Genomic DNA, 72,089 nt, shown 5'->3' on the forward strand with positions numbered 1-72,089 from the left:
AAGCTAGCAAACTTGGAAGTATTCTTGATTTTATGAAACTAGAACTTATAGAATTTATGAAGAACACTTAGAACTTGAAGATATAACTTGAGAGAGATCAATTAGATGAAGATAATTGAATAATGAAAGTGTTTGTAGGTGTTTTTGGTCATTGGTAAATGGATTAGATATAAAGGATGTGTAATTTTGTTTACATGTAAATAAGTCATGAATGATTACTAATATTTTTGTAATTTTTTGAGATATTTCATGCTAGTTGCCAAATGATGGTTCCCACATGTGTTAGGTGACTCACATGGGTTGCTAAGAGCTGATCGTTGGAGTGTATATACCAATAGTACATACATCTAAAAGCTGTGTATTGTACGAGTACGAATACGGGTGCATACGAGTAGAATTGTTGATGAAACTGAACGAGGATGTAATTGTAAGCATTTTTGTTAAGTAGAAGTATTTTGATAAGTGTATTGAAGTCTTTCAAAAGTGTATGAATACATATTAAAACAATACATGTATATACATTTTAACTGAGTCGTTAAGTCATCGTTAGTCGTTACATGTAAATGTTGTTTTGAAACCTTTAGGTTAACGATCTTGTTAAATGTTGTTAACCCATTGTTTATTATATCTAAAGAGATGTTAAATTATTACATTATCATAATATTATAATATATTAATATATCTTAGTATGATATATATACAGTTAAATGTTATTACAACGATAATCGTTACATATATGTCTCGTTTCGAAATCATTAAGTTAGTAGTCTTGTTTTTACATATGTAGTTCATTGTTAATACACTTAATGACATGTTTACTTATCATTTATCATGATTAAATATAGTGTATCAATATCTTAATATGATTCATATGTATTTAGTAAGACGTTGTTATAACGATAATCGTTATATATATCGTTTCGAGTTTCTTAATTCAATAAACTCAATTTTATGTATATAACTCATTGTTAAAATACCTAATGAGATACTTACTTATCATAATATCATGTTAACTATATATATAATCATATATATGTCATCATATAGTTTTTACAAGTTTTAACGTTCGTGAATCACCGGTCAACTTGGGTGGTCAATTGTCTATATGAAACCTATTTCAATTAATCAAGTCTTAACAAGTTTGATTGCTTAACATGTTGGAAACACTTAATCATGTAAATAACAATTTCATTTAATATATATAAAGATGAAAAAGTTCGGGTCACTACAAACCATTCATCATAAAAATGAAGTGCTAGAACATCATATTCTCATGTTCCGCGATCTATTTTGTTTAAAATTGATATAGATATTATTGTCTTTTTACATTTTAATAAAGATTATCGTATATCACATATATTATTTTATATAGTTATTAATTAAATAAATCACTACGCACCACTAACCACCACCATCACCACTTACCACCACCACCACCAACCACCACCTACCACCATAACTACCCCCACCACCTACCACCACAACTACCCCCACTACCACCACCCACCAATACCACTACCATCACCTTCACAACTCACCACTACCAACCACCACCGCCAACATCACCAACCACCACCCACCACCAACAACCACCTCACGCCACCACTCACCACCCACCCACCACCACCAACTGCCACCACTACCAACTGCTACCACTACCACCTATAAGTCTATAACCACCACCGATTACCACATCAACCACCCACCACCACCACCCACCTACCACCACCTACCTATCACCACCACCACGTACCACTACCACTAACCACCACCGATCACCACCACTAACCACCACCTACCACCATTATCAACAACCACCACCTACCACTACTACTATCCACCACCAACAACAACCACCTCCATCACCACCTACAACCACCACCAACCACCACCACCACTACCACCTACCACCAACTACCGCTTACCACCACCATCAACCACCACCCACCACCACTACATTCATTTCATACATTTATTACATGTCAGCTTGTTAAAAAACATGTATATGTTAAATATTGTTTCAAAAGAATAATAATCATTTAAATGAATAATTTTCTTTTAAAGAATGCTATTCTTTCAAAAGAATATTTAATAATTCCGATTAATGTTATTATTATTTTATTTTTCATAAAATTAACATTATTGATGAATGTTAACCAATTTCACTCAAAATGTTATTATTCTTTCAAAGAATATAATTCATTTCTAAAAAAATTACTATTAGTTTCCTAGAAAGTTAATATTTTTTCCGTACAAAAATGTTTTATCAAAGAGTCTTATTAAATTTTGAGTAGAAAGTTATATTATTTTCAAAGAATAATATTTTTACGAAATATTATTACTAAGTTTTTTCTAAACGTAGATATTCTTTAGAATAATATTCTTATCAAAGAAAATATTGTTAATTTTTGCATAAAAAATTATATTGTTACTTAAGAATACTAATTTTATTCACATTGATACACGCCCATTGAAAGTATAAGTGGCCAAATATATACACCTTTATTGCAACTGGTAACGCTCCACATTTTCATAACTAGACCATCAAGCATCAATTTATAGTTTATAATGAAAAATATCACAAATTTTTACCTAAAAAATTAACACTTTTTCACAACAATAATATTGTTACTGATCAATGATATTCTTTCGATCAATAATATTGTTAAAAAATAATATATGTTAAAAATTGTTTCGAAATAATAATATTCTTTAAAAAGAATATTCAAAACTACATATTAATAAAAAGCAAGATAATTCAATATCATATAATTCAAAATCAAAACAACAAAATTTAAAGAATTAATTCAAAATACAAATTTATCGTACATTATGATATTAGATTATTATTAGATAAAGATAAAATTGTCACTGAATAATAAAATTGTTACTAATAAGTATTAACAAATCTGAACTCCAAATCGTTAATATTCATATATCAAACCATTATCAACTCAACTCAAAGCACACAACTCCATCAATTATTTATATACAATTACATTTATTTGATGAATATTAACTAAAATTGTTTGATCCATTTCATGGGTATTTGAAACTTTAGAATTAAAACCAAACAAAATAATATAAAAACTAAAAAACGTATATCTAATTTATTACACTTTCAAATTTTGGAATTTGTGGATCAAAATCATACATCATTGTGTATTCTACATATTTATTTTCCTGCTGATAATTTAAGAAAACGGTATACTTACTTAACTAGTGAAATCACAACAAATACACTCAATTACCTTAAACTGTTTACAAAATGTTATTTTCTACATATTTAGTTATTGTCTACTTTTAATTTACTAAATTCGCTTAATCAAAACAAAAACAACAACTACAACTAAATTATAAAACTATTAACTACTAAATAATTTGTCTTAACGAATATGTTTCAATTCAATCGATTTTTAAGAACGAAAATAGGTCAACCTACCACTTGCAAACTCTTAGGATTAAGCATTAGTAGACACTTAGGCCCCAATAAAATAAAAATAATAAACACCACCGGTGCGCACCCGAGCGGGACTTTCCTCCTTCGAATCACCAACGAATGGCGTCTCGAGATAACGATAAAAAAGACGACAGCCCGGAGCGCATCACAACCACTAGCTGACCGGGATAGGGTTTACCGATAGTGTCTGCTATTGAATCAACAACATAGTCATCCACACACAACAGATGCGCCATTCAGTAATATACTCCTTAGACCAGTCACTATGGTACCTTCTTAGGTACCATCTATCACTTCATTATAAAGACTACATAGTTACAAGAGCGTCTTTTTGTGTCTTTTTCAAGAAACAACTATAAATCGTCATTTGGTGAAATGTGAAGAACGGATGGGAGAGAGTAAAGTGGTGCCCATTGTGTTTCAAATAATAAAAGTGATGGACAGATTCAAACAAAAGTACACACCTAGCATATTTTAATTATTTAATGTACTAATATAAATGCAAAAGATACAAGTCTTTGAAGCAGTACCTTTTGAAGTAGTACATTCATGGTCCATTATTTGTTTATAGTAGAATTATTTTATTATTATAGTGGAATCAGTCTTTTTAAAGAAATAAGTGACGGTTGGTAGTGTTCAGTCTTTTTCAGTCGTTCTAAAGAAATATTGACGTGGCGCTGATGTGGAGTTCAGTCTTTTTAGTGATGTATGTCATGGTTGGGAGTGGTCTTAGCCAGTAGTTCATGGACCCAACCTGACAGATCGAGGTTACACCAACTTGTGTACATACAGTCATATAGTCAAGCATGGGAGTAAACAATAGTATAATCAAAGTAGCACAACTTGCTACTCTATACAACCTTCGGAGATTGTCCCACTCACTGATTACTAGCAACAGAAGGTAAACAGAGTTCTAATCCTACTAAGCCTCCTCTTTATCCTTTTCACCTAAAAAAGACATCATCAAGTCAGTAATATCGCATATTTTATACACATTTTCCTTAGCGATATCGATCACATTGTAGTCCTTTCGGATACGATTTGGCGTTTAATTTGATAGTGTTATGAAAGTTCGAGTTCTAAGACCAAGAAGATGAAATTTGAAGTTATTTGATGGTTTTAGTGATTTTCTATGCAAACGAGTGAAAGATGTTGGTTTGATTCAAGTTCGGTTGGAGTTAGTGAGTTTTCAGCTTCAGATTCAGCAAAAGGGGGCCTGGAGCGCCGCTCAAAGACCTGGAGCGCCGCTCCATTAGGCACAAAAATGAGGTCTAGAGTTTTCAAAGTCCACATATCAGATTCATTGGGGCCTTGAGCGCCGCTCAACAATTGGAGCGCCGCTCCACTTCCAGCCGGGTTCAGAATCGAGGTATTTAAAGCACGTATTTTCACCCTAATTAACATATCTTATTCCCAGACGATTTGCAGCAGCTCTAAGATGAAAAAGGGTGATTTTTGGGGAATCCCAAGATCATTCTAACGCATCAATCATTACGGGAACGTGCTTCGATTCAATCATCACTCAAGATTCATTCATCTATTAGGTTTATCTATTTGTTTCAAACAATAAATTCATCTATTATTTTGATTGTGATTTTGGTTTTAGCCATGATTATTAACTAATTATTTAATGTTTGTCTAGACTAATAACCAAGGTTTTGGATGTTGATTTGAATTATCAAGGATTTTATGCATGTTAATTTGGTTTTGATTAAAAGACCCATTCTTGTTCATGTTAACATGTTTGCTCTCAATTGATTATTGTGTTTGTTTGATCAAGGGAACCCTGATTTAATTTAACACTTTAATTTACAACTATTTTGTCTTAAGTGGTTGTTTACTAAACCGGACCAATGGGGTAAATTGGGTAAAGACTAGTAAATTGGATAAGAATGAATTGTGTAAGCGAACGTAAGCACAATTGTTAATCGAATTACTAAGTTAGTTAATTAGTTGAACATAAACAATAAGGTCTTAATTGCAAGGGAACCCTACACTGTGTAATTAGAGTTTGAGTGATCATTAAGAGAACTCTTGGTGATCCGTTTGGTTAATTTGCATGCATAATTGAGTTAAAAGGTCTAAATAACATGAACATCCATTACTGAGGGTAAAAGATCTAGATGAACATTCTTGTTTGATTTGAATACAAATCTATCTTTATTATTTGTTAAGTGCTAGCGCATAAACTAAAAAGAACAAAAATACTGTTTTTACTTTTATGAACCATTTCTTGATTCGGCTAATCGTTAAATAGCCAAAACTACAAAAACTAGTAATTTCATTAGATTTCTAGATAAAGTAGTTTAATTACTTGTAGTTACAATTTTAAGTTTATACGAAAACTTTCCTTGGAACGAACTTTGGACTTTACCGAATCATACTAGTACACGATCGGGTACACTGTCTGTTAGTGTGTTTAAATAAATTAAACCGGTATTTTCCACTGATAAATTATATACTAGATTTTACACATCAAGTTTTTGGCGCCGATGCCTGGGAAAGTTGTGTCAATTTGAGATTGCTATCTATTTGTGATTAATTAGGATTTATTTTCTTAGATTTTAGATATTTCTTGAGTCGGTGCGTTTAATCGTTTTATCGTTTGTGTTTTGCAAGATAGCAGGTAGTGTATGCCATATACGCGTTCTTCAGATTCTCCGATTCTTTGACCATTTGACGAACCCGAAAGAGAGTTATTTAGAGCGTTAAGTCAAGAGCAACAGTCTACAGCGGAGTCATCAGCTTCTTCGAGTGATAATAGAATTCCATTGGGTAGTAGTTCTGAGATTGTGGTGCCCAATAAACCACCTAAAATCAACGAAGAGGAAGACACTTACGTTTCATTAGATATTTTCGAGACTGAAGAGATGGCTAAAGAACCACCTCGTCCTCAGACTATGGCAGAAAAGTTGAAGGCCACCCGAGCTGGCCAAGGCAATTCGATTACTCAACCAAACATTACTCAGCCTTTCCAAATCACAGGTCCAATTCTGAGTTTGATAGCTACTGATTGCCAATTTCATGGCAAGGATGGTGAGGATGCTAACGAGCATCTTCGTGTTTTCAATGATGTTTGCAACTTATTCAAGCTGAATCAGGTCAATGACACTTCGATCAATACAAGGCTTTTTCCCTGGACTCTTAAGGGATAAGCTAAGAGGTGGGTAGATAAGCAACCCGAGGGTATGTTTACCTCTTGGGATGGGTTGGTAGATAAGTTTTTATCAAAGTTTTTCCCTGCGTCTCGAGCTGCTAGACTTCAAGCAGAAATTTCATAATTCAGACAAAAGAGCAGTGAGACATTATTTGATGCTTGGGACCGTTATTCTAATATGTTACGATCGTGTCCGTAACACGGGTTGAATGATTTACAAAAGGTCCAGATTTTCTATAAGGGTTGTGACATAGCAACTCGCCAGAGTATTGATCAAGCAGCAGGAGGTACTTTAATGGATAATACAGAAGAAGAGGCGCTAGAAATATTTGAAAAGCAAGCTGCCTACACTCACGAATGGCATCAAGATCATGAGTTATCCCGTTTAGCTTCGGTTAAGAGAACCGAAACCACTGGTGCGTATGATGAATTTGGATCTATAAATGCTAAGTTAGATAAATTTGGTAGGCATTTAGAGAAGATGGATAAGGATATTCATGGTATGAAGGTTGGTTGTGAATATTGTGGGGGATTACATTTAGCAAAAAATTGTGATGCGGGTTTGACTATGAATCAGAAAGAAGAGATCGCTTTTATTAGTCAACCGAACAACAATAAGTTGCAGGGACGTGCTCAGTTTAATAGGAATTTCAACAATCCTAATAATCCTCAAGGTAATCAGGGTTCGAGGTTCCAGCCGGGATCTAGTGGAGGATTTCAACAGCCAGCTCCCGGGTATTTTCAAAAGCCCCAAGCCGAAGAGAAAAAGTCCAACCTTGAATCGATGATCGAAAAGCTCGTGATATCTTAAACTCAGCTTGTTACTACTGTTACCCAAAACAATGAGAAGAATGATCAGATGTTTCGAGATCAACAAGCAGCTATTCAGAATTTAGAGAAACAAATTTGTCAGCTTGCTAATTAGAGTAATAAGAGGAAACCGGGGGAGTTACCGAGTAAAACAGATACTAACCCGAAGAATAGACATGTCAATGCAATCACCACCCAAAGTGGTTTAGCATATGATCCACCGAGGAAGCCTGATGAGTATGATTTGCGAGTTCTGTTAGCTAAGGATAGTGAGCCGATTGTTGTTAGTGAACCGGAGGGGGGAAAGGAGTCGGAACAGGTGATTGAGAAAGTTGTAAGGGTACCGAAAACCATTGCTGCTAAACCGGTAGTTAAAGAGTATCAACCACCGCACCCATTCCCGAGGAAGCAGAGATTGGAGAAACTAGAGGCAGAAAAATCCAAGTTCATGGACTTGATTAAAAAAGTTAACATAAATATGCCTTTTATTGATGTGATTGCAGGTATGCCAAAGTATGCAAGGTTTCTTAAGGATTTGTTAACTAACAGGAAGAAGCTGGAGAACGTTTCTTCAGTCAGGTTGAATGCCGCATGCTCAGCGGTAGTTGCAAACAAGCTTCCCGAGAAGCTTGAGGATCCTGGGAGTTTTACCAATCCTTATTACTTGGTAATTTAGACTGTGTGATGGCGTTGGCGGATTTGGGGGCTAGCATAAATTTGATGCCTTATTCTATTTATTTAAAGATAGACCCCGGGGAGTTAAAACCCATGTGTATGGCTATTCAGCTAGCTGACCTCTCTATTAAATTCCCTCATGGAATTACAGAGAATATGCTAGTTAAGACCGGGTCATTGGTTTTCTCGGTCGATTTCGTGGTGTTGGATATGGAAGTGGATGAAAGGATTCCACTTATTTTGGGTCGGCCATTTTTTAATTGTAGAGACCCGTCCTAATCTATCTGGACGAATACATTACATTTGATTACATCGCGAGGTACTTGATCTCTATATGATACATTTTACAAACATTGCATTCGTTTTTAAAAGACAAACTTTCATTACATCGAAAGTTGACGGCATGCATACCATTTCATAATATATCCAAACTATAAACGACTTAATAATAATCTTGATAAACTCAATGACTCGAATGCAACGTCTTTTGAAATATGCCATGATTGACTCCAAGTAATATCTTTAAAATGAGAAAATGCGCATAAATAATATCCCCAAAAATAGAACATCTCGCCTGTATAATATATAAACCTCGAAGTACTAAACATCACGCCCACTAGCCCTTCCGTCTAGTGAACATTCTGGGTGGGGGTGTTAAACCCGGTAGCTACCTTTAGGATTCGCGTGAATTAGGGCCATACCTGATTCTAATTCTTAGGTTACCAAGCAATAATAATCAGGGGAAATATTCACAACAATTAGTGGCAATTATAACGTCCAACTAATTCAATAATAATCTACAGAACTTCCGTCTGCATAATAATTCATTCGAGGAATGTTTTGCTTGTGTCTATCTTGTCAAACATTTATAAAAGCATTTCATGTATTCGCAGTTCAAAATATATTTCAAAAGCATTTAATAAAGCAGTTATAAAAACATCGTATGTATTCTCAGTCCCAAAAATGTAAAGAGTAAAAGGGAATCAAATGAACTCACCTAATGTATTTTGTAGCAAAAATACATATGATTATATTGAACAATGCAGGGTTGGCCTCGGATTCACGAACCTATATCATTTGTATATTTATTAATACATATAATCCTATTCGAATGAATATATATATATAAATTTATTAATTGCATTATTTTTATATTAATAACATATATTTTTAATTTGTATATACATTCAGATGATTAATATTTTTATTTTTATATTAGTGTATATGTATATCTGTTTCGTGTTATATAAAAATACATAAATTGTTATATATATATGAATATCTCTAAAATAATTTATTAATATAGTTAATATATACTTATTGTGATGACCCGGAAATTTTCGAAAACTTTAAACTTTAATCTTTATATTATTCCGACACGATAAGCAAAGTTTGTTAAGTTGAATCTCAAGAATTTTAAACTATGTTCATACATTCATTTAACCTCGACCAAATTCCAATGATTCACGAACTATTATATGAACGGACATGATTATATATGTATATGTGTATATATTATAACTTGAAAACGTTAACAAAGTATTAGACGTATAATACTTTACACGAACGTATTTGTTTCGATATATGTTTAATATAATTATCAACGGAATTAAAAGATAATATCAAATGATTGATTTATCAGATACATTGTATGATCGTGAGCCTCTATTGAGAGGTCCACTTTGATTTAGGAAACCTTTCCTTTTTAACGATATTCGGAATAAATGGTATAGTGACCTACAAGTAAGAACAAATATGTCAATTAACGATTGCTGGACAAAGGTTAGTAGAGATTAACTTTCAACACAATGATTGTCTCGTGTCTCTTGATAAAGTTAATTATTTAGTTTTCTTAATATTGAAAACGTTTTACGACATAGATGAAACCTTTTAAAGAATGATTTTGAATATAACTAATTCTGGAAAACTAAATTATATTTATTTGATTTAGTTCAAATATATGAAAGCGTTCTTCGAAATAATAGATTTTTAATTATTATAACGTTTCGATAAAAAGATGTGAATGTAATTAGTTTTAGAGAACTATAGTTATTCGATTTAGTATGGACACATTTTCCGATATAATAGAATTTGATTGTTAAAATGTTTTTATGGATTTTCAATGATATGAAAATGAAAATAAAGATAAAATAAAGGTTTCTAATGAGCACTAAAAGACTACAACATTTCATCTCAAGATTTCAAGTTAAAATGATGGAAATCACTAAACCTGCGCACTTGCACGAGAAAAATCATAACTAAATCATACTGACTCGAAAAAGGGTGATTCTGGTGTCCAGACGTCCATAACTAAAAAATCTACAACTATCGTGAAGACACCATACGCGGACCGTGTACCCATCTACGCGAAACTCGTAATGTTTTTTGACATAAAAAGTTTGTCGACATAAAAAGTGATGGCGGCTTACCTTTTTCTTAAATTAGGCACAATTTATTATTATTATATTATATATTATATTATTATATTATTATTTTATATATATATATATATATATATATATATATATATATATATATATATATATATATATATATATATATATATATATATATATGAACTAAGTACTTGTAATTAGGAACTTAAAAACACGCACACACTCACATAAATAAATCGCTCTGTATATTTCCTAGCTTAAATTTTAAATTAGTAGTATGGTACTGTAACAAGTGATACACGGGTATTTTAATTCGGGTTACAAACCGATTATAACTAAGGAAACTATGAGTTATTGCCAAGGAGGTTATGGGTAATATTCGGGGATATATTTATGAATCAAACCTACTGTTTATCATCTCCGTTACATCTACGTACTTTCCTACAATATTGAATCTCAATATTGATATGTAAGTACTTATATTTTATCTTTTATATAATAATTGTGTATCCATGTTTAGTGCTCGAGTATATATATATTTATACATGCTTGTATGCTAAATTTCGTCGCTAAACAGTTTATAATGAATCACGAATTAAATACATATATTACTGGTAAAAGGTATATGATATACATGTTTTTGGAAAGCTAGCGAAAAATCAATAACTTTTCATTTAGATATCGAATAGTTTCGATGAACGGATTAAAAGATATAAGCAACTGAATTATGATTGATGTTAATTGAAATTGCTTTTGAATATACAATTAAGATTTAAACAACTTGTTTACGAGATTGATAAAATGGATTTTTAAATATTACCAACCGAGTAAATGAATCCTTATATAAGGCATGTCTCGTTTTGTTGAACTAAAGTCAGAATGACTTTTTGAAATGACTTTTGATAAACTTTTGTATGTCGATCTCGAGCATTAGGGTTGTGATACACTATGACCAGACCTAGCTTTATAGACATTTATTGACCAACATATGTTCTCTAGGTTGAGATCTACGATTATTTGATAATCCGAGTTTCGGTCACATTACGATGAACAACTTTATATGCTGCTAAGGTGAGTTTCATTGCTCCTTTTTTAATTACTTTTGCAATCTATATTTTTGGGCTGAGAATACATGCAATTTATTTTAAACGCAATGGATACAAGTACATACTAAATTCTACACCGAGTTTGAACCGAAAATCCCTTAGCTTTGGTAACTAGTAACTGCCAGTTATAAGAACTGGTGGGCGCGAGTAGTAGTATATGGATCCATAGGGCTTGACATCCCCTTCTGTTCCAGGTATAGAAACCTTAGCCTGAACTATAAAATAGATGTATGCTATTTGAGTTTAGTACACGTTGGTTTACATGTATTGTACATGTTGGTTGCATGTATGTTAAAACAGAGGTACTTATTATATAGACGTTAAAGTTTAGTTACCAGGGTGCTCAATTTCGTAGAATCTTTTGATAAACGTTTCAGATGAAACAACTGAATTCTTGTGATCCACCTTTATAAACAGATTATGCATAACACTAAAACTATGAACTCACCAACCTTTGTGTTGACACTTGTTGACACTTGTTAGCATGTTTATTCTCAGGTTCCCTAGAAGTCTTCCGCTGTTTGCTTATATGTTATACAAGCCATGTGCATGGAGTCATACATGATTTATTCAAGAAAACGTTGCATTCACAAAATCATCACCATCTATCTTATTTTGACTGCATTGTCAACGGAAGTACTATTGTAAACTATTATTTACGGTGATTGTTTATATATAAAAATCATCAGATGTACCTTTAATTTAAATATTCATATATGGTGTGCCTTTTCAAAAGAATGCAATGTTTACAAAACGTATCATATAGAGGTCAAATACCTCGGAATGAAATCAATGAATGACGTGTTCGTCCATTTGGATTTGGAGCAATCGTCACACTTATAATCCTAATGATAATATTTTTTTTAGAACTTTTATTTTTATATTCTTAATACTTTTAATAATAATGATATTGGTCATAATACTTTTTGTTTTAATGATAATTTTAAATAAATTATTAGTAATGATAATAGGTTTTAATAATAATAACACTGATAATAATAATCTTAATAATAAAAATGATAGGATAAAATGATAGTTTTTATAAACATATTATTTTTAACAAAAATGGTAGATTTAATAAACATGAAACTTTTTATAGAAATTTTACTAGTCATCATACTAATAATATTAATATTAATAAAAATGATACTATTAATTATAATTCTATCAATAATAATATTTATTTTCAAGATTTCTATAATTATAATCTCAACAATTTCATTAAAACTTTTATGTTCATAGTCATAATAATCAAAATCTTCGAGTTTAATTCTTAAACTAATGACTAGAGCTCCTATAACATCAATTCGTAAATTCTAATCATGATAATAATAATAGTGATACTTATACTCATAATAGTCTGATAAAATTAATAATAATGATAATAATAATATTATTTAATGATAATACTAGTAACGATAATGATAACATTATTGGTAATAATAATAATTATATTATTAATTTTGGTATATGTATTTATAATCAATTTTAGTTACTAATAATAACAATAACAATAACAATAATAAGAATAATTATGATAATAATAATAACAACAATAATAATAATAATAATAATAATAATAATAATAATAATAATAATAATAATAATAATAATAATAATAATAATTTTAAACTTGAAACTACCTCAGTTAAGCTTTAAAAAAAACCGCCACACGTCGGGCTCGAACCCGAGACCTCTCGTTAATCAACACCACACCCTAACCATTTAACTGATTCTGTTTTTTTTTCCAGATGAATTCTCAACCCAATTAGTTTTCAACCCGTTATTTCTTTCTGTCTCCTTTCTTCTCCACAACATCGACCATAAATACAGATTAACCAACAAGACTTATCAGTTTGATTTTAGGACTATTATACGAAGTATATTCAACACAAATTGGTTTTTGAGTGAATTAAAAAAAAACAAAAATTTATAAAAACAAAGACAGCAAGCTGCTCGTCGCTGTTGAAAAGAAAGAAAGAAAGAAAAAAATTGATTTTGTAATCTAGACCGTTATAGACTAAAATCATAACATGAAATACCTTTTAATTCACTCATAGAAACTATCTCAAACATCAATTGAATCTGAAACATTAAACTGAATCCGAATTTTATTCAAGAACAATTGTTTGACTTTTGAACTTCAAACTTTGACCTCAAAATTTGGATTTGATAGGAAGAATTGAGATTTAAAATTTTGCAGATAGTTGAGGTGTATAATTCCTAACAACTCTGCGTTATTAGATTTTCAAATTTGATTCGAATTTAAGGTTTTCATAATTTGACTCAAAAACAGAGTTCTACTTCTGTTTTCTTCGAATAAAAGCGTGATTTGTTGTTTTTGCTCGAATAGTGCTGATAGGGAATTATATACAGTTTATCAGCTTTATTTTACAGCTATTAACTCATTTACTACTTGTTTTGTAGTTATAATTCATCGACAACAAATATTCCCCAGGTACGAAAAGAATAAAAATAATAAAAAGTAATTGAGACTTTAAACAGATTTTGTTAAGTGTCTGACCCATCTACCTAATCGAATCTGTAAAGGAATACACCTTGATATCGAGATGTAACAAATTGAATCACTTTTATCTGACTTTCTGATTCGTAACTTTTATAATTAATAAGTATATGTATATTAATATTATTACTAAATAATACAATTAGTAATAATATTACTAATAAAAATTATATCATTGATAAAGGTACTAATAATATGATACTAATAAGGATAATGATAATGATAAAATAAAATTGATAGTTTTTGTAATAATAATTAAGAGTACTAGTTTTGTATAGAATACATATTCAAACTGCTATATATAAAATTATGTTTTAAATATCAAGTTTTATTACTTAGATAAATATGTTACTTATATATATTGAAACAAATAAACTTATAGTATAACATTATACATTTAATACTTTGCTAACGTTGACAAATTATGTTCGAAATCATTTATATTCAATATACTCTATTCAAAATAACAAGTTTTAGTTATTTTAAATTATCTTTCATAAAAACTAAATCACATAATAGTTCATTAATATATTTAACTTATTATATATAATTATTTACATATATAATTATTTATATATACATTTCTGTTTACAGTTAAAAGTTCGTGAATCGTCAGGAATAGTCAGGGGTCAAATGTTTTCATGTAAACTGTTCCAATATTTTCGAGACTCAACATTACAGACTTTGCTTATCGTTTCGGAAACATATAAAGATTACGTTTAAAATATGATCGGAAATTTCCGGGTCGTCACAGTGCCTACCCGTTAAAGAAATTTCGTTCTGAAATTTGAGTGTGGTCGTCATGGCTAACAATAAAGATGTTTTTATGACGAATACGAGTTGTTAAATAGAGTTTTATCATTATTGAGTAATACAGATAAAACAATTCGATTATTCGTAGCGTATGAGTGAAGTTATCACAAATGAGTGAATTGAAGGAATAAAGTTTCGTCATAACTTTTGACGCAAATAGGGTTGATTTCCGGAGTTCAAGGGATTTGAAGAAAATCTTTGAAATCTGAATAAGATCTGATTTCCTCTGGATTAAGGACATTAGGATCTCTCTAATTAAATGCAGAAATCTGCCTTGATTTCTTTATCGGTTATTTCACTATAAATTAACTTCTTCCGTTCCATTATTTTTACCACTCCTATACTAACTTCTCAAATTCAAAAGATTGTGAAGATGCTTAATCCAGTTCTGATTCTTGTCCTTATCCTTACTATCTCAACAATCATTCTCCTATTCCAACTTCCACCGGAGGAATCTGCTTATTTTTACTTTGCCCTTAGGGTTATAGTATTTTTAATTCTCCCGTGTCTTTATGTTGCGATAAATATTGATATACATGGTTTGTAGTTTCTGGGTTGTTATCGGGCTTTATATTCTCCCTTATATTTCAGAGCTTCATGCTTTAGTTTTCTCTTCCTGACTTTAAGTCAAGCGAATAATGGTCCAGAATTTGTAGATATGAGTTTCGGTATGAACATAGTTAATGTTCTAAGAAGGATATTGTAATGGCACGATCTTTATTGGTTAAATTACTCAAATTTCAAGAGAAAAGATAGAATTATCAAGAAGATATGTTCTCGATATGTTTGGAGATTAGTTAGAATGTAAGAGTCGTGTAACATGGCACATGATGACGTTATGATTTGTGAATCATCACGCTCCATTAGAAACTTAACATGACTTACTGTAATATAATCACGTTGATCAAGTGTCATTATATTATACTAACTCATGCTTCAGTTCCCAACACTACTTCAAAAACACTCATATTTTAAACTCAAGATTTACAGAATATAGAAACTAAAACAGCTTCCTTTTATGAAATAACATAGATAGTGCGGAGAGATAATTAATATCGGACGAGAATATTTATGAAGATATCTTCAGAAATATTGAGGATATTAATAAAGAAAGATACGATGATATCTTATAATTTCAGAGTCAAATTGTGATGAAGAAATTCATTCACGATGATTTAGAGCGGTTAAGGAGTAAGATATTCGCTAAAGATTTCATCGAAATAGAATCATCAGGATTCTTTATGTACAATTTTAGTCCCTGTGATTTGTTCAGAGTCTCCTTCATAGTTTGCTCAATCTATTTTTCCAGTACAAATTTTCCATTGAGTGTTTTCCAACACTCCATTCATTATCATTAAACTTTTGACTGTTAAGGCAGTCTTAAGTTTTCACTGCTTCATCAGCTTTTTCAAAGTTCAATGTATTGATTCGTAGGCTGGATGCTTTTCAGAGTTTTCAGAATGAAAGATCATCATTCTAAGAGGTAAATGTTATATATATACATATAACTATTGACATAGTGACGCTTGCTAGATTCGAAATACTGATTACTAATTCCCGATAGTTGGTATAGCAATTCTTGTTACAAGATGCGGATGAGTATATGATAGGGTTTCAATGAATATAATGATTTTTCAAAAAGTCAAAGATCATTAAAGTTGCTGGTAAGTTTACTACTAATGTGGTGGAATATAAATAGTTTCCTGATAACGGTGTCGAAAAGGGTATTTGTATATATCAAGATTATAATGAAACTAGTCCGACTGAAATGTCAAAATTGACTTGCTGAAGCTGTGACAAAATTGGCTAATTTGAAAAGGGATTGCAAAGTTATTTTCGGTAATAACAATGCCAAAGGAGCTAGCACGGATACGTGTTGAATATTTACTCAAGTTCCGAGTGTTTCCAGGTGCATAACTATATGCATCAATCTTTTCTTCCGTAGATGAAGTGCGGTTGGTTCATCCTCTCGATTGAGGTGTTTTCAAGAATTATGAAAGGTTTGAACGCAGATTGGAATCGTCAAAATACAATTGAGGTTTAATGATGAAATCAAGTGGCAAACTTGAATAAATGTTTAGTTTCATATGTTATAATCAGTATTTTAATTCATTTTAATTGTCCAATATTGGTAGTCCACAGTTGATAGTCCACAGTTAGCAGTTCAATAATTTAATATATAATATTCGAATTAATTAATATGTATCGCGACCCGTGTACATGTCTCAGACTCGATCACAACTCAAAGTATATATATTATTGTAGAATCAACCTCAACCCTGTATAGCTAACTCGATCATTACTGCATATAGAGTGTCTATGGTTATTCTAAATAATATATATAGATGCGTCGATATGATATGTCAAAACCTTGTATACGTGTCCCGATATTTAAAGTGCGTAAAATAAATAACAGAAATTAAATGACGATAAATAAAGTGCGTAAAGTAAATAACAGAAATTAAATGACGATAAATAAAATTGCGATAATTAAATTGAAATAAATAAACTACGATAAATAAAATGTAATCAGTTAGCTAGGAACAGTTAGCTAGGATTTTGTTAGCGTGGATTCTTAACAAAATTTTCTCATGGTTAATTTGTTTGTTTCTAACAAATTTTATTTTTGTCCAATGTTTTCTTTATTATGCCACTTGTTGGATTCTGATAGGTTAAAATCTAAATATGAAATTGAATGGTTATTCTGTGGTGAACGGATACGTATATCTGTGAATGTAAGTAGGATAGTAAATGACTGTTGAATCAGATTCGAAGAATGTACAGTGTAACTTATTAATGTGAAATCTAAATATTCCTCTGGTATTACCTACCCATTAAAATATTTTCACCATTAACAGTTTGTACAAAAGAATTTTTAATTACTATATTTATGAAAACATATATACATATATATTTTCTTTAGATGTAAATCGTGGATTTAATGAGTCAATATGATATTAAATTCATTTGATTTATCATTAGAATAAGAATATATAATCCCTAAAACATTAGAGATTACATAATCGTCATGCAGAACGAAGATAAATGATGTAGAACGATTCGTAGAACGATGATTAAGTTCGAGGTATGGATTGTGATGTTGAGACGTGTGATGCTGAAACTTGGGTTGTTGGTGGTACTGTTGGTGCTGGTGGTGTTGCTGAAGCTGGTAAGTTTTGCACCATATTTTCCAAATTGATTACTCGAGCGTGAAGTTCGTTGATTTCTTCTGTTATTCCGGGATGATTATCGGTTGGAACAAGGAAATGAATGAGGTTTAGAATTTTAGATAGAATATAATTGTGGCGAGATATTTGGAAAATGAGGGTGAAAATGGTGTTTCGGACTGGTTCACCGGTAAGTGCTTCGGGTTTTTCGTCAAGAGGGCAATTTGGTTGGTGGCAAGGATCACCTTCTTCGCGTCTCCATTGGTTAAGTCGACTACGAACCCATCCTCATTTCATCCAGAATAGATGATGGCTGATTGGTTGATCTGTTCCGATTACACTGCTTTCAGAGCTCAAGTGTGTTTCCATATCGGAATAGCTATCGGAATCCGAGGAATTCGAACTGGTTGAGGGATTCATCTCGTACGATCAGTTGAAGGATTTTCGATAAGAAATAGATTATAGGATGTAGATTAATACCCTGCAATACGTAATTTACATATGCATATATAATACTAAAATCCCATAAGTTACAGAGGAATCTACGGAAGCTGTCAGGCAAAGGTAACAATAACAGATACGCTAAGATATGAATTTATCTATACACTGTCTATGCAATAGAGGCAGTAAGACGTGTCTAGACTTTAAGGATGATAAGCAAATAGTTTTCGACACTAAATGATAAGCAAAACTTTTGACATGCAGACACGGTCGAAGTCCAGACCCACTAATGCATCTAAACAACTATCAGTTAGATACACTAATGTAAGACCTGGTTCGCTAAGACCACCACTCAGATACCAACTGTAGAGACCCGTCCTAATCCATCTGGACGAATACATTACATTTGGTTACATCGCGAGGTACTTGACCTCTATATGATACATTTTACAAACATTGCATTCGTTTTTAAAAGACAAACTTTCATTACATCGAAAGTTGACTACATGCATACCATTTCATAATATATCCAAACTATAAACGACTTAATAATAATCTTGATAAACTCAACGACTCGAATGCAACGTCTTTTGAAATATGCCATGATTGACTCCAAGTAATATCTTTAAAATGAGCAAATGCGTATAAATAATATCCCCAAAAACAGAACATCTCGTCTGTATAATATATAAACCTCGAACTACTAAACACCACGCCCACTAGCCCTTCCATCTAGTGAACATTATGGGTGGGGGTGTTAAACCCGGTAGCTACCTTTAGGATTCGCGTGAATTAGGGCCATACCCGATTCTAATTCTTAGGTTACCAAGCAATAATAATCAGGGGAAATATTCACAACAATTAGTGGCAATTATAACGTCCAACTAATTCAATAATAATCTACAGAACTTCTGTCTACATAATAATTCATTCGAGGAATGTTTTGCTTATGTCTATCTCGTCAAACATTTATAAAAGCATTTTATGTATTCGCAGTTCAAAATATATTTCAAAAGCATTTAGTAAAGCAGTTATAAAAACAGCACATGTATTCTCAGTCCCAAAAATGTAAAGAGTAAAAGGGAATCAAATGAACTCACCTAATGTATTTTGTAGTAAAAATACATATGACTATATTGAACAATGCAGGGTTGGCCTCGGATTCACGAACCTATATCATTTGTATATTTATTAATACATATAATCCTATTCGAATGAATATGTATATATATATATATATATATATATATATATATATATAAATTTATTAATTACATTATTTTTATATTAATAACATATATTTTTAATTTGTATATACATTCAGATGATTAATATTTTTATTTTTATATTAGTGTATATCTATATCTGTTTCGTGTTATATTAAAATACATAAATTGTTATATATACGAATATCTCTAAAATAATTTATTAATATAGTTAATATATACTTATAATCCTAATGATAATATTTTTTTTAGAAGTTTTATTTTTATATTCTTAATACTTTTAATAATAATGATATTGGTCATAATACTTTTTGTTTTAATGATAATTTTAAATAAATTGTTAGTAATGATAATAGGTTTTAATAATAATAACACTGATAATAATAATCTTAATAATAAAAATGATAGGATAAAATGATAGTTTTTATAAACATATTATTTTTAACAAAAATGGTAGATTTAATAAACATGAAACTTTTTATAGAAATTTTACTAGTCATCATACTAATAATATTAATATTAATAAAAATGATACTATTAATTATAATTCTATCAATAATAATATTTATTTTCAAGATTTCTATAATTATAATCTCAACAATATCATTAAAACTTTTATGTTCATAGTCATAATAATCAAAATCTTCGCGTTTAATTCTTAAACTAATGACTAGAGCTCCTATAACATCAATTCTTAAATTCTAATCATGATAATAATAAAAGTGATACTTATACTCATAATAGTATGATAAAATTAATAATAATGATAATAATAATATTATTTAATGATAATACTAGTAACGATAATGATAACATTATTGGTAATAATAATAATTATATTATTAATTTTGGTATATGTATTTATAATCAATTTTAGTTACTAATAATAACAATAACAATAATAAGAATAATTATGATAATAATAATAACAATAATTATAATAATAATAATAATTTTAAACTTGAAACTACCTCAGTTAAGCTTTTAAAAAAAAACCGCCACACGCCGGGCTCGAACCCGAGAACTCTCGTTAATCAACACCATACCCTAACCATTTAACTGGTTCTATTTTTTTTCCTGATGAATTCTCAACCCAATTAGTTTTTAACCCGTTATTTCTTTCTATCTCATTTCTTCTCCACAACATCGACCATAAATACAGATTAACTAACAAGACTTATCAATTTGATTTTAGGACTATTATACGAAGTATATTCAACACAAATTGGTTCTTGAGTGAATTAAAAAAAAAATTTATAAAAACAAAGACAGCAAGCTGCTCGTCGCTGTTGAAAAGAAAGAAAGAAAGAAAGAAATTGATTTTGCAATCTTGACCGTTATAGACTAAAATCATAACATGAAATACCTTTTAATTCACTCATAGAAACTATCTCAAACATCAATTGAATCTGAAACATTAAACTGTATCCGAATTTTATTCAAGAACAATTGTTTGACTTTTGAACTTCAAACGTTGACCTCAAAATTTGGATTTAATAGGAAGAATTGAGATTTAAAATTTTGCAGATAGTTGAGGTGTATAATTCCTAACAACTCTGCGTTATTAGATTTTCAAATTTGATTCGAATTTAAGGTTTTCATAATTTGACTCAAAAACAGAGTTCTACTTCTGTTTTCTTCGAATAAAAGCGTGATTTGTTGTTTTTGCTCGAATAGTGCTGGTAGGGAATTATATACAGGTTATCAGCTTTATTTTACAGCTATTGACTCATTTACTACTTGTTTTGTAGTTATAATTCATCGACAACAAATATTCCCCAGGTACGAAAATAATAAAAAGTGATTGAGACTTTAAACAGATTTTGTTAAGTGTCTGACCCATCTACCTAATCGAATTTGTAAAGGAATACAGCTTGATATCGAGATGTAACAAATTGAATTACTTTTATCTGACTTTCTGATTCGTAACTTTTATAATTAATAAGTATATGTATATTAATATTATTACTAAATAATACAATTAATAATAATATTACTAATAAAAATTATATCATTGATAAAGGTACTAATAATATGATACTAATAAGGATAATGATAATGATAAAATAAAATTGATAGTTTTTGTAATAATAATTAAGAGTACTAGTTTTGTATAGAATACATATTCAAACTGCTATATATAAAATTATGTTTTAAATATCAAGTTTTATTACTTAGATAAATATGTTACTTATATATATTAAAACAAGTAAACTTATAGTATAACATTATACATTTAATACTTTGCTAACGTTGACAAATTATGTTCGAAATCATTTATATTCAATATACTCTATTCAAAATAACAAGTTTTAGTTAGTTTAAATTATCTTTCATAAAAACTAAATCACATAATAGTTCATTAATATATTTAACTTATTATATATAATTATTTACATATATAATTATTTATATATACATTTCTGTTTACAGTTAAAAGTTAGTGAATCGTCAGGAATAGTCAGGGGTTAAATGTTTTCATGTAAACTGTTCCAATGTTTTCGAGACTCAACATTACAGACTTTGCTTATCGTTTCAAAAACATATAAAGATTAAGTTTAAAATTAGGTCGGAAATTTTCGGGTCATCACATTAATACTGCTAGATGTATCATCGATGTTTATGGCCAAAAGTTGACCCTTAGGATAGATGACTTGAGTGCAACATTCTCAATCGACCATGCTTTGAAATACCCTGCGTACACTGATGATACATGTTATTTTCTTAACAATGTGGATGTCCAGTCTGAGTTTTTGCAGGAATTCCCAGAGTTACAGGGTTCAGGAGAATGCTCCTTGGTTGAAATTGATGAAGAGTTGCAGGTTGAGGAGGTGGATATTTTGACCACTTTGATGGAAAACGGCTATGAGTCGACTGAGGAGGAGTTCAAAGAACTCGATCATGATGCTGATTACCAGAGCAAGTCTTCAATTGAAAAACCTCCCGAGTTAGAATTGAAGCAACTTTCAAATCATTTGGAATACGCTTATTTGCAGGAGGGATCTAAGCTCCCGGTAATTATTTCTTCTTCTCTTACTGCAGGTCATAAAACTGAGCTTGTAACCATGCTAAAGACCCATAAACCGACCATTGCGTGGAAAATTCACGACATCAAGGGTATTAGTCTCTCCTATCGCACCCACAAAATCCTAATGGAGGATAACTCCAAACCTGTGGTGCAACGTCAAAGGAGGTTGAACCCTCACATGCAAGATGTCTTGAAGAAAGAGATCGTGAAGCTCCTCGATGTTGGTCTGATTTACCCGATTTCTGACAGTCAGTAGATTAGCCCGGTACACTGTGTACCTAAGAGAGGTGGTATGACTGTTACCACCAACGATAAAAATGAGTTAATTTCCACTTGGACTATTACGGGGTGGCGTATTTGTATTGACTATAGTAAGTTGAACGACGCCACACGCAAAGACCACTTTCCGTTACCTTTCATGGATCAAATGCTAGAGAGGTTAGCGGGAAACAACTTTTATTGTTTTCTTGATGGTTTTTTGGGCTATTTCCAAATTCCTATCTCGCCTGAGGACCAGGAGAAAATCACTTTCACGTGCCCGTATGGCACATTCTCATACCGTCGCATGCCCTTTGGCCTCTGTAACGCTCCGACCACTTTTCAAAGGTGCATGATGGCCATATTCCATGATATGATAGAAGATTACATGGAGGTGTTCATGGATGACTTTTCGATCTTCGGTGACACTTTCGATTCATGCCTTCTTAATTTAGAACGGATGTTTGTAAGGTGTGAGAAATCTAATCTTGTGCTCAATTGGGAAAAGTGCCATTTCATGGTATACGGGGGCATCGTCCTCGGGCACAAGATTTATAAGAACGGTATTGAGGTGGATCCCGCAAAGGTAACTTCTATTAAGAACCTTCCACCTCCCACCGATGTTAAGGGTGTTCGGAGTTTTCTCGGGCACGCCAGTTTTTACCGGCGGTTCATTAAGGATTTTTCCAAAATCGCTAACCCGATAAACAAACTCCTTGAAAAGGACACACCTTGGAATTTCTCCGAAGAGTGCCAAAAGGCATTCGAACTTCTTAAGGAGAAACTCATCAATGCACCTATCATAATTGCTCTGAATTGGTCCCTTCCGTTCGAGCTTATGTGTGATGCATCCGATTTTGCTGTTGGCTCTGTTTTGGGCCAAAGGGTCGAGAAACATTTTTGACCCATCTATTATGCAAGCAAGACCTTACAAGGAGCACAGTTGAATTACACTACCACTGAAAAAGAGCTCCTTGCGGTGGTCTTTTCATTTGATAAGTTCCGGTCCTACTTAGTCTTGTCTAAGACTATTGTCTTTATGGACCATTCTCCTCTAAAGTACCTTTTCGCCAAACCGGATGCCAAACCTTGACTGCTTAGATGGATCTTGCTTTTGCAAGAATTCGATATCGAGATCCGGGATAAGAAAGGTGTTGAAAATCTCGCGGCCGACCACTTGTCTAGACTCGAGAATCCAAATCTCGAAGTCCTTCATGAGTCGGGTATTCATGATGATTTTCCCGACGAGTATCTCATGAAGGTGGACAAGGTGGACGAGACATGATATGTGGACATAGCTAATTACCTTGTTGGGGGATTCTTGGAGAAAGGGTGGTCACATCAAAAGAGGAAGAAATTCTTCAGTGACCTAAAACACTATTTCTGGGAAGATCCCTATCTTTTTCGTTGTTGTTTAGATGGTACAATCCGAAGGTGTGTTTCCGGAAAGGAATGCACAAAAATCTTGCTAGCTTGCCATCTTGGTCCAACGGGTGGGCACTTTGTCCCCCAAATCACGGGGAGGACGGTTTATGAGGCCGGTTTTTATTGGCCTAGTATTTTTAAAGATGCCCATCTAATTTGCAAATCTTGTGATGCGTGCCAACGGGCCAGAAAAATCACCAAAAGAGATGAGATGCCTCAACATAGCATTCAAGTATGTGAGGTGTTTGACATCTGGGGGATTGATTTTATGGGCCTGTATCCTAAATCTCATTCGAATCTTTACATTCTAGTTGTAATCGATTATATTTCTAAATGGGCAGAGGCCAAAGCTCTCCCAACTAACGATGCACGGGTTGTAATCACCTTCTTAAAGGGCATCTTTGCCCAATTTGGCACCCCGAAAGCCCTCATTAGTGATAGAGGGACCCACTTTTGTAACGCTCAAATGGAGAAAGTGTTGAAACGATACGGGGTAACCCACAAAGTTTCAACATCTTACCACCCGCAAACAAGTGGGCAAGTTGAGAATACCAACCGGTCATTGAAGCGAATCTTAGAAAGGATCGTTGGTACGAATCCTAAGGAGTGGTCTACAAAGCTTGAAGATGCATTGTGGGTTTTTCGTACGACCTACAAGACACCGATAGGCACGACTCCTTATCATTTGGTATATGGTAAGGCATGCCATCTCCCTTTGGAGATTGAACATAAAGCTTATTAGGCTTTAAAGGTGTGCAATATGGATTACCATGAGGGGGCGCTTTCGTTTGGATCAATTAAACGAGTTGGATGAGTTGTGCCTTGACGCATATGAGAACTCGGTTATTTACAAGGACAAACCCAAACATTGGCATGATAACCGAATCAATAACCTGAAAGAGTTCAAAGAGGGCGTTCGAGTCATTCTCTATAATGCTCGGTATAAGTTGTCGCCAGGAAAGTTAAAGTCCCAATGGAACGGGCCATTCATTGTGAAGAGGGTGAAACCGATGATAAAAAGCCAAATTTAGAAGCATGATGTCAAAGCTAGTTGAATCTCAAACTCAATTTTTCACATCTCTGAAACAAACTAATGAACAAAATGCTCAAGCATTTAGAAATTAACAAGCTTCTATTCAAAATCTGGAACAAGAAGTGAGTAACCTAGCAAGGTTAAATGGTGAAAGAAAACCGGGGAGTCTACCTAGCAATACAAATGCTAACCCTTGAAATAAAACAGCTAAAGCCATTACCATAAGAAGTGGTATTACACTTAAACCACCTGAAATACCTTTAATTTCTGATAACTCTATTCCTACTACACAGGAACCACAATCTGAGCAAGATAAGGAAAAAGAACCGGTAGTTGAAAAGGTTAATGAAGATAACTCAGTTAAGGCAAAGCCTTATGTTAAACCATACCAACCACCACTTCCTTACCCGAGTAAAATGAGAAAAGAAAGACTTGAAGTCGAGCAATCTAAATTCTTGGATATGTTTAAACAAATAAATGTAAATCTTCCTTTCATTGATGTGATTTCAGGAATGCCAAGATATGCTAAATTCCTGAAAGATCTAATCACAAATAGAAAGAAAATGGAAGAACTCTCGGCTGTTACAATGAATGCTAATTGTTCTGCAGTGTTGTTTAATAAGATATCAGAAAAATTATCAGATCCAGGAAGTTTCACAATTCCATATTTTTAGCATTGTCTTAATTCAATAGAAGCATTGGCAGACTTAGGTGCTAGTATAAATCTAATGCCGTATTCACTATACGCTAAACTAGACCTCCGAGAATTGAAACCAACAAGAATAAGCATACAACTAGCCGATCGATCAGTAAAATATCCTAGAGGGATAATGGAGAACATGCTAGTTAAAGTTAGTACTTTAGTATTTCTAGTACACTTTGTTATTCTGGACATGGAAGAAGATTCTCGAGTTCCTCTCATATTAGGAAGACCATTCTTAAACACGGCTAAAGCAATAATAGACGTGTTTGGTAAGAAACTGACCCTAAGTATAGAGGAAGAGAGTGTTACCTTTTCTGTTGATAGAGCCATGCAACAACCGCAATCTGCAGATGATACATGTTATTATATTCAAACTATAGATTCACATGCAGAATTGTTACAAGAATTTCTAGAATTACAAGGAACAGGAGAATGTTCTTTAGGAGAAGGAACTGAACCAATTGATGAAGCTGAAATATTAGCTACACTCATGGCTAATGAATACGAACCAACAACAGAAGAACTTTAAATGCTGAAAGAGGAAGACATATATCGATACAAATTATCGATAAAAGAACCACCGATATTAGAATTAAAGCCACTTCCAACCCATTTGGAATACGCTTATTTACATGGTGAATCTGAATTACCTGTAATAATATCGTCTTCTCTTACGGAAAATGAAAAATCTCAACTCATTTCTGTGCTAAAAGCTCATAAACCAGCTATTGCATGGAAGATTCATGACATTAAAGGCATAAGTCCTTCGTATTTCACACATAAAATCCTTATGGAAGAAGGTCATAAAACATATGTGCAACGCCAACGAATACTAAATCCTAATATGCAAGATGTTATTAAGAAAGAAATTATTAAACTGCTAGATACAGGTTTAATTTATCCAATCTCTGATAGTCCATGGGTAAGCCCAGTTCAATGTGTACCTAAGAAGGGTAGCATGACTGTCATCACAAATGAAAAAGATGAGCTTATTCCTACTAGGACTGTAACGGGATGGCATGTTTGTATTGATTATAGGAAACTAAATGACGCCACCAGAAAAGATCACTTTCCCTTACCTTTCATTGATCAAATGTTGGAAAGGTTAGCTGGGAATAGTTACTATTGTTTTCTTGACATTTTCTCCGAATACTTTCAAATTCCAATAGCACCCGAGGACCAAGAGAAAACCACGTTCACGTGCCCTTATGGTACTTTTTTTTTACAAACGCATGCCATTTGGACTTTGCAACGCCCCTGCAACCTTTCAAAGGTGCATGATGGCGATTTTTCACGACATGATAGAAGAATGCATGGAAGTTTTCATGGATGACTTTTCAGTCTTTGGTGATACTTTTGAAATATGTCTAGTTAATCTTGAAGAATGCTTATTAGAAGCGAACAATCAAATCTAGTTCTTAATTGGGAGAAATGTCATTTCATGGTTAAAGAAGGCATCGTTCTTGGTCATAAAATTTCAAAAGAAGGAATTGAAGTGGATAGAGCTAAAGTAGATGTAATTGCTAAACTTCCACATCCCACCAATGTTAGAGGAGTTAGGAGTTTTCTAGGGCATGCCGGTTTTTACCGACGTTTCATAAAAGATTTTTCTAAAATTGCCACTCCTATGAATAAACTCTTTGAAAAAGATGCTCCATTCATATTTTCGGATGAATGCATCAAATCTTTTAATATTCTTAAAGAAAAACTCACTAATGCGCCGATCATGATAACTCCAAATTGGAATCTACCATTTGAACTCATGTGCGATGCAAGTGATTTTGCAATGGGAGCCGTTTTAGGTCAAAGGATTGAAAAACGATTTCAACCTATCTATTACGCTAGTAAGACGTTACAAGAAGCACAAACGAATTACACAACTACTGAAAAAGAACTCCTTGCTATCGTCTTTGCTTTTGACAAATTTTGTTCATATCTCGTTTTAGCTAAAACGGTGGTCTATACTGACCATTCTGCTCTTAGATACCTTTTTTCGAAACAAGATGCCAAACCACGATTAATCCGTTGGATCTTACTCTTACAAGAGTTCGATATTGAAATTCGAGACAAAAAGGGAGCAGAAAATCTTGCAGCTGATCATCTTTCTCGCCTTAAAAATCCTGAATTAGAAGTTCTAAATGATTCGGCTATACAAGATAACTTTCCTGATGAATATTTCTTGAAAATCGATTATAATGAAATTCCATGGTTTGCAGACTTTGCAAACTACTTAGTATGTGGATTCCTTGAAAAAGGTTTGTCATACCAAAAATGAAAGAAATTGTTTAGTGATATAAAACACTATTTTTGGGAAGATCCACATTTGTTTAAAAGTTGTCCCGATGGAATAATACGCCGATGCGTATTAGGAGATGAAGCTAGCTAAATCTTAAACCATTGTCACACAGGACCAACAGGAGGGCATTACGGGCCTCAACTCACAGCAAGAAAAGTCTACGACGCTGGATTCTATTGGCCTACAATTTTCAAAGAAGCACACCTTCTTTGTAAATCCTGTGATGCTTGTCAAAGGGCAGGAAAAATAAGTCAACGTGATGAAATGCCACAAAATGTCATTCAAGTATGTGAAGTATTTGACGTTTGAGGTATTGACTTTATGGGTCCATTTCCAAAATCTCATAATAATCTCTACATTCTCGTTGCCATTGATTATGTATCTAAATGGGCGGAAGCACAAGCTCTACCAACTAACGATGCACGAGTTGTAGTCAACTTCTTAAAACGTCTTTTTGCTAGGTTCGGAACACCGAAAGCTTTAATAAGTGATCGGGGTACTCATTTTTGTAATAATCAACTTGAGAAAGTTCTCAAAAGATATGGAGTAACTCATAAAATCTCAACCGCTTATCATCCACAAACAAGTGGACAAGTTGAAAATACTAACCGAGCTTTAAAACGTATTCTTGAAAAAACTGTAGGATCAAATCCGAAGGAATGGTCCATGAAATTGGAGGATGCACTCTGGGCCTTTAGAACAGCCTACAAAACTCCAATTGGAACCACACCTTTTAAAATCGTTTACGGAAAAGCATGTCACCTTCCAGTAGAAATTGAGCACAAAGCATTTTGGGCTTTGAAGACGTGTAATCTTGATTTGCATGAAGCCGGTCGTTTACGGTTAAGTCAACTAAACGAATTAGAGGAATTAAGACATGATGCATATGAGAATTCGTTAATCTATAAGGAAAGAACGAAGAAATGTGAAACGACTCGTCCATATTACTATAAATGTGGTACGTTATTCATTGGTCCCATAGCGAGGTATTTGACCTCTATATGATAAGTTTTAGAAAATATTGCATTCGTTTCATAAAAAGCACATTATTGTTATACATAATGCATGTTTTAAACAAGTGGGCGATTATTTAAGAAATAATCCCCATAATTCATTGGTTTCCAAATACTACACACGTGACATAACAGTGGAATATAATACATGACAAAGGTTTTATTGAATGCAACACTTCATTTAAACAAAAGCATGAGACTACATGCACAGCTTGCTCAGATAATGCAACAGCGGAAGACTTTCTTAAGGACCTGAGAATAAACATTCTTAAACAGTCAACACAAAGGTTGGTGAGATATATAGGTTTAAAGCTATCATCGATATAAATATATACCACAAGATTTCATAGTTATAAATATTTCAATAAAGATATTCTATAAGTTGTTGAGCGCTTCGGTAACCATACCTAACCATTAATGTGGCATATTCCCTTTATTATGAAATCTCCCTACACTATACCAAGTGTAGGAAAAATGAAGTACTATGCAACCATTTACGATACTAGAGCGACTAGCCCGGTTGGGGTTGTCAAACCCGATAGATCTATCAATAGGATTCGCGCTTACATGTTCTTACAACATGTAGATATTAGTTACCAAGCTATTAGGCAAGATATGTAAGGTGGTACAACTTAACGTAGAATATATTTCAAGTATTTGTGTCCATGGCGTAAAACATAAAATGCATGTATTCTCATCTCAAAATATTTTTAGAGTTTAAAAATGGGACTATATACTCACGGTAGTAAAAGATTATTAATAATAAGTTTTCAACTTATTAAAAATATGACCGTCGTCATTGGATTCACGAACCTGTAACAAATATATATGTATATCAAAATGCAATACAACTATTATTCATATCATATCTTCAATCACATGTGATTGTTTAAGTTCATATTTTCAATCACGGGTGATTGTTTAAGTTTATATTTTCAATCACGTGTGATTGTTTAAGTTGTCAAGTTAGCAGTCCAACGTTAGTAGTCCACAATTAGTAGTCCACAGTTAGTAGTCCACAGTTAGTAGTCCACAATTAGTAGTACATAGTATACACGTGTTGTATAAGACTCAATCATGACCCACAATACCGCTATTGTAGTTACACGTATTGTATATGTGGTATCTTTTGATTTATACGACGTATTGTGTAACCATGACATGTTAGAATACATTTATAATACAAGAAAAGTTAGCTACGATATGGTTAGTATAGATTTTAATGAATTAATCCCGTAATCAAATTATCCATTTCTAACCAATATTGTTTTGCCCATAATTTCTTCGTTATAAATTCGTTTTGAGTGAATCAAATTGCTATGGTTTCATAACGAACTGTAATTTGTGAAACTAAACTGAAAAAATGGTGGTTTATAGTCGGAGTTACAAGTTATAATCCATATTTGAAAGAGGTTGTCATTTCCGTCGAAAGAACGACATCTTGATGATCATTTTGAAAAACATACTTCAATTTTGAGTTTAACCATGATTTTTGGATATAGTATCATGTTCATATGAAATATAATTTTCCCAGAAGAACAACTTTTAAATCAAGGATTATGATAGTTTTTAATTATCCAACCCAAAACAGCCCCCGGTTTTACTACGACGGTGTATGTCCGATTTTACGGTGTTCTTCGTGTTTCCAAGTTTTAACTCATTAAGTTAGTATATCATATAGATATAAAACATGTGTTAAGTTGTTTTTAAAAGTCAAGTTAGAAGGATTAACTTTGTTTGCGAACAAGTTTAGAATTAACTAAAATATGTTCTAGTTTATAAACTCTTATATAGATAGCTATAGACATATGAATTGAACAAGAGTTGAAGTAGAGTTCTTACCTCAAGTTTATTATGTAAAGTTGCTGGAAAGAAGTAGTAGAACAAAACTTGAGAGAGTTCTTGCAAGTGTGTGTGAAAATTGGAAGTAAAATTTGGAAAATGAATGTGTAAAAATGAGTTAGAAATGGTGCTTATTTATAGGCTTGAAAATTTGGTTTTTAGTGAAAATATCTAAGATAAGTTAAAATGTATTAAGTCATGGATGACATATTAAATTGATTAGGTCATGGATGACATATTACACAAATAATTGCAGATTTCTATTGGTATATACCAATAGTAAATAGTTCTAGAAGCTGTGTATAATACGGGTAAAAATAACGTATGAATGCGAGTAGAATTCTTGAGGATATTGAATGAAAATACGAGTATAGCTATCCTTTATATGTATTGTTATATTATAAAGTGTATTTAATACTTGTAAGGATGTATTTACACTCGTAATACATTATATGTAAATACATTTTAACATAAGTTAATTACGTCGTTTAAATAGTAACATATATATTGTTCAAAAACTCTTTAAATTAGTAGTATGAAAATATATATATAATACTTTGTTAATATACTTAATGAGATATTTAATTATCATATCTTCGAGTTATATATATATATATATATACACACATACACACACACACATATATATAATTAATACAAGTTATGACGTTCGTGAATCGTAAGAATTAAAGGGTGGTCAACTGCTTATGTAAAATTCTTTCCGGAGGTTCAAGATTTATTAAAATTCATTGCTTATCAAGTCGAAATTATTAAATCATGTAAATAGTATAATCAAGTAGTCGAAAAAATCCAGGTCATCACAGTACCTACCCGTTAAAGAAATTTCGTCCCGAAATTTGAAGTAGTACCTATTCAATGGGCGGTGTTTGTAAACAGATGTGGATACTTCTATTTCATCTGGTCCTCTCTTTCCCAAGTGAACTCAGGACCTCTTCGAGCATTCCAACGAACCCTAACTATAGGTATGTTGCTTTGCTTGAGCTGTTTGACTTCACGGTCCATGATTTCGACAGGCTCTTCTATAAAATGCAGTTTCTAGTCGATTTAGATTTCTTCAAGAGGAATAGTGAGGTCTTCTTTTGCAAGGCATTTCCTTAGGTTCGAGACGTGAAAGGTATTGTGTACTCCAGCAAGTTGTTGTGGTAGCTTAAGTCGATAAGCCACCGATCCAATACGTTCGATGATCTTGAATGGTCCTACATATCTTGGGTTCAATTTACCCCTCTTACCAAAGCGTATAACACCTTTCCATGGTGACACCTTTAACATACCATGTCATCAACCTGAAATTCTAACGGCTTCCTTCGAACATCAGCATAGCTCTTTTGGCGACTTTGGGCGGTCTTCAATCTCTCCTTGATTTGCACAATCTTTTCAGTAGTCTCCTGTATGATCTCGGAACCAGTTAGTTGTCGGTCTCCTACTTCATTCCAATAGATAGGGGATCTACACTTCCTTCCGTAAAGTGCTTCAAACGGTGCAGCATTAATACTTGTAAGGTAACTATTGTTATACGAGAATTCTGCTAATGGTAGATATTTATCCCATCCATTTCCGAAATTGATCACACATGCTCTAAGCATGTCTTCAAGAGTCTGAATGGTCCTTTCACTTTTCCCATCGGTCTGAGGATGATATGCAGTGCTCATATCCAGACGAGTCCCTAGAGCTTCATGTAATGATTGCCAAAACCTTGACGTAAACCTACTGTTACGATCAGATATAATGGAGATAGGTACTCCATGTCTTGAAACAACTTCCTTCATGTATAATCGTACCAATTTCTCCATCTTATCCATTTCCTTCATAGGTAGGAAATGTGCAGATTTGGTGAGATGATCGACAATTACCCAAATGGCATCGTAACCCCATGCAGTCTTTGGTAGCTTCGTGATGAAATCCATGGTAATACATTCCCATTTCCATTCTGGGATTTCTGGTTGTTGAAGCAGACCTGATGGTTTCTGATGTTCCGCCTTGACTTTGGAGCAAGTCAAACATTCTCCGATGTACGTTGCAATATCAGCTTCAAATTTGGCCACCAAAAGTGTGCCTTAAGATCTTGATACATCTTTCCAGCTCCGGGATGTATCGAGTATCTTGTCTTATGTGCCTCATCCAAATCAATTTTCTTAACCCTTTAAACTTCGTTACCCAAATGCGTCCATTAAAATACCGGGTTCCGTCTTCTCGTATCTCAAGTTGCTTGTCTAAACCCTTGAACATCTCATTTCCAAAGTTTTCTTCAGTAAGAGCTCCTCGTTGAGCCTCCTTTATTTGTTTAGTGAGGTTTGTACGAATCTTTATATTCCTTGCTCGTACTCGAATCGACTCTCTTTCCTTCCTGCTTAAAGCATCTGCTACTACATTTGCTTTCCCAGGATGATAGCAAATTTCACAATCATAGTCATTTATCAGCTCGACCCACCTACGTTGCCTCATGTTCAGTTGTTTTTGGTTGAAGATATGTTGAAGGCTTTTATGGTCGGTATACACAGTACATTTAACCCCGTACAAGTAGTGTCTCCAAATCTTTAATGCAAACACCACTGCTCCCAATTCTAGATCACGAGTCATATAATTTTGTTCATGAACCTTCAGTTGTCGGGATGCATATGCAATAACCTTCTTTCATTGCATGAGGACACAACCAAAACCTTGTCGCGAAGCGTCACAATAAATTACAAAATCATCGTTTCCTTCAGGTAACGATAGAATAGGCGATGTAGTCAACTTCTTCTTCAATAACTGAAATGCGGCTTCCTGCTCAGAAGTCCATTCGTACTTCTTCCCTTTGTGTGTTAATGCTGATAATGGTTTGGCTATCCGAGAAAAATCTTGAGTAAACCTTCTGTAATAGCCAGCAAGACCCAAAAATTGGCGTATTTGCATTGGAGTCTTTGGGGTCTCCCACTTTTCAATGGCTTCAATCTTGGCTGGATCAGCCTGAATTCCTTCACTGCTGACAATGTGACCAAGGAACTGTACTTCCTTCAGCCAAAAGGCGCACTTGGAAAACTTTGCGTATAACTGTTCTTTCTTTAACAGTTCCAGCACCAACCTTAAATGTTGTTCATGTTCTGCTTCTGATAATGCTAAAAACGAACATATATTTCATAGCAATATTCCTCGCTTTTAGTTGCAATTGTTCTATTTACAAGTGATATTCGTTTAAATAATAAAAGGTGAAGACAAAAGACAGATTCGACGAATTGAAGACGCAAACGACCAAAAAGCTCAAAAGTACAAAAGACAATCAAAAAGGTTCCAATTATTGATAAGAAACGTCTCGAAATTACAAGAGTACAAGATTCAAAACGCAAAGTACAAAATATAAAATTGTACGCAAGGACGTTCGAAAATCCGGAACCGGGACCAGAGTCAACTCTTAACGCTCGACGCAACGGACTAAAAATTACAAGTTAACTATGTATATAAATATAATATAATATATAATTAATTATATTAATTATATATATATTATATATATATATTAAAAACCGTCGGCAGAGAAAACTCCAAGGACTGAGCTGGAAACTTTACCTCCGCGACTCGCGGAGTTTGAAGGGCATTTTGCCGCGAGTCGCGGAGCCCCAATTTTCAACTCTGGCTATAAAGCCAACCGAATTCTGATCAAATTTCATCATCTTTTTTTCTTCTCATTCATACGAGATATATATATATATATAATTTATATTTTAATTTTAATTTTAATTTTAATTCTAATAATAAGGGTATGTTAGCGAATGTTGTAAGGGTGTAAGTCGAAATTCTGTCCGTGTAACGCTACGCTATTTTTTAATCATTGTAAGTTATGTTCAACCTTTTTACATTAATGTCTCGTAGCTAAGTTATTATTATGCTTATTTAAAACGAAGTAATCATGATGTTGGGCTAATTACTAAAATTGGGTAATTGGGCTTTGTACCATAATTGGGGTTTGGACAAAAGAACGACACTTGTGGAAACTAGACTATGGGCTATTAATGGGCTTTATATTTGTTTAACTAAATGATAGTTTGTTAATGTTAATATAAAGATTTACAATTGGGCGTCCCTATAAATTACCATATACACTCGATCGGACACGATGGGCGGGGTATTTATATGTACGAATAATCGTTCATTTAACCGGACACGGGAATGGATTAATAGCCACTAGAATAATTAAAACAGGGGTGAAATTACATTCAAGGGTAATTGGTGTAATTGTTAACAAAGTGGTAAAACCTTGGTTTACACGCAGTCGATAACCTGGTGTATTCATTAAACAAAGTATTAAAACCTTGTTACAATTCGAATCCCCAATTAGTTGGAATATTTAACTTCGGGTATAATAATAATTTGACAAGGACACTTGCAATTTATATTTATGACTGATGGACTGTTATGGACAAAAACCAGACGGACATATTGAATAATCCAGGACAAAGGACAATTAACCCATGGGCATAAAACTAAAATCAACACGTCAAACATCATGATTACGGAAGTTTAAATAAGCATAATTCTTTTATTTCATATTTAATTTCCTTTATTTTATATTTAATTGCACTTCTAATTATCGCACTTTTATTTATTTTATTTTATCGCACTTTTAATTATCGTACTTTTTAATTATCGCAATTTTATTTTATCGCATTTTTATTATTCGCAATTTCATTATCGTTATTTACTTTACGCTTTAATTTAAAGTCTTGTATTTATTTTATATCTTACATTAGGTTTTAACTGCGACTAAAGTTTTAAAATCGACAAACCGGTCATTAAACGGTAAAAACCCCCCTTTATAATAATAATATTACTTATATATATATTTGTATTTTTATAAAAGTAAACTAATATAGCGTTGAACTTTGTTTAAAGATTTCCCTGTGGAACGAACCGGACTTACTAAAAACTACACTACTGTACGATTAGGTACATTGCCTATAAGTGTTGTAGCAAGGTTTAAGTATATCCATTCTATAAATAAATAAATATCTTGTGTAAAATTGTATCGTATTTAATAGTATTTCCTAGTAAAATATAAACTATTTTATATACACCTCGCTTCACATCAAGTATTTTTGGCGCCGCTGCCGGGGACTTCATCTTAAAAGCCGGAAGCGCAACGCTAATATATAAAAAAAAAAAAAATTTTAGTTACTTTTATTAAAAGTCGTTTTTGTAAAAATACGTTTTAATTATTCGAAAATATAAAAAGAAAAACAAAAATATAAGCATTTTTAAGATTTTGTTAAATATTTAAGTTTTATAAGTTTCTTTATTTCTATTTTAGTTTATAAAAATATAAGTTTTATTTTAAAATCTTTTATTTATTTAAAAAACAGAAAACATAAAATAAAAAAAAAAAAAAAAAATAAAGAAAACGCGTAAAAACTCAACCCTGTCAGCTGAATTTCTGATCCCCGCGACTCGCGGGGTTTTCTTCTTTAATTGCCGCGACTCGCGGAGCTTCTCTGACACGCGTACAGGAAGCCCTAATCGAGCATTAATTACGGTAATTATTAATTATTATTATTTTAACCTAATTATTATTATTATTATTATAAGTTTTTAGTTTTATTTTTACTTTTTACTTAATTTATGTATTTTGTTTAATTAGTTTTATTAAAATTGTAAAATTAATAGTTTAATAAAATAAAAATAATATTTTTATAAAAATTGTACTTTTTACAACTTTTTGTATATTTTTATATTTTGTCCCTTTTTAATCGTTGTAGCGTAATATTTGTATTTTTAGCTCATATTTAATTTTAAACTTAGTTTTTGCTATAATTATTTTTACTCCTAGATTTTTAGGCTTTGCCGTAGAATTCCTTAAGTGCTTTTTCTTTAGACTAAGATTTAGGTGCTTTAGAATTTTGCGACGCCTTTTTAAGTTTTAGTTTCTTTTTAAGTTATTTCCATTTGGGATTTAGTTTTTTACTGTAAGCTTTAATATTTTTAGACACCTTTTACTATGTACCAATTATCATTCCAATTAGTAATTTCAATTTGCGATTATAATTTTAAGTTAGTTGTAGTAATAAGGTTAGGTTAGTTAAGTATTTTTTGATAAGTTTCTTTTATTTTTCCGTCACCTTTTATTTTTCAACCATTTTTTCTTTTTCAACCTTTTTCGACGAACTCTTTTTCTCTCTTATTTCTCGCTATTCTAGTTTTAGGACATAGATTTTTATCCTACTTCTTATCTAAATTTCTTAAAATAACGAAAATTTATTTTAAGTGGTTAAATTAATAGACATCAAAATTTTCTGGTTCGTAGTAATAGTTGGATTTGTACGTGGACCGGGTTATTGGAGCCAAACAGTCCTCAATTATATTGAGACCAAACGAATCCTGCCCCTCTGCTGCATCTTTTGGCTATTCGAAACGTGGGCAAAATCAGAAAAGTCTATTGATTGGATAACTTATTATAATTTTTCTTTCCTTTTTAAAACTAATAGGATATTCAGTGAATGCACCGAGCAAGACGTTCATCACCTTTTGTACGTTCACCACCTGTAACTAGATCAAGACATCGTTTAACAAATATAACCGCCGTTGATTTTTCTTTAGAATCGTCATCCAGTCGACCAAGTACTTCAGTTCAAATTACCGATAATCCATTTTTTGAACCCGACCTCACAATTGAGAATCCAGAAAATATTCAGGAACGGTTCGTAGATCCTGAACCATTAAACTTTCCTCCGGAACCACCAATCATTCAAACAGAGATTGTTGAGGAACGAACCATTAAATCAGAATCATCTAGTGATACCGATTCAACAAATTCAATTATGGAGAATCTGGAACCTTTAAGTATGGAAGACCGAATGAGAGCTAAACGCACTGGCCAAGGTCACGCAATTACTCATCCAGACATTAATGCGCCAGATTATGAAATCAAAGGACAAATTCTACACATGGTGACTAATCAATGCCAATTTAGTGGTGCGCCGAAGGAAGATCCAAATGAACATCTACGTACCTTTAATAGGATCTGCACACTATTTAAAATACGAGAAGTGGAGGATGAACAGATATATCTCATGTTATTTCCCTGGACTTTAAAGGGAGAAGCCAAAGATTGGTTGGAATCGTTACCTGAAGGGGCGATCGATACATGGGACGTTTTAATTGACAAATTTCTTAAACAATTTTTTCCTGCATCTAAAGCCGTAAGACTTCAAGCAGAAATTGTTACGTTCACACAGAAGCCAATTGAAACTCTATATGAGGCGTGGACAAGGTATGGAAAGTTGTTAAGAGGATGTCCGCAACATGGTTTAGACACCTGTCAAATAGTACAAATATTCTACCGAGGATGCGACATCACTACAAGAAAAGACATAGATATAGCAGCTGGTGGTTCTATTATGAAGAAAACCGAAACTGATGCTTACAAAATTATTGATAATACTGCTTCCCACTCACATGAGTGGCACCAAGAAAAAGACATCATTAGATCATCTAAAGCAGCTAGAGCCGATTCTAGCCATGACTTAGATTCCATTTCGGCAAAGATAGATGCTTTCGAGAGACGAATGGAAAAGATGACTAAGGATATTCATGCTATACGAATTAGTTGTGAGCAGTGTGGAGGCCCACATTTGACAAAAGATTGTCTCAGTATTGAATTAACAATGGAACAAAGAGAGAATATTTCATACATAAACCAAAGGCCTGGAAATAATTATCAGAATAATTATCAACCGCCAAGACCGATTTACAATCAAAACCAGAATTATAACCGAAATATTCCATACAACAATCAACAAGGTCCTAGCAATCAACAAGTATCCAATAATACTTACAATCAGCAAAGACCTAATTTTCAAAACAAACCACCACAACAAACCGATGATAAAAAGCTGAATTTAGAAGATATGATGACGAAGCTAGTTGAAACTCAAACGCAGTTTTTCACATCTCAAAAACAAACTAATGAACAAAATGCTCAAGCATTTAGAAATCAACAAGCTTCTATTCAAAATCTGGAACAAGAAGTAAGTAACCTAGCAAGGTTAATAGGTGAAAGAAAACCGGGAAGTCTACCTAGTGATACAAATGCTAACCCCCGGAATGAAACAGCTAAAACCATTACCACAAGAAGTGGTACAACACTTAAACCACCTGAAATACCTGTAACTTCTGATGAAACCATTCCTACTCCACAAGAACCACAACCTGATCAAGATAAGGAAAAAGAACCGGTAGTTGAAAAGGTTAATGAAGATAACACAGTTAAGGATAAACCTTATGTTAAACCATACCAACCACCACTTCCTTATCCGAGTAAAATGAAGAAAGAAAAACTTGAAGCCGAGCAATCCAAATTCTTGGATATGTTTAAACAGATAAATGTAAATCTTCCTTTCATTGATGTGATTTCAGGAATGCCTAGATATGCTAAATTCTTGAAAGATCTAATCTCAAATAGAAAGAAAATGGAAGAACTCTCGGCTGTTACTATGAATGCTAATTGTTCAGCAGTGCTGTTGAATAAGATACCAGAAAAACTATCTGATCCAGGAAGTTTCACAATTCCATGTTTTCTGGGTAGTCTTAGTTCAATAGAAGCATTGGCAGACTTAGGTGCTAGTATAAATCTAATGCCGTATTCACTATACGCTAAACTAGACCTTGGAGAATTGAAACCAACCAGAATAAGCATACAACTAGCCGATAGATCAATAAAATATCCTAGAGTGATAATGGAGAACATGCTAGTTAAAGTTGGTACTTTAGTATTTCCAGTAGATTTTGTTGTTTTGGACATGGAAGAAGATTCTCAAGTTCCTCTCATATTAGGAAGACCATTCTTAAACACGGCTAAAGCAATGATAGACGTGTTCGGTAAGAAACTGACCCTAAGTATAGAGGATGAGAGTGTTACCTTTTCAGTTGATAGAGCAATGCAACAACCACAATCTGCAGATGATACATGTTATTATATTCAAACTATAGATGCACATGCAGAATTATTAGAAGAATTTCCAGAATTACAAGGAACAGGAGAATGTTCTTTAGGAGAAGGTAATGAACCAATTGATGAAGCTGAAATGTTAGCTACACTTATAGCTAATGGATATGAACCAACAACAGAAGAAATTCAAATGCTAAAAGAAGAAGACAGATATCGATATAAATCATCGATAGAAGAACCTCCGAAATTAGAGTTAAAGCCACTTCCAAACCATTTGGAATACGCTTATTTACATGGTGAATCTGAATTACCTGTAATAATATCGTCTTCTCTTACTGAAAATGAGAAATCACAACTCATTTCTGTGTTGAAAGCTCATAAACCAGCCATTGCATGGAAGATTCATGATATTAAAGGAATAAGTCCTTCGTATTGCACACATAAAATCCTTATGGAAGAAGGTCATAAAACGTATGTGCAACGTCAACGAAGACTAAATCCTAATATGCAAGATGTAGTTAAGAAAGAGATTATTAAACTGCTAGATGCAGGTTTGATATATCCAATCTCTGATAGTTCATGGGTAAGCCCAGTTCAATGCGTACCTAAGAAGGGTGGCATGACTGTCATTACAAATGAGAAAAATGAGCTTATTCCTACTAGGACTGTAACAGGATGGCGTGTATGTATTGATTATAGAAAATTAAATGACGCCACCAGAAAAGATCACTTTCCCTTACCTTTCATAGATCAAATGTTGGAAAGATTAGCCGGAAATAGTTACTATTGTTTTCTAGATGGATTTTCCGGATATTTTCAAATTCCAATAGCACCCGAGGATCAAGAGAAAACCACATTCACGTGCCCTTATGGTACTTTTGCTTACAAAAGAATGCCATTTGGACTTTGTAACGCCCCTGCAAACTTTCAAAGGTGTATGATGGCGATTTTTCACGACATGATAGAAGAATGCATGGAAGTATTCATGGATGACTTTTCAGTCTTCGGTGATACATTTAAATCATGTCTAGTTAATCTGGAACGAATGCTAATTAGATGCGAAAAATCAAATCTAGTACTTAATTGGGAGAAATGCCATTTCATGGTTAAAGAAGGCATCGTTCTTGGACATAAAATTTCAAAAGAAGGAATTGAAGTGGATAGAGCTAAAGTAGATGTAATTGCTAAACTTCCACATCCCACCAATGTTAGAGGAGTTAGGAGTTTTCTAGGGCATGCCGGTTTTTACCGACGTTTTATAAAAGATTTTTCTAAAATTGCCACTCCTATGAATAAACTCCTAGAAAAGGATGCGCCATTCATCTTTTCAGATGAATGTATCAAATCTTTTAATATTCTTAAAGAAAAACTCACTAATGCGCCGATCATGATAACACCAAATTGGAATCTACCATTTGAACTAATGTGCGATGCAAGTGATTTTGCAATGGGAGCCGTTTTAGGACAAAGGATTGAAAAAAGATTTCAACCTATATATTATGCTAGTAAGACATTACAAGGAGCACAAACGAACTATACAACTACTGAAAAAGAACTCCTTGCTATTGTCTTTGCTTTTGACAAATTTCGATCATATCTCGTTCTAGCAAAAACGGTGGTCTATACCGACCATTCTGCTCTTAGATACCTATTTTCAAAACAAGATGCTAAACCAAGATTAATCCGTTGGATCTTACTCTTACAAGAGTTTGATATTGAAATCCGAGATAAAAAAGGAGCAGAAAATCTCGCCGCTGATCATCTTTCTCGTCTTGAAAATCCCGAATTAGAAGTTCTGAATGAATCGGCCATACAAGACAACTTTCCTGATGAATATTTATTGAAGATAGATTATAAAGAAATCCCATGGTTTGCAGACTATGCAAACTACTTAGTTTGTGGATTCCTTGAAAAAGGATTATCGTACCAAAGACGAAAGAAATTCTTCAGTGATATAAAACACTATTTCTGGGAAGATCCACATCTGTTTAAAAGTTGTCCCGATGGAATAATACGCCGATGTGTATTTGGAGATGAAGCTAGTAAAATTTTAAACCATTGTCACACAGGACCAACAGGAGGGCATTATGGGCCTCAACTAATAGCAAGAAAAGTTTATGATGCTGGATTCTATTGGCCTACAATTTACAAAGACGCACACCTTCTTTGCAAATCCTGTGATGCATGTCAAAGGGCCGGAAAAATAAGTCAACGTGATGAAATGCCACAAAATGTCATCCAAGTATGTGAAGTATTTGACATTTGGGGTATTGACTTTATGGGTCCATTTCCAAAATCTCATAATAATCTATATATACTCGTAGCCATTGATTATGTATCTAAATGGGCGGAAGCACAAGCTCTCCCAACTAACGATGCACGAGTTGTAGTCAACTTTTTAAAACGTCTTTTTGCAAGGTTTGGAACACCGAAAGCTTTAATAAGTGATCGGGGTACTCATTTCTGTAATAATCAACTTGAGAAAGTTCTTAAAAGATATGGAGTAACTCATAAAATCTCCACCGCATATCATCCACAAACAAGTGGACAAGTTGAAAATACCAACCGAGCTTTAAAACGTATTCTAGAGAAAACCGTAGGATCAAATCCGAAGGAATGGTCCATTAAATTGGAGGATGCACTCTGGGCTTTTAGAACAGCCTACAAAACTCCAATTGGAACCACACCTTTTAGACTTGTTTATGGAAAAGCATGTCATCTTCCAGTAGAAATTGAACACAAAGCATTTTGGGCTTTGAAAACATGTAATCTTGATTTACATGAAGCTGGACGTCTACGATTAAGTCAACTAAACGAATTAGAAGAATTAAGACATGAAGCATACGAAAATTCGTTAATCTATAAAGAAAGAACGAAGAAATGGCATGATAAAAGAATCAGAAGTTCAAAGGAATTTAAAGAAGGAGACAGAGTTCTTCTTTTCAATTCACGATTCAAGCTATTTCCTGGAAAATTGAAATCAAGATGGTCTGGACCATTCATAGTCAAAAGAGTTTTCCCATACGGAACGATAGAATTGATAAATTCAAATGGGATTGAATTTAAAGTTAATGGTCACAGAGTTAAACATTACATACATGGTCCGATGGAAGTCGACAACGAAGTTAATCACAATTTCGACACCACAGCTAACTAAGTGTGGGGAGAATCAAGTCTTTAAAGGATAATATGTATTTCTGTTAGAATTAGATTGTCTGTTTTCGTGTAGTTCTCGAAAATGGAACCCGAATGGTCTTTCCCTAGCAGACCCTAAAGAACTAGTCTTCTTCCCCCATTCTGAATTTTTATTTTTTTAGGTTTTTACGAAATGAAGACTGCCTGTGAACTAAACCATGGTCTAATGCTACACGCTTTGATCACTAAAAGAAATAATGACATACTACCGAGTGAATTAGTATCAGTAATCAGAGAAAGAATGGACGGAGTTAGAAAAGGATCCAGATGCGAAGATAATAAGTTACAATTTGGTAAAGGAAAATCAAAATCCGCAGCGAAAAGAAGAGCACGATACCTAGAAAGATGTCACAAATGCGGAAAATGGTCACATGGAGGTAAATGTTCCAATAATCAAACCTATTCAAATACCGAATTTGTTACTTTATGCAGAGACGGACCGTTCATATGTTTAGAAGAAAAGACAATGAATGCTCGAGGTTACGCCTATGCAGCCATGGAAAATCAATTAAACCGACTATCTTATGAATGGAATAGATCATATAACTAAAAAATCTATTTCACAGGTATGTCTGTACAGTTTTTTTATTTTTATTTTTATTTTTAACCTTTTGATAATAAACGCTAATTTGTTCGCTAAAAAGTATTAAATTGGTATTGAATAAAATTAGGTTTGGCGACCGAAATTATTGATATCATTCAAAAATTTATTACATCACTGCGAAATTTAACGTTTATTCTTAAGGTATAAATATCTTTAATCAATCAACCCAAAATATTTCAAAAATTCGTCATGAGTTAAATTAGGTCTTTGAACCGAAATTACTTTACCGAAAAGAGGGGCGCATATTTTTGATAATATTTGATTGATTAAAGTGGGATAAAAAGACAAAAAGATTTTTAATTTTATTTTTACCATGTTTTTAATCTTAATATTTAAATCTTAAATTAATATTGTAAACTTTGTAAAAACAATATATTTAAAATATTTGAAAAATTAATATAAGTTTGATATGAATTTATGAATTTTTAAATTAAGTTTGGTGTGAATTTTTAATTTTTAAAATATAAATTTTAATTTTATGCATTTCAAATTTTAAGTTTGGTGTGAATTTTTAATTTTTAATTTTGAATTTAATATTTAAGTTGTGTGAATTTAAAAACAAAAATTTACTTTATCTCATTAAGTTAAGAATATGATTTTTAAAATTCGTCGTAAGTTGAAGACTAGGTCTTTGAACCGAAATTGCTTTACCCGAGGGAGGGACGAGAACTTTTATTATCATTATTTTTAATCTTATTGATTTAAAGTATGCCAAAAACATTAAAAAAACCCAAAAATCTTAGCTTTTAAAACAATCGCTACAAAAAGATAAATTTTAAAATTTTGTCGAAGGACGGACTAGGACATCGATCCGAAACGACCTCGTCCTAAATAACAAGGGAAACAAAATTTTAAAATTAATTTCTTAATTGTTTTATAATTTGTAATTATTGATACATTTAATATTTTTGTTAATATTGTAATCATTTTTATAATTGTCTAACTTTTATTCTTAGATTTTAATAATTTTTGAATGTGGGGTAATATACCAAACTTCAAAAATATGTATATATGTTTGCAGTTTATCTTATGTACACAACAGGGTAAAACAACGCATTTTCAAAGACTAGCATTAAGTTCAGCAAAAGCAACTAATTTTGACGGCAAGATGCAAAATATATGTGAAATAACAACAAGACGGAATGAACAAATGATGTGCACCATTTATCATTCAGCAAACAAACACCAATATATTTGGAAACTTTGGTAAAAATTTAATCATTTTCACACAAATCACCCTCAATAATTTAAATTGTTACTGATTTCTTGCAAATGAGGGCATTGCAAGATCTTAAGTGTGGGAAGGGGTTAAATTCTTTCGGATTTTAAAATTTTTATATTAAACACTTGGTTACCATTAAAAATACTAGTAAAGCAGTAGTTGTATTAGAATCTAGTGCTCTCTGTTAAAAAAGAACAGCCCTAGTCTTATATACTGACTACCCAATTCTAGTAAAATTTTTCAAAATTTTCAATTAAATGAATTCAAATCATGTTTATACATATTTATGAACGATAAAACTAGGTTTTAACACCGAAATTATTGTTACCTCGGAAAGGACATAAATTGAGAAACAAACTAAAATGTTAAAATTCGTTTAAAATGGAATAGAGGACGATAAAAAGGAAAATAAAAGCCAAGTGTGGGAAAATTTACCAAGTTATTTTAAACATATGTCACATATATCTGTAACAAATAACTGAAAATACTTTTGCTTTGGACTAAACTAAACTGTTTTACCCAATGAAAGAAAAGAAAAGATGGATCTACACGATGAATCAATTCCATCATTAAAAGGAAGTAAAGTCTTCCGAAAAAGAAACGCGCTTCTTGATTTAGGTCATGAAGTTGTCGTCCAGACCAGCTGTAGGTTGACGAAAAATCTAGAAAAGTCATCACTAAAATCAGCAGGAAATCCACGGACCTCAGCATTAAACAGGGTCGCCAAGTGGTCAGATTTATCCTAACCATGAGAAGGATTTATCTCGTACAATGGGGGGGCACCGTGCAAATTAGCTTGATAAGACTAATGAATCAGATCCCCAGAAAGGATAATCTCCTTAAAGATTAAAAATCAGCTTTTAAGACTGATATTACTCAATCCTAGAGATTGACCTTAAAGATTGAGAATTCAAACTTATGGAATTCAATGATATCTAAACTCGAGCTTGAACGAGAAAATATTTTGATCAAAATTACAAACCGATTTGTTTTCTGAAAACCCTACTTTTAATGCGTTCATTACCATTGAACGTAAAATCCTAGGAATTCACCTGGAATTCATTAGGTCACCTGAACTAAATCGGGTGTCAACCGTAAGAACGGTGGTTGCATAGCATGGTCAAAGACAGGACCTTGTGCCAGACCGAAAAATTATAAGGGTGAGCTTTACTATTGCTCCTACCAAGGATAGTAATTGCGTCCGACACGTTATAGACCATAATCAAAAGCATGTCACGGGACATTGCCTTAACAGTTGCTTGTTCAACGCTTTCCTTTACAACCGGACGGTAGTTTGCCGAAAGGTAATATACGGGACAAGTAAACTGGACGTGTTGCTTTCCAAATACAAGGTTAGCAAGTGGGTGACACAAAACCGCAAGTTTTGAGCTAAAATTTTCAAATCTGAAACCCACCAAATCCACAAAAATATTTTGCAAACACCGGTAAAGGGTTATTCCGGAAAAACTTATCTAGGGTAAAAACTAGATGTCAAAAGATCAAATGTTTTCATAAAGATCCAATTTCCTTAATGGATCTAAATTTTTATAGTCATGTGGGACTGTAAACCATATCGTTACTACCGTTGTTTATACCGCCGTATAGAAATCACTGATGTACAAAGTGTGAAGAATAAAGAAGTGATTCTAGTATTTCAAGACGATATTGCTTGAGGACAAGCAACGCTCAAGTGTGGGAATATTTGATAATGCTAAAAACGAACATATATTTCATAGCAATATTCCTCAAGAAAGACAAGCTTTTAGTTGCAATTGTTCTATTTACAAGTGATATTCGTTTAAATAATAAAAGGTGAAGACAAAAGACAGATTCGACGAATTGAAGACGCAAACGACCAAAAAGCTCAAAAGTACAAAAGACAATAAAAAAGGTTCCAATTATTGATAAGAAACGTCTCGAAATTACAAGAGTACAAGATTCAAAACGCAAAGTACAAAATATAAAATTGTACGCAAGGACGTTCGAAAATTCGGAACCGGGACCAGAGTCAACTCTTAACGCTCGACGCAACGGACTAAAAATTACAAGTTAACTATGTATATAAATATAATATAATATATAATTAATTATATTAATTATATATATATTATATATATATATTAAAAACCGTCGGCAGAGAAAACTCCAAGGACTGAGCTGGAAACTTTACCTCCGCGACTCGCGGAGTTTGAAGGGCATTTTGCCGCGAGTCGCGGAGCCCCAATTTTCAACTCTGGCTATAAAGCCAACCGAATTCTGATCAAATTTCATCATCTTTTTTTCTTCTCATTCATACGAGATATATATATATATAATTTATATTTTAATTTTAATTTTAATTTTAATTCTAATAATAAGGGTATGTTAGCGAATGTTGTAAGGGTGTAAGTCGAAATTCTGTCCGTGTAACGCTACGCTATTTTTTAATCATTGTAAGTTATGTTCAACCTTTTTACATTAATGTCTCGTAGCTAAGTTATTATTATGCTTATTTAAAACGAAGTAATCATGATGTTGGGCTAATTACTAAAATTGGGTAATTGGGCTTTGTACCATAATTGGGGTTTGGACAAAAGAACGACACTTGTGGAAACTAGACTATGGGCTATTAATGGGCTTTATATTTGTTTAACTAAATGATAGTTTGTTAATGTTAATATAAAGATTTACAATTGGGCGTCCCTATAAATTACCATATACACTCGATCGGACACGATGGGCGGGGTATTTATATGTACGAATAATCGTTCATTTAACCGGACACGGGAATGGATTAATAGCCACTAGAATAATTAAAACAGGGGTGAAATTACATTCAAGGGTAATTGGTGTAATTGTTAACAAAGTGGTAAAACCTTGGTTTACACGCAGTCGATAACCTGGTGTATTCATTAAACAAAGTATTAAAACCTTGTTACAATTCGAATCCCCAATTAGTTGGAATATTTAACTTCGGGTATAATAATAATTTGACAAGGACACTTGCAATTTATATTTATGACTGATGGACTGTTATGGACAAAAACCAGACGGACATATTGAATAATCCAGGACAAAGGACAATTAACCCATGGGCATAAAACTAAAATCAACACGTCAAACATCATGATTACGGAAGTTTAAATAAGCATAATTCTTTTATTTCATATTTAATTTCCTTTATTTTATATTTAATTGCACTTCTAATTATCGCACTTTTATTTATTTTATTTTATCGCACTTTTAATTATCGTACTTTTTAATTATCGCAATTTTATTTTATCGCATTTTTATTATTCGCAATTTCATTATCGTTATTTACTTTACGCTTTAATTTAAAGTCTTGTATTTATTTTATATTTTACATTAGGTTTTAACTGCGACTAAAGTTTTAAAATCGACAAACCGGTCATTAAACGGTAAAAACCCCCCTTTATAATAATAATATTACTTATATATATATTTGTATTTTTATAAAAGTAAACTAATATAGCGTTGAGCTTTGTTTAAAGATTTCCCTGTGGAATGAACCGGACTTACTAAAAACTACACTACTGTACGATTAGGTACACTGCCTATAAGTGTTGTAGCAAGGTTTAAGTATATCCATTCTATAAATAAATAAATATCTTGTGTAAAATTGTATCGTATTTAATAGTATTTCCTAGTAAAATATAAACTATTTTATATACACCTCGCACTAAAGATATTTGTGTAGTTCCGAGAATGGAATTCGATTGGTCTTTTCCGCTAGCAGACACTAAAGAACTAGTTTTCTCCCCCCATTCTGAATTTTTTTTATTTTTTAGGTTTTATATGAAATTAATATGTTTTCTTTTTAAGTTTTGTGTGAATTTAAAAACAAAAATTTACTTTATTTCATTAAGTTGAAAAAAAATGATTTCTAAAATTCGTCGTGAGTTGAAGACTAGGCCGTTGAGCCGAAATTACTTTACCCGAGGGCAGGGCAAAATTTTTTTTCATCATTATTTTTAATTTTATTGATTTAAAGTATGCCAAAAAAAAATATATTTGATTTTATAAATTTTTGAACGTGGGGTAATATACCCAACTTTAAAAATATGTATATATGTTCGTATTTTATCATGTAAACAACAGGGTAAAACAACGCACTTTCAAAGACTAACATTAAGTTCAGCAAAAGGTACTGATTTTGACGACAAGATGCAAAACAACAAATGTGATATAATAAATGAAGGAATGAACGATGAGGCGCGCCATCTATCATTCGACGAGCTTTGTAATTACAAACTGGGTATTTTTAATCACTTTTCTACACTAATCACCCTCATGAATTAATAATTATAGTCTGATTTCATGCAAATGAGGGCATTGCATGATCTCAAGTGTGGGGAAGGGTTATAAATTCTCTCGGGTTTATACTTGGCTTATTTTCTAAATATTATAAAAATTTTAAAATTTTTTAACTAAATGAATTCAAAATCATGTTTATACATATTTATGAATGATAAAACTAGGTGTTAATGCCGAAATTATCGTTACCTCGGAAAGGACATAAATTGAGAAACAACCTAAAATGCTTGAATTCATTTAAAATGGAATAAAGGAGAATAAAAAGGCAAAGAAAGAAACTAAGTGTGAGGAGAATGTACTAAGTTATTCAATTAAAAATTATCTATCACATATCTTTGTACAAGATTATTGCAGGTACTTTTGTTTTGGATGATACTAATCAGTTTTACCCGGTTTACTGTAATATATTTGAAAGAAAGATGGATCTACACGATGAATCAATTCCATCATTAAAAGGAAGTAAAGTCTTCCGAAAAAGACACGCGCTTCTTGATTTAGGTCAAGAAGTTGTCGTCTAGACCAGCTGTAGGTTGACGAAAAATCTAGAAAAGTCATCTCTAAAATCAGCAGGAAATCCACGGACCTCAGCATCAAACAGGGTCGCCAAGTGGTCAGATTTATCCTAACCATGAGAAGGATTTATCTCGTACAATGGGGAGGCACCGTGCAAATTAGCTTAATAAGACTAATGAATCAGATCCCCAGAAAGGATAATCTCCTTAAAGATTAAAAATCAGCTTTTAAGACTGATATTACTCAATCCTTGAGATTGACCTTAAAGATTGAGAATTCAAACTCATGGAATTCAATGATATCTAAACTCGAGCTTGAACGAGAAAATATTTTGATCAAAAATACAAACCGATTTGTTTTCTGAAAACCCATTTTCAATGCGTTCATTACCATTGAACGTAAAATCCTAGGAATTCACCTGGAATTCATTAGGTCACCTGAACCAAATCGGGTGTCAACCGTAAGAACGGTGGTTGCATAGCATGGTCGGAGACAGGACCTTGTGCCAGACCGAAAAATTATAGGATGATCTTTACTATCGCTCCTACCAAGGATAGTTCTAGCATCCGACACGTTAATAAGACCATAATCATCTACATGTCACGGGACATTGCCTTAACAGTTTCTTGTTCATCGCTTTCCTTTACAACCGGACGGTAGTTTACCGAAAGATAATATACGGAACAAGTAAACTGGATGTGTACTTTCCGATACCGGGATAGCAGTGGATTACACGAACCTAAAAGTTTTAGCCAAAATATTGATCCACAAATATATTTTGCAACACCGATGATGGATCAAATCAGAAAACTTGTCTAGGGTAAAATCTAGCTTGAATTTTCAAAAGATTAAATGTTTTCATAAAGATCCAATTTCCTTAAAGGATCTAAATTTTTATAATCATGTGGGACTGTAAACCGCCTTTCAAATGTGCACTTTGCTTTGGAAACCGAAAGTAAATCGGCTATTTGATTGCAAGTGTCGTTGACCTAAACCCAAGGCAACTGTGGATGACACACCCACCTTTAACCATGGTTCTATTGTTAATATCATTGTTTATACCGCTCTATCAAAATCACTGATGTACAAAGTGTGAAGAATAAAGAAGTGATTCGTGTGATGTATTATATTATTTCAAGACTGTATTGCTTGAGGACAGCAACGCTCAAGTGTGGGGATATTGATAAGGCTAAAAAGGAACATATATTTCATAGCAAAATCCCCCAAGAAAGACAAGATTTTAGTTGCAATTGTTCCATTTTCAAGTAATATTCGTTTATTTTAAATAAGTGCGAAGACAAAAGGCGAAAACGACGAATTGAAGACACAAAGGTCCAAAAAGCTCAAAAGTACAAGATACAATCAAAAAGGTTCAAATTATTGATGAGGAACGTCTAAAAATGACAAGAGTACAAGTTACAAAACGCAAAGTACAAAATATAAAATTGTACGCAAGGACGTTCGAAAATCCGGAACCGGGACCAGAGTCAACTCTCAACGCTCGACGCAACGGTGTAAAAATTACGAGTCAACTATGCACAAGAATAAAATATAATATTTAAATAATTCATAATAAGAATAATATTAAATAATAAAAAGTTGTTAATTGAGCATAGTTCAGGGGTCATAAGTGAAAATTCAATTTCTAAATTCGCCTATAAAAGGCTTTGTAATCGTAATGTAAAAACACATCTTTTTCTATCTTTTTCTTATTTATCAATATCAATTATCAATATCTATATTCTATATCTCTATCATAATGTTAACTTAATAAGATATAACAATAATCTTAATTTTAATTTTAAATTATGATAATAATAAGATTTATGATAGAGATCGTTTGAGTGTGTAAGTCGAAATTATGTCCGTGTAACGCTACGCTATTTTTAATCATTGTAAGTTATGTTCAACCTTTTTACATTAATGTATCGTAACTAAGTTATTATTATGCTTATTTGAGCCGAAGTAATCGTGATGTTGGGCTAAAATATTAAGAAGGGCTTATTGAACTTTGGACCATAATTAAGGTTTGGGCAAAAGACCGACACTTGTGGAAATTGAACTATTGACTATTAATAGATGGGGGGTATTGTCTAATTGAGTGACAACTCATTGGAGTCTGTCGAACCTATCTTCAAATTAATTAACCTAATAATTAATAATGATTATGGTTGTCCTATTTAGTGATGTTCATATGGAATCTGTTATAATCATTTAATTAATCAATTGGGTTGGGTAATTGATTATTCATTCTGATCAAGTGGATGAATTAATATTCATAAACTAATTAAAACAGGGGTGGATTACATACAGTGATAACTGGTGTAATTGTTGACAGAAGTGATAACTGCGTCACAGTTTAAATCCTTAATCAGTTGGAATATTTGACTTCGGGTATAAGGGTAATTTGACGAGGATACTCGCACTTTATTTTTATGACCGATGGACTATTATGGACAAAAACCAGATAGACGTATCAAATAAACCAGGACAAAGGACAATTAACCCATGGTAATAAATTAAAATCAACACGTCAAACATCATGATTACGGAAGTTTAAATAAGCATAATTCTTTTATTATATTTCTCATCGTATCTTTATTTACTGTCATTTTATTACTCGCAATTTTATTTACTGTCATTTTATTTATTGTCATTATTTTACGCACTTTAATTATCGTCATTTATCTTTACGCTTAAAATATAGAATCGACAAACCGGTCATTAAACGGTAAAACCCCCCTTTTATAATAAGATTACTACTTATATAATTATATATATTTTATATAAATATAGTTAAAAATATAGTAAGTATCACCAGCTCCCTGTGGAACGAACCGGACTTACTAAAAACTACACTACTCTACGATTAGGTACACTGCCTATAGTGTTGTAGCAAGGTTTAGGTATATCCCATCCGTAAATTAATAAAACTTGTGTCATATTTTGTAGTATTTTGTATTAAAAATAATACTATTTCGTACCCTCACGCTACAACATCAAGTTTTTGTGTAAAATTGTATCGTATTTGATAGTGCTCCAAATGAACATATATTTAGTATCAATATCCCTCCGATATGTAAAGATTTCAGTTGAAATTGTTCCATTTTCATGTAATATTCGTTTATATTAAATAAGTGCGAAGACAAAAGGCGAAAACAACGAATTGAAGATGCAAAGGTCCAAAAAGCTCAAATGTACAAGATACAATCCAAGTGGTTCAATTTATTGATAAGGAACGTCTAAAAATGACAAGAGTACAAGTTACGAAACGCAAAGTACAAAATATCTCAGCGTACGCAAGGACGTTCGAAAATCCGGAACCGGTACATGAACCAACTCTCAACGCTCGACGCAACGGAAAAAAAATTACGAGTCTACTATGTATATAAATATAATATAATATATAAATAATTATAAAAATTATTTATATATTATATATATTTAAATAAAAACCGTCGGCAGCCTTGGATCTTGAACTTGTGGGCTGGTTTTGGAACCTCCGCGACTTGCGGAGCTGGAAGGCCAAAATGGTCGCGACTCGCGGAGCAGTGAATTTCAGTTCTGGCTATAAAAGCTCTCGAGTTCTGCATGTAAAATATATAAAAAAATAAATAATAATAATAATACTCCCTAGTATAATATAAATAAATATATATATGTATATATAGTATAGATTAGTGTTATATTAGATTAGTTTGGGTTATGTAAAAGTTATTTTTACGGGTTTTTAAAGTCGAAGCTCTGTCCGTGTAACACTACGCGATAAATAATCAATGTAAGCTATGTTCTCCTTTTTAAATTAATGTCTCGTACTTAAGTTATTATTATGCTTATTTGAGCCGAAGTAATCATGATGTTGGGCTAATTACTAAAATTGGGTAATTGGACTTTGTACCATAATTGGGGTTTGGACAAAAGAACGACACTTGTGGAAATTAGACTATGAGCTATTAATGGGCTTTATATTTGTTTAACTAAATGATAGTTTGTTAATGTTAATATAAAGATTTACAATTGGGCGTCCCTATAAATTACCATATACACTCAATCGGACACGATGGGCGGGGTATTTATATGTACGAATAATCGTTCATTTAACCGGACACGGGAATGGATTAATAGCCACTAGAATAATTAAAACAGGGGTAAAATTACATTCAAGGGTAATTGGTGTAATTGTTAACAATGTAGTAAAACCTTGGTTTACACGCAGTCGATAACCTGGTGTATTCATTAAACAAAGTATTAAAACCTTGTTACAATTCGAATCCCCAATTAGTTGGAATATTTAACTTCGGGTATAATAATAATTTGACGAGGACACTTGCACTTTATATTTATGACTGATGGACTGTTATGGACAAAAACCAGACGGACATATTAAATAATCCAGGACAAAGGACAATTAACCCATGGGCATAAAACTAAAATCAACACGTCAACCATCATGGTTACGGAAGTTTAAATAAGCATAATATATTTTATTTCATATTTCCTCGTACTTTTATTTATTGTCATTTTAATTATGGTTATTTATTTTATTGTTATTTAAATATCATCATTTACTATACGCTTCGCTTAAAATATAAATCGACAAACCGGTCATTAAACGGTAAACCCCCTTTTATATATTATTTTATATAATTATATATATTTTGTACAAATATAGTTGTTTAAAAATATAGTGTGCAATAAGCCCGCTCCCTGTGGAACGAACCGGACTTACTAAAAACTACACTACTGTACGATTAGGTACACTGCCTATAAGTGTTGTAGCAAGGTTTAAGTATATCCATTTTGTAAATAAATAATTAAAACTTGTGTAATTTGTAACGTATTTCGTAGTAAAATATAGTACTATCACGTACCCCTCCGCTACATCATCAAGTTTTTGGCGCCGCTGCCGGGGATCGAACCCGGGTCACCCGCGTGACAGGCGGGAATACTTACCACTATACTACAACTTGATGATGTAGCGGAGGGGTACGTGATAGTACTATATTTTACTACGAAATACGTTACAAATTACACAAGTTTTAATTATTTATTTACAAAATGGATATACTTAAACCTTGCTACAACACTTATAGGCAGTGTACCTAATCGTACAGTAGTGTAGTTTTTAGTAAGTCCGGTTCGTTCCACAGGGAGCGGGCTTATTGCACACTATATTTTTAAACAACTATATTTGTACAAAATATATATAATTATATAAAATAATATATAAAAGGGGGTTTACCGTTTAATGACCGGTTTGTCGATTTATATTTTAAGCGAAGCGTATAGTAAATGATGATATTTAAATAACAATAAAATAAATAACCATAATTAAAATGACAATAAATAAAAGTACGAGGAAATATGAAATAAAATATATTATGCTTATTTAAACTTCCGTAACCATGATGGTTGACGTGTTGATTTTAGTTTTATGCCCATGGGTTAATTGTCCTTTGTCCTGGATTATTTAATATGTCCGTCTGGTTTTCGTCCATAACAGTCCATCAGTCATAAATATAAAGTGCAAGTGTCCTCGTCAAATTATTATTATACCCGAAGTTAAATATTCCAACTAATTGGGGATTCGAATTGTAACAAGGTTTTAATACTTTGTTTAACGAATACACCAGGTTATCGACTGCGTGTAAACCAAGGTTTTACTACTTTGTTAACAATTACACCAATTACCCTTGAATGTAATTTTACCCCTGTTTTAATTATTCTAGTGGCTATTAATCCATTCCCGTGTCCGGTTAAATGAACGATTATTCGTACATATAAATACCCCGCCCATCGTGTCCGATCGAGTGTATATGGTAATTTATAGGGACGCCCAATTGTAAATCTTTATATTAACATTAACAAACTATCATTTAGTTAAACAAATATAAAGCCCATTAATAGCTCATAGTCTAATTTCCACAAGTGTCGTTCTTTTGTCCAAACCCCAATTATGGTACAAAGTCCAATTACCCAATTTTAGTAATTAGCCCAACATCATGATTACTTCGGCTCAAATAAGCATAATAATAACTTAAGTACGAGACATTAATTTAAAAAGGAGAACATAGCTTACATTGATTATTTATCGCGTAGTGTTACACGGACAGAGCTTCGACTTTAAAAACCCGTAAAAATAACTTTTACATAACCCAAACTAATCTAATATAACACTAATCTATACTATATATACATATATATATTTATTTATATTATACTAGGGAGTATTATTATTATTATTTATTTTTTTATATATTTTACATGCAGAACTCGAGAGCTTTTATAGCCAGAACTGAAATTCACTGCTCCGCGAGTCGCGGCCATTTTGGCCTTCCAGCTCCGCAAGTCGCGGAGGTTCCAAAACCAGCCCACAAGTTCAAGATCCAAGGCTGCCGACGGTTTTTATTTAAATATATATAATATATAAATAATTTTTATAATTATTTATATATTATATTATATTTATATACATAGTAGACTCGTAATTTTTTTCCCGTTGCGTCGAGCGTTGAGAGTTGGTTCATGTACCGGTTCCGGATTTTCGAACGTCCTTGCGTACGCTGAGATATTTTGTACTTTGCGTTTCGTAACTTGTACTCTTGTCATTTTTAGACGTTCCTTATCAATAAATTGAACCACTTGGATTGTATCTTGTACATTTGAGCTTTTTGGACCTTTGCATCTTCAATTCGTTGTTTTCGCCTTTTGTCTTCGCACTTATTTAATATAAACGAATATTACATGAAAATGGAACAATTTCAACTGAAATCTTTACATATCGGAGGGATATTGATACTAAATATATGTTCATTTGGAGCACTATCAAATATCCCCACACTTGAACGTTGCTTGTCCTCAAGCAATACAGTCTTGAAATAAAACATACTAGAATCACTTCTTTATTCTTCACACTTTGTACATCAGTGATTTTGATACGGCGGTATAAACAATGATAGTAGCATTTGTGGTTTACAGTCCCACATGACTATGAAAATTTAGATCCGTTAGGAAATTTGATCTTTATGAAAACATTTGATCTTTTGAAAATTCATGCTAGATTTTACCCTAGACAGGTTTTCCGGAATAACCCTTCACCGGTGTTTGCAAAATATTTTTGTGGGTTGGTGGGTTTCATATTTGAAAATTTTAGCTCAAAACTTATGGTTTTGTGTCACCCACTTGCTAACGTTGTATTAGGAAAGCAACACGTCCAGTATACTTGCTCCGTATATTACCTTTTGGTAAACTACCGTCCGGTTGTAAAAGAAAGCGATGAACAAGAAACTGTTAAGGCTATGTCTAATGACATGCATTTGATTATGGTCCAAAAACGTGTCGGATGCTATTACTATCCTTTGTAGGAGCAATAGTAAAGATCATCCTTATAATTTTTCGGTCTGGCACAAGGTCCTGTCTTCGACCAAGCTATGCAACCACCGTTCTTACGGTTGACACCCGATTTGGTTCAGGTGACCTAATGAATTCCAGGTGAATTCCTAGGATTTTACGTTCAATGGTAATGAACGCATTGAAAATGGGTTTTCAGAAAACAAATCGGTTTGTAATTTTGATCAAAATATTTTCTCGTTCAAGCTCGAGTTTAGATATCATTGAATTCCATGAGTTTAAATTCTCAATCTTTAAGGTCAATCTCAAGGATTGAGTAATATCAGTCTTAAAAGCTGATTTTTAATCTTTAAGGAGATTATCCTTTCTGGGGATCTGATTCATTAGTCTTATCAAGCTAATTTGCACGGCGCCCTCCCCATTTTACGAGACAGATCCTCTCATGGTTAGGATAAGTCCGACCACTTGGCGACCCTGTTTTATGCTGAGGTCCGTGGATTTCCTGCTGATTTTAGTGTTGACTTTTCTAGATTTTTCGTCAACCTACAGCTGGTCTGGACGACAACTTCTTGACCTAAATCAAGAAGCGCGTTTCTTTTTCGGAAGACTTTACTTCCTTTAAATGATGGAATTGATTCATCGTGTAGATCCATCTTTCATTACAGTAAATCTGGTAAAACAGTTAATTTAGTCCAAAACAAAAGCACCTGCAATAAACTTTACAGAAACATGTGATAGATAGTTTTTAATTGAATAACTTGGTACATTCTCCCCACACTTAGTTTCTTTCTTTGCCTTTTTATTCTCCTTTATTCCATTTTAAATGAATTCAAGCGTTTTAGGATGTTTCTCAATTTATGTCCTTTCCGAGGTAACGATAATTTCGGTATTAACAACTAGTTTTCATCGTTCATAAATATGTATAAACATAATTTTGAATTCATTTAGTTGAAATTTTTTTTAAAATTTTCACAAAATTTAGAAAATAAACTAAGTGCAAACCCGAGAGAATTTATAACCCTTCCCCACACTTGAGATCATGCAATGCCCTCATTTGCATGAAATCAGACTATAATTATAAATTCATGAGGGTGATTAGTGTAGAAAAGTGATTAAAAATACCCAGTTTGTAATTACAAAGCTCGTCGAATGATAGATGGCGCGCCTCATCGTTCATTCCTTCTTGTTTTATCACCTATGTTTTTTTTATATAATAAAATATGACAAAAACTTGATGTACACACCTTGATAGATTATTTTTTTTATAGCTTATATTTTGTACAATTAACCCATTCAAGTTTTTGTGTACACACCTTCACATCAGCTTCATTCTTAGAATAAATAAGAATGTCATCAATAAAGACGATAAAAAACTTATCTAAGTATGGACTGCATACCCTATTCATGAGGTCCATGAATACAGCTAGTGCATTTGTCAGCCCGAACGGCATGACTAAAAATTCATAATGACCGTAGCGTGTCCGAAATGCGGTTTTTGGAATATCTTCTTCTTTAACACACAATTGATGATAACCCGATCTTAGATCGATTTTGGAGTAAACACGTAATCCTTGCAGCTGATCAAACAACTCATCAATTCTCGGTAATGGGTACCGATTCTTGATAGGTAACTTGTTTAATTCACGGTAATCTATACACATTCAGAAGGATCCATCTTTCTTCTTGACGAATAAAATCGGAGCTCCCCACGGTGAAGTGCTCGGTCGAATGAATCCACGGTTTAGTAATTCTTGTAACTGGCTTTGTAACTCTTTCATCTCAGACGGTGCAAGTCTGTATGGAGCAATAGCCACTGGTGCAGCTCCTGGTACTAGATCTATTTGAAATTCTACAGATCTAAATGGAGGTAATCCCGACAACTCTTCCGGAAAGACTTTAGGAAAATCTCTTGCCACAGGCACGTCATTGATGCTCTTCTCTTTTTCCTTCGTTTCGACTTTATTAACATGTGCTAAGATAGCATAGCACCCTTTCTTCAAGCACTTTTGGACTTTCAAGCACCTAATGAGTTTTAGCTTTGAGTTACCCTTCTCTCCATATATCATTACTGCCATTTTATCCTTACGAGGAATGCGAATTACCTTCTTGGCACACACAACCTCAGCTCCTATTTTGGACATCCAGTCCATGCCGACTATTACATCAAAACTTCCTAATTCTACGGGTATCAAATCAATTTTAAATGTTTCTCCGGCTAACTTTATTTTACAATCACGGTAAATTTTATCGGCTTTAATTAATTTACCATTAGCTAACTCAATCATGTACTTAGCATCTAGAGATAATGATGAACAATTTACTTTAGCATAAAAGTCTCTACACATGTAACTTCTATCGGCACCAGTATCAAATATAATAGATGCTGATAAGTTATTAATGGTAAACGTACCCGTAACAAGCTCCGGGTCTTCACACGCCTCTATAGTATTAATATTAAATGCTCTTCCACGTGCAGGTCCGTTGTTCTTCTCTGGATTCGAACACTGGATCGTAATGTGACCCTATTTCCCACACCCATGAAAAGACCCGTTCATATACATTATAAATGATTCACAATAGTTGATTACATCGCGAGGTATTTGACCTCTATATGATACATTTTACAAACATTGCATTCGTTTTTAAAAGACAAACTTTCTTTACATCTAAAGTTGACGGCATGCATACCATTTCATAATACATCCAACTATTATTGACTTAATAATAATCTTGATGAACTCAATGACTCGAATGCAACATCTTTTGAAATATGCCATGAATGACTCCAAGTAATATCTTTAAAATGAGCTAATGCACAGCGGAAGATTTCTTTAATACCTGAGAATAAACATGCTTTAAAGTGTCAACCAAAAGGTTAGTGAGCTCTATAGTTTATCATAATCCATCAATTTCATAATTTTAATAGACCACAAGATTTCATTTTTCATAAACAACCATACACTCGCAAGTGTATAAAAATCATTCGTATGATGAACATCTGGTAACCGACATTAACATAATGTATATAGAATATCCCCCGCATACTCACAAGTATGCCATAAATATTGGTAATCGCAATCACCATTTAAATTGAAGTACTAAAGCATTCCAAATTCCAGAATGGGGTTTGTTAGGCCCATATATCTATCTTTAGGATTCGCGTCAATTAGGGGCCATTTTCCTAATTCTTAGGCTACCAGACTTTAAGGGGCGATATTCGGTTTAATAATCCAACCATACAATGTAGTTTCAAGTAATTGTGTCTATTTCGTCAAACATTTATAAAAACAGTGCATGTATTCTCAGTCCAAAAATATATATTGCAAAAGCATTTAAAAAGGGAGCAAATGAAACTCACAATACTGTATTTTGGAGTAAAAATACATATGACGTCATTGAACAAGTGCAAGGTTGGCCTTGGATTCACGAACCTATATTAATTATATATATTTATATGTTTGATCAATGTCTGTCTAACAATTTAGGTCAAGTCGTAGTGTATCACAATCCTAATGCTCGAGCCTAAATATGCAAAAGTCAAAAAAGTCATATTGACCAAAATGTCTTCCAAAATTTATACATGATAATTATATAGTTTAAATATAGTCGTTTTATATATTTAAATATTTTTAACAGATTTTATTAAAGTAAATAATATAGTTCTTTTATTAATAAATAAAATTTTATATTAAAATTTATATAATAAAAATATACTTTTATATATCTTAAGTAATAAAATTTATAAAGTTCATTTAATATCATAAAAATAATATGATAGGTATTATTAATGTAATTGTATTATACGCAGTAAAATATCTTTGTATCACATATTTATTTGATAAAATAATATTGATAATAATAATAATAAGTAAAAGTTGTATTATTTTTGATAATGCTAAAAACGAACATATATTTCATAGCATTATTCCTCAAGAAAGACAAGCTTTTAGTTGCAATTGTTCTATTTAAAAGTGATATTCGTTTAAATAATAAAAGGTGAAGACAAAAGACAGATTCGACGAATTGAAGACGTAAACGACCAAAAAGCTCAAAAGTACAAAATACAATCAATGAGGTTCCAATTATTGATAAGAAACATCTCAAAATTACAAGAGTACAAGATTCAAAACGCAAAGTACAAGATATTAAATTGTACGCAAGGACGTTCGAAAATCCGGAACCAGGACCAGAGTCAACTCTCAACGCTCGACGCAACGGACTAAAAATTACAAGTCAATTATGCACATGAATATAATATAATATATAAATAATTCTTAAAAATTATATATATATTATATTATTATTTAAAATCGTCGGCAAACAAAGAGCCAAGGCTGAATGAGCTGTAAAAACGAACTCCGCGACTTGCGGAGTTCGAAGGCTAAAAGAACCGCGACTCGCGGAGCCCCAAAAAATGAAAATGCCTATAAAAGCCAACGCAGTTCGACGAATTTTAATATAAAAATATATCCATCCATCTATATATACGTAATATTTATATTTATAATTTATATTTTAATTTTAATTTTAATTTTAATCCTAATAATAAGGGTATGTTAGCGAATGTTGTAAGGGTGTAAGTCGAAATTCTGTCCTTGTAACGCTACGCTATTTTTAATCATTGTAAGTTATGTTCAACCTTTTTAATTTAATGTCTCGTAGCTAAGTTATTATTATGCTTATTTAAAACGAAGTAATCATGATGTTGGGCTAATTACTAAAATTGGGTAATTGGGCTTTGTACCATAATTGGGGTTTGGATAAAAGAACGACACTTGTAGAAATTAGACTATGGGCTATTAATGGGCTTTATATTTGTTTAACTAAATGATAGTTTGTTAATTTTAATATAAAGATTTACAATTGAACGTCCCTATAAATAACCATATACACTCAATCGGACACGATGGGCGGGGTATTTATATGTACGAATAATCGTTCATTTAACCGGACACGGGAATGGATTAATAGCCACTAGAATTATTAAAACAGGGGTGAAATTATGTACAAGGACACTTGGCATACTTGATAACAAAGTATTAAAACCTTGGGTTACACTCAGTCGACATCCTGGTGTAATTATTAAACAAAGTATTAAAATCTTGTTACAGTTTAAGTCCCAATTAGTTGGAATATTTGACTTCGGGTATAAGAATAATTTGACGAGGACACTCGCACTTTATATTTATGACTGATGGACTGTTATGGACAAAAACCAGACGGAAATATTAAATAATCCAGGACAAAGGACAATTAACCCATGGGCATAAAACTAAAATCAACACGTCAAACATCATGATTACAGAAGTTTAAATAAGCATAATTATTTTATTTCATATTTAATTTCCTTTATTTTATATTTAATTGCACTTCTAATTATCACATTTTATTTATTGTTATTATATTTAATTGCACTTTTAATTATCGTACTTTTTAATTATCGCAAGTTTATTTTATCGCACTTTTATTATTCGCAATTTCATTATCGTTATTTACTTTTTGCTTTAAATTAAGTCTTTTATTTATTTAATATTTTACATTTTGTTTTAACTGCGACTAAAGTTTTAAAATCGACAAACCGGTCATTAAACGATAAAAACCCCCCTTTATAATAATAATATTACTTATATATGTATTTGTATTTTTATAAAATTAAACTAATATAGCGTTAAGCTTTGATTAAAAGATTTTTCCTGTGGAACGAACCGGACTTACTAAAAACTACACTACTGTACGATTAGGTACACTGCCTATAAGTGTTGTAGCAAGGTTTAAATATATCCATTCTCTAAATAAATAAATATCTTGTGTAAAATTGTATCGTATTTAATAGTATTTTCTTGTAAAATTTAATAGCTATTTTATATACACCTCGCATAACATCAAGTATTTTTGGCGCCGCTGCCGGGGAACATCTAGCTTAAAAGCCGGAAGCGCAACGCTAATATATAAAAAAAAAAATTTTCTTATTAAGTTTTAATTAGTTTTTGTAAAATATATACTTTTTAAAATTTAAAAAATTAAAAAAATTAAAAACCGAAAATATATATATATATAAATCTATTTTTAAGATTTTTTTAAAATTATAAAGTATTTCTACTTTTATTTTAGTTTTTAAAACATAAGTTTTTATTTAATTTATATAAATATTTTATATATTTATTAAAACAGAAAATTTAAACAAAAAAATAAAAAAATAAAATAAAATATAAACTTGTCAAACGAAAGCTCCTGATCTGAAATTTGATACCCCGCGACTCGCGGAGTTTAAAGCTTCGAGCACCGCAACTCGCGGAGCCGTCTGACACGGGCCACACAGAAACCCTAACAGCATTTATTACGGTGTAATTATTATTTATTATTATTATTATTAACCCTAATTACTTGATTATTATTATAATTAGTTTTAAATTTTTAAAATAAATTATATTTTAAATTTTAATTAGTTTAATTAGTTTATAAAATTAATAGTTTTATATATTAAATAATATAAAAATAATATTTTTATAAAAATTGTAATTTTCACAACTTTTTGTATATTTTTATATTTTCTCTTTTTTAATTGTTTTAGCGTAATATTTGTATTTTTCGCTAGTTTTTAGTTTTAAACTTAGTTTTTGCCATAATTATATTTTTATTTCTAGATTTTTAGGCTTTGCCGTAAAATCCCTTAGGTGCTTTTTCTTTAGACTAAGATTTAAGTGCTTTAGAATTTTGCGACGCCTTTTTAAGTTTTAGTTTCTTTTTAAGTTATTGCCATTTGGGATATAGTTTTACTTGTAAGCTTTAATATTTTTAGACGCCTTTTACCTATGTATCAATTATCATTCCAATTAGTAATCTCAATTTGCGATTATAATTTTAAGTTAGTGATAGTAATAAGGTTGGGTTAGTCGAGTGTTTTTAAGTTCTATAAGTCACTCTTTTTCTTTCTTATTTTTATTTTTCGATCTTTTTCCGACACGCTCTTTTTCTTTCTTATTTCTCGCTATTCTAGTTTTTAGGACATAGATTTTTTTTTATTCTACTTCTTATCTAAATTTCTTAAAATTACGAAAATTTATTTTAAATGGTTAAATTGATAGACATCAAAATTTTCTGGTTCGTAGTAATAGTTGGATTTGTACGTGGACCGGGTTATTGGAGCCAAACAGTCCTCAATTATATTGAGACCAAACGAATCCTGCCCCTCTGCTGCATCTTTTGGCTATTCGAAACGTGGGCAAAATCAGAAAAGTCTATTAATTGGATAACTTATATAATTTTTCTTTCCTTTTTTAAAAAAACTAATAGGATATTCAGTGAATGCACCGAGCAAGACGTTCACCACCTTTTGTACGTTCACCACCTGTAACTAGATCAAGACATCTAGCTAATATTACCGCCGTTGATTTTTCTTTAGAATCGTCATCCAGTCGACCAAGTACTCCAATTCAAATTTCCGATAATCCATTTTTTGAACCCGACCTCACAATTGAGAATCCAGAGAATATTCAGGGACGATTCATAGATCCTGAACCACTAAACTTTCCTCCGGAACCACCAATCATTCAAACAGAGATTGTTGAGGAACGAACCATTAAATCAGAATCCTCTAGTGATTCCGATTCAACAAATTCAATTATGGAGAATCTGGAACCTTTAAGTATGGAAGACCGAATGAGAGCTAAACGCACTGGCCAAGGTCACGCAATTACTCATCCTGACATTAATGCGCCAGATTATGAAATCAAAGGACAAATTCTACACATGGTGACTAATCAATGCCAATTTAGTGGTGCGCCGAAGGAAGATCCAAATGAACATCTTCGTACCTTTAATAGGATCTGCACTCTATTTAAAATAAGAGAAGTTGAGGATGAACAGATATATCTCATGTTATTTCCCTGGACTTTAAAGGGATAAGCCAAAGATTGGTTGGAATCGTTACCTGAAGGGGCGATTGATACATGGGACGTTTTAGTTGAAAAATTTCTTAAACAATTCTTTCCGGCATCTAAAGCCGTAAGACTTCAAGGAGAAATTGTTACGTTCACACAGAAGCCAAATGAAACTCTATATGAAGCGTGGACAAGATTTGGAAAGTTATTAAGAGGATGTCCGCAACATGGTTTAGATACCTGTCAAATAGTACAAATATTCTACCAAGGATGCGACATCACTACAAGGAAAGACATCGATATAGCAGCTGGTGGTTCTATTATGAAGAAAACAGAAACTGATGCTTACAAAATTATTGATAACACTGCTTCCCACTCACATGAGTGGCACAAAGAAAAAGATATCGTTAGATCATCTAAAGCAGCTAGAGCCGATTCTAGCCATGACTTAGATTCCATTTCTGCAAAGATAGATGCTGTCGAGAGACGAATGGAAAAGATGACTAAGGATATTCACTCAATACGAATTAGTTGTGAGCAGTGTGGAGGACCACATTTGACAAAAGATTGTCTCAGTATTGAATTAACAATGGAACAAAGAGAGAATATTTCATACATAAACCAAAGGCCTGGAAATAATTATCAGAATAATTATCAACCGCCAAGACCGATTTACAATCAAAACCAGAACTATAACAGAAATATTCCATACAACAACCAACAAGGTCCTAGCAATCAACAAGTATCCAACAATACTTACAATCAGCAAAGACCTAATTTTCAAAACAAACCACCACAACAAACCGATGATAAAAAGCCAAATTTAGAAGATATGATGACGAAGCTAGTTGAAACTCAAACGCAGTTTTTCACATCTCAGAAACAAACAAATGAACAAAATGCTCAAGCATTTAGAAATCAACAAGCTTCTATTCAAAACTTGGAACAAGAAGTAAGTAACCTAGCAAGGTTAATAGGTGAAAGAAAACCAGGAAGTCTACCTAGTGATACAAATGCTAACCCCCGGAATGAAACAGCTAAAGCTATTACCACAAGAAGTGGTACAACACTTAAACCACCTGAAATACCTGTAATTTCTGATGAAGCTATTCCTACTTTACAAGAACCACAACCTGAACAAGATAAGGAAACAGAACCGGTATTTGAGAAGGTTAATGAAGATAACACAGTTAAGGCTAAACCTTATGTTAAACCATACCAACCACCACTTCCTTACCCGAGTAAAATGAAGAAAGAGAAACTTGAAGCCGAGCAATCCAAATTCTTGGATATGTTTAAACAGATAAATGTAAATCTTCCTTTCATTGATGTGATTTCAGGAATGCCTAGATATGCTAAATTCTTGAAAGATCTGATCACGAATAGAAAGAAAATGGAAGAACTCTCGGCTGTTACTATGAACGCTAATTGTTCAGTAGTGCTGTTGAATAAGATACCAGAAAAACTATCTGATCCAGGAAGTTTCACAATTCCATATTTTCTGGGTAGTCTTAGTTCAATAGAAGCATTAGCAGACTTAGGTGCTAGTATAAATCTAATGCCGTATTCACTATACGGTAAACTAGATCTTGAAGAATTGAAACCAACAAGAATAAGCATACAACTAGCCGATAGATCAATAAAATATCCTAGAGGGATAATGGAGAACATGCTAGTTAAAGTTGGTACTTTAGTATTTCCAGTAGATTTTGTTGTTCTGGACATGGAAGAAGATTCTCAAGTTCCTCTCATATTAGGAAGACCATTCTTAAACACGGCTAAAGCAATGATAGACGTGTTCGGTAAGAAATTGACCCTAAGTATAGAGGACGAGAGTGTTACCTTTTCAGTTGATAGAGCAATGCAACAACCGCAATCTGCAGATGATACATGTTATTATATTCAAACTATAGATGCACATGCAGAATTATTAGAAGAATTTCCAGAATTACAAGGAACAGGAGAATGTTCTTTAGGAGAAGGTAATGAACCAATTGATGAAGCTGAAATGTTAGCTACACTAATAGCTAATGGATATGAACCAACAACAGAAGAAATTCAAATGCTAAAAGAAGAAGACAGATATCGATATAAATTATCGATAGAAGAACCACCGAAATTAGAGTTAAAGCCACTTCCAAACCATTTGGAATACGCTTATTTACATGGTGAATCTGAATTACCTGTAATAATATCGTCTTCTCTTACTGAAAATGAGAAATCACAACTCATTTTTGTGTTGAAAGCTCATAAACCAGCCATTGCATGGAAGATTCATGATATTAAAGGAATAAGTCCTTCGTATTGCACACATAAAATCCTTATGGAAGAAGGTCATAAAACGTATGTGCAACGCCAACGAAGACTAAATCCTAATATTCAAGATGTAGTTAAGAAAGAGATTATTAAACTGCTAGATGCAGGTTTAATATATCCAATTTCTGATAGTCCATGGGTAAGCCCAGTTCAATGCGTGCCTAAGAAGGGTGGCATAACTATCATTACAAATGAGAAAAATGAGCTTATTCCTACTAGGACTGTAACAAGATATCATGTGTGTATTGATTATAGAAAATTAAGTGACGCCACCAGAAAAGATCACTTTCCCTTACCTTTCATTGATCAAATGTTGGAAAGATTAGCCGAAAATAGTTACTATTGTTTTCTAGATGGATTTTCCGGATATTTTCAAATTCCAATAGCACCCGAGGACCAAGAGAAAACCATGTTCACGTGCCCTTATGGTACTTTTGCTTACAAATGCATGCCATTTGGACTTTGCAACGCCCCTGCAACCTTTCAAAGGTGCATGATGGCGATTTTTCACGACATGATAGAAGAATGCATGGAAGTTTTCATGGATGACTTTTCAGTCTTTGGTGATACATTTGAAACATGTCTAGCTAATCTTGAACGAATGCTGATTAGATGCGAACAATCAAATCTAGTTCTTAATTGGGAGAAATGCCATTTCATGGTTAAAGAAGGCATCGTTCTTGGTCATAAAATTTCGAAGGAAGGAATTGAAGTGAATAGAGGTAAAGTAGAAGTAATTGCTAAACTTTCACATCCCACCAATGTTAGAGGAGTTAGGAGTTTTCTAGGGCATTCCGATTTTTACCGACGTTTCATAAAAGATTTTTCTAAAATTGCCACTCCTATGAATAAACTCCTAGAAAAGGATACCCCATTCATCTTTTCAGATGAATGTATCAAATCTTTTAATATTCTTAAAGAGAAACTCACTAATGCGCCGATCATGATAACACCAAATTGGAATCTACCATTTGAACTAATGTGCGATGCAAGTGATTTTGCAATGGGAGCCGTTTTAGGACAAAGGATTGAAAAACGATTTCAACCTATATATTATGCTAGTAAGACGTTACAAGGAGCACAAATAAATTATACAACTACTGAAAAAGAACTCCTTGCTATTGTCTTTGCTTTTGACAAATTTCGATCATATCTCGTTCTAGCTAAAACGGTGGTCTATACCGACCATTCTGCTCTTAGATACCTATTTTCGAAACAAGATGCTAAACCAAGATTAATCCGTTGGATCTTACTCTTACAAGAGTTTGATATTGAAATCCGAGATAAAAGAGGAGCAGAAAATCTCGCCGCTGATCATCTTTCTCGTCTTGAAAATCCCGAATTAGAATTTCTAAATGAATCGGCCATACAAGACAACTTTCCTGATGAATATCTATTGAAGATAGATTATAATGAAATTCCATGGTTTGCAGACTATGCAAACTATTTAGTATGTGGATTCCTTGAAAAAGGATTATTGTACCAAAAATGAAAGAAATTCTTCAGTGATATAAAACACTATTTCTGGAAAGATCCACATCTGTTTAAAAGTTGTCCCGATGGAATAATATGCCGATGCGTATTAGGAGATGAAGCTAGCCAAATCTTAAACCATTGTCACACAGGACCAACAGGAGGGCATTACGGGCCTCAACTCACAGCAAGAAAAGTCTACGATGCTGGATTCCATTGGCCTACAATTTTCAAAGAAGCACACCTTCTTTGTAAATCCTGTGATGCTTGTCAAAGGGCAGGAAAAATAAGTCAACGTGATGAAATGCCACAAAATGTCATTCAAGTATGTGAAGTATTTGACGTTTGAGGCATTGACTTTATGGGACCATTTCCAAAATCTCATAATAATCTCTACATTCTCGTTGCCATTGATTATGTATCTAAATGGGCGGAAGCACAAGCTCTCCTAACTAACGATGCACGAGTTGTAGTCAACTTTTTAAAACGTCTTTTTGCAAGGTTTGGAACACCGAAACCTTTAATAAGTGATCGGAGTACTCATTTCTGTAATAATCAACTTGAGAAAGTTCTTAAAAGATATGGAGTAACTCATAAAATCTCCACTGCTTATCATCCACAAACAAGTGGACAAGTTGAAAATACCAACCGAGCTTTAAAACGTATTCTAGAGAAAACCGTAGGATCAAATCCGAAGGAATGGTCCATTAAATTGGAGGATGCACTCTAGGCTTTTAGAACGGCCTACAAAACTCCAATTGGAACCACACCTTTTAGACTCGTTTACGGAAACGCATGTCATCTTCCAGTAGAAATTGAACACAAAGCATTTTGGGCTTTGAAGACATGTAATCTTGATTTACATGAAGCTGGACGTCTACGATTAAGTCAACTAAACGAATTAGAAGAATTAAGACATGAAGCATACGAAAATTTGTTAATCTATAAAGAAAGAACGAAGAAATGGCATGATAAAAGAATCAGAAGTTTAAAAGAATTTAAAGAAGGAGACAGAGTTCTTCTTTTCAATTCACGATTCAAGCTATTTCCTGGAAAATTGAAATCAAGATGGTCTGGACCATTCATAGTCAAAAGAGTTTTCCCATACGGAACGATAGAATTAATAAATTCAAATGGGATTGAATTTAAAGTTAATGGTCACAGAGTTAAACACTACATAGATAGTCCAATGGAAGTTGACAACGAAGTTAATCACAATTTCGATACCACAGCTAACTAAGTGTGGGGAGAATCAAGTCTTTAAAGGATTTTATGTATTTCTGTTAGAGTTAGATTGTCTATTTTCGTGTAGTTCTCGAAAATGGAACCCGAATGGTCTTTCCGTAGCAGACCCTATAGAACTAGTCTTCTCCCCCCATTCTGAATTTTTATTTTTTTTAGGTTTTTACGAAATGAAGACTGCCTGTGAACTAAACCATGGTCTAATGCTACACGCTTTGATCACTAAACGTAATAATGACACACTTCCGAGTGAAATAGTATCAGTAATTAGAGAAAGATTGGACGGAGTAAGAAAAGAATCCAGATGCGAAGATAATAAGTTACAATTTGGTAAAGGAAAATCAAAATCCGCAGCGAAAAGAAGAGCACGACACCTTGAAAGATGTCACAAATGCGGAAAATGGTCACATGGAGGTAAATGTTCAAATAATCAAACCTATTCAAATACCGAATTTGTTACTTTATGCAGAGACGGACCGTTCATATGTCTAGAATAAAAAACACTGAATTCTCGAGGTTACGCCTATGTAGCCATGGAAAACCAATTAAACCGACTATCTTATGAATGGGATAGATCATATAACTAAGAATACTATCTCACAGGTAAGTCTGTACAGTTTTTATTTTTTATTTTTATTTTTAACCTTTTGATAATAAACGCTAATTTGTTCGCTATAAAGTATTAAATTGGTATTGAATAAAATTAGGTTTGGCGACCGAAATTATTGATATCATTCAAAAATTTATTGCATCACTTCGAAATTTAACGTTTATTCTTAAGGTAGAAATATCTTTAATCAATCAACCCAAAATATTTCAAAAATTCATCATGAGTTAAATTAGGTCTTGGAACCGAAATTAATTTACCGAAAAGAGGGGCGCATATTTTTGATAATATTTGATTGATTAAAGTGGGATAAAAAGCCAAAAAGATTTTTAATTTTATTTTTACCATATTTTTAAAATTAATATATAAATCTTAAATTAATATTGTAAACTTTGTAAAAATAATATATTTAAAATTGTAAATATTTGAAAAATATAATATAAGTTTGGTGTGATTTTATAATATGAATTTTTAAATTAAGTTTGGTGTGAATTTTTAATTTTTAAAATATGAATTTTTAATTTTATGCATTTCAAATTTTAAGTTTGGTGTGAATTTTTAATATTAATTTTGAATTTTATGTATTTTTAAAGTTGGTGTGAATTTAAAAACAAAAATTTACTTTATCTCATTAAGTTAAAAATATGATTTTTAAAATTCGTCGTAAGTTGAAGACTAGGTCGTTGAACCGAAATTGCTTTACCCGAGGGAGGGACGAGAACTTTTATTATCATTATTTTTAATCTTATTGAATTAAAGTATGCCAAAAACATAAAAAAAAAACCCAAAAATATTAGCTTTTAAAACAATCGCTACAAAAAGACAAATTTTAAAATTTTGTCGAAGGACGGACTAGGACATCGATCCGAAACGACCTCGTCCTAAATAACAAGGGAAATAAAATTTTAAAATTAATTACTTAATTGTTTTAATTAGTATAAGATGTTTAAAAAAAAAAAAAAATACAAACTCCGCGACTCGCGGAGCTTGAAGGGTAAATATGCCGCGACTCGCGGAGAATGCAAAATACAGAAAAAAATATAAACAGCCGAACAGATCAGTTTG

Source organism: Rutidosis leptorrhynchoides, chromosome 3 (assembly GCF_046630445.1).
Source record: "Rutidosis leptorrhynchoides isolate AG116_Rl617_1_P2 chromosome 3, CSIRO_AGI_Rlap_v1, whole genome shotgun sequence".
NCBI lineage: Eukaryota > Viridiplantae > Streptophyta > Magnoliopsida > Asterales > Asteraceae > Rutidosis > Rutidosis leptorrhynchoides.